Raw genomic sequence first — 72,089 nt, forward strand, 5'->3', positions numbered from 1 at the left:
TTTTATGGAAGCATTCACCGCCTGTCAAAAACGATTCCCCATCGTGTTTGAAATGCCTTTTTGTGTACATATACTATATGAGCACCTTACAAAGTTCATTCGTAGCAATACTTAACCTTCTGTTTTGACATGAATTATTATTGATATGGTCACAATTATGAATTAATTGTTTACAAAACCTGAAATGTTTGTAATACTTAGTAGGCTTTTCTACCTCAGGAAAAGATTACCTTAGAGAAGGTAATAAAAGCTGTATTTGGCCAAACTTTTAGGAATTTTTGGCCCCTTAATGCTCTTCAACTTCGAACTGCATTTGTCCTTTTAAAAAAATTGATTAGAGCGTCCTTGATGAGTCTTTTGTGAACGAACTCGTGTCTGGCGTAAATATAGATTTCAATCCAGGTATCTATGATAATTTAATTTGCTATCCACTACTTACATTTTTTATTCACGTATTTTCAACAAACAACATCAATTACAAAAACTTTTGTTATCGTATTTGTTGGATTTGTTTAGTCAGGTTTTTTTTGTCTGTGGTGTATGTTAACACAGTTTTGGTTGCTGGATCCAAGGTATTGTCATATTAACCTGTTATTACTGTTTGAATATATCACTCAATTCTGGGAATATAACGAAACTACAAACAACTTTCGGAAACGTGGCAGTTTACGCTAGCTATAAAACAAGGTATAATCCCCAATTTTCGTTTATTTTACTAGTTCTGTTGGTTGATAACGTTTGGTCTCGACGATCGATATTTTATGATCTTTTCCTTTTGTTTTAATTTACCATAGAGTTCAGTAAGTTTTATATATTTTTTGGTCACTAGACGCACGAATATAAACAACTAACATGTTGGTTTTGTTTTTCATTTTCTCAATATGTAGTTCATTTATAAGCGATGAGTTGATGTGAGTGATCTTATGAACTGATGCGTAGAAAAGATTTACAGATTATGAAAAATAGTATCAACTTAAGCTATGACATCAAAACACTGCGGCTAATCGAGGAAATGAGATAAAGTAAACCAAGTAATCAATTAAATGAATAATTAGCCTCACAGACAAATATTGTATGTTATAATCAATTTTTGCAAAATTAGTTACCAAGACGAAAGGCACTTGAGCCCTTTTCGATTCGTTGATAGTTGAAAAGGGAAAAAGAAAACGGGTTTTACACATTATTATATATTGCATACTTATGAAATCATTAAAAAGAAGATGTGGTATGAGCGCCAATGAGGTAACTTTACATCCAAGTCACGAAGGTAAAAAGTAAACAACTGTATTTCAAAGTACGACCTTCTTCAACATTGAAATCTGGCTCACACTGACATCGTATGGGTCCATACATGATTGAAACACCGGGTTATCAAACCTCTTACGACAATGGCATCGACATGTTTGTTTTAAAAACTCATTCTAGATACCAGGCTTATAGTTTATTACTTCAGACGTGTTTTTTGTTTCCATAAGACTTATCAATGAAGCTTGAATCAACAGTGACCTGAAACTTTTGAATGTTACCCCTATTCTTTTACATATACTCCTCTAAATCTGTTTGTATTATTTAACTGTGAGGTGTTTTAGATTTTAAATTTGCTCATAATCTTGTTGTGTACGACAAGGTTACCGGGTATATTTCAGCTAAATTGCATGTCGTTTCCGATTACTACAATGAACTATGCTTTTTATCATGCTTATTTTTATATTTTATAATTGACTATGAAAACATTTCCGTTTCTTAACACATTACATATTTTTATGTCGGACATCTGTACAACAGGTCGTTTCAATGAACGAGATTTTCTCATTCGATACAGATTAATTAACACTTTTTGTTACAATACTTTTCAGCGAAATCATCTACATACGGAATAACTTTTCTGAAAAATGAAACGTCCTACTTAGATTTAAAGGAAATGTTAACAACGCTTATAAAATATCTAAGTATAGTTACAAAATACAGAATTTTATTGAACCCTTTTTGCATAACATATTTTGTTGATCGATTTAATGTTCATGTCATCTATTTGAAGGTCATAATCCACCATAAACGAACACAGATACAAATATTTATTCATTACCTGTCTTATGTTATTCGATCTGTATTTTTACTACAGTATCTACGATGTCTTATTATGACATTAAGTGTTTTAATTTAGAATTATTTCAATGAGAAACCCAGCTCGAAAGATTTTTTTTTTTGTATCCTTCAGATCTATTGTATTAGCAAAATAAGACATTTACATGGGCCTCTGTCTCTAACTTGTATAAATCAAATGAATTTTTTTTAAGGCAGACTTCATACAAGAGTTTTACAGATTAATTAACACTTTTTGTTACAATACTTTTCAGCGAAATCATCTACATACGGAAATACTTTTCTGAAAAATGAAACGTCCTACTTAGATTTAAAGGAAATGTTAACAACGCTTATAAAATATCTAAGTATGGTTACAAAATACAGAATTTTATTGAACCCTTTTTGCATAACATATTTTGTTGATCGATTTAATGTTCATGTCATCTATTTGAAGGTCATAATCCACCATAAACGAACACAGATACAAATATGTATTCATTACCTGCCTTATGTTATTCGATCTGTATTTTTACTTCATTTAAGGCACACTTCATACAAGAGTTTTCCATAGACAAAATTAAACTACTTTTTACCGTCAGCTGACTGTGTATTTAACTTCACTAAATTTGTTATTTTTTGGTAGTGATGTCAATCGTATCCATCTAATTAATCGTGGAATAAAGGATATTATAGATACAGTTTAGTGATATTTAAATATTATACATCTAGCCAGTACGATAGGGGGTTGTTAAATAAGCTAATCTTTACAACAAAACATACTGTGAACTTTACATCTGAATATATCAACATTGTAGAAGCACCTCCATATGGACTATACATACCAGTTGAAAGCATATACCAGGGATTTGTTTGCTGCCGAGATTTTTTATTATGATGCAGAATTAATTTTACAAAGAATCTATACACATAAGAGTTCCAAATGAAAGTTATTTTGTCAAGTCGCACGTTTCACAGACGACTTCATGATTTTGTTCACCGTAATAAAAAAAGTTATGTAATATATGGCAACGAGCTCTTTCCTCGTTTGGAACATGAACGAATGCACATTTTCATTTTTTTTCCTGGCAACTGGATTCGCGATAGGTGAGACTACATGAGCAAAACCTTTTTTTCGATTCATCGTGTTTTATGTCCCGATGAAGTCTGTCAATTGAGAGAATAAGCATCTCTTGCAGCTACATTCCTGTTGACTTAATCATCAACCCTTCTACTAAAGTAATTTGAATTTAACTAGTAAAATATATTTCACCGCTAGAGATGTCATACCTCAGCTTTGATACTTAACAAGCATATATATATTTGTAGAAGTGTCTTAAACAGCACAAACAACATTTTACAAAAAAAAAACAAAAAAGTGAAAAAGTATATTTAAACAAAACGCATTTGACTAACAGGTCGAACAACTGATGTTCTTTAACCCTGCTGCTGACTGCCGTTGGCGATTGCCAAATAAAATTGATCACCAGATGTTATAAAATGGATCTTAATATAAATTTAATTCTAAACAGAAAACAAACTTTTACTTGTGGCCACGATGTTATGCCACGGTGTCAATATTTTTTAGTACACCAGATCCGGATTTCGACAATAAATGTCTCTTCAGTGATGTTAGGGATCGAAACGGTATTTGGAAGGCCATATAAAAAGTACCCTCATATTTAGGAAAAGTACCCTCATATTTAGATCCTGACTCTTGAATTTAAAGAGTCAATATAAGATGAACGGATCCTATAAACCGGAGGGAAAATATGATACAAGCCCAAACGAAAAAATATAAATGAGTCTTAATTGAAAACTACGTTCAAACCTGTGATTGCGTTGGATAAAAACCGCCATTTTTATACGTGTTCATGTAAAACAAATTTCGTTGTAGATGTCTAAAAACATCTAAAACAACATTTTCTAAAAGACCAAAAGAGTGAAAAGGTATATTTAAACAAAACGCATATGACTAACAGGTCGAAAAACTGATGTTCCTTAACCCTGCTGACCGCCATTGGCGATTGCCAAATAAAATTGATCACAAGATGTAACAAATTAAAATGGATCTTAATATAAATTTAATACTAAACAGCAACAAATTTTAACTTGTCACCACGATGTTATGCCAAAAACATACGGTGTCAATATTTCTTTAGTACACCAGATCCGTAATAATACACAAGCATGAGAGAAAAGCAAAACAGAAAGACATGAGTATAAACCCTAGACACACTTAAACATTAGGTCTTCTTTTTGAAAATCATGAGTTGGGTCACCATATTTGAAAATTTATAAGCCTATACACATATTGGAAAAAACGTTAAAAAGCAAAACCAAAAGTAAACCAAATCCCGAAAAAAGGAAGTAAAGCTATAGACGAAGGATAAATGGTATTCATAATTTCACAACAGTTCATTTTGATAAAACAACACCCGAATACTCATGTAAGTGCATTCAACAGGACCAGATAAATGGATGTAATAGTCTCATGCATGAAGTTCAGTCCGACGACAGAGATATCGATCCAGGGGAAATAACATTAACGGTACAAACTCAATCTTCTCTTTTTCTCAAATGTGACTTACCGAATTATACTTATCAACGAGTTTATACTTACATGAGCAACATGTGAAGCATGATCAGCTTATCCTTCTAGCGCACGGTTGGGTTCATATTGCACAGTCTAAAGGAGTGTTTTTGTGTTGTTTGTTTTTCGATCGTTTTTCGTTTTTCTAGGCGTTAACAGTTGAATTAATGAGTGAATGTCCATTCAGTATCGTTCGCCTCTCTTTTATGAGTATATATGATGAGTGTATTTCATTTATAATAAGCATTATTACAAAAGTGTTTTTCCAGCATGTACAGTTATATAAGAAATTCAAAAATTGAAAGCTTTGCGTTGATAGCCGTTAAAAAGGGGGTCATTAATGAACCCAAACCCGGTTTCAACTGCCTTCTTTTCCTCTATATAATATCATGTAATGCGAATTGTAATATAGATTAGTTATAGAAGAGTATCACTACCAGGCAATTATTGTTTTGTTTTCTTAAACTTGAATATTAAGTGATTTCTTGACTGTTGTAAACTAAATAAATCTTAGTTTTTCTATTTCTTTTTTTTTTGTTCTCATCTACTTGTTGTTTGTGTTTTGGTGCCTCGTTATTTCGTCCCTTTTATATTTAAAAAATAAAATCATGAAAGTTTATAAATTTACCTGTGACGTCATTCTGTTACGTTGATGCAGTCGTATGACAGAAAGTTCGTGGTTCTATTGTGCTGCTTTTGTGTGCTTTCCTATGTTGTTTTACGTGTTTGTTTTTATTCTGTGGTTAGCATGTCGAAGTCAACTGTTTATTTGCGTATTTCTCTGTCCTGAATGTTCTTGCATATATTTGTACTGTAAACCTTTCATGTAATGTTGTCATTTTATTGTTACATTTAATTATTATGTTTATTATTACGCCTTATATAACACTACAACTACTATACGTGCTTTATATGACAATTAAGACAAACGTACACGCGTTCGAACACACACGAAACTATAGAGTTAATAATAAACTAAAACATGTTTAAAAGCATACAACATCAAATCAACTATAAAAAGTTAAGGCTCTAAAAACGTGGTTATACATGATTTTAAGGAATTGGTTACTAGCCTGGCAACCGTGTTCTTAACCCGTTGAAGTTTGAAAAGACTCGGGGCATTCACATCATACATAAGTCGCGACGTAACAGGGAAACATACAAGAGTTTTGCAAGCGTCCTCCGTTATATATAATCGAATTCGTCCTATGTAAAAAATCTGATGGAAACATGATTTGGTAATTGCATTGGTCTGTTCCTGCATGCTAAGGGTTTGCTCGAGAGAAAACTCCGAGATTTCGAACACAGGTAGATTCATTTAGTATAGTTCCTTCAAAATTCAAACATAAAATAAACACATAATTTCACATGGTGATTATGATTATAAATCCCTTCTTATATTTGTTACATAAAACAATAAAACTTTAATTAATGTGTTTATAGATTTCAATGGCGTACTTGTACTTTTTCCGCTATTTATAACCAGTTTATCCTCATGTGAACTTCAACGCAACCCCTAAGCTAGAGATGGATCACACATGATTAATGCGTTATCGGTTATTTAAGAAAAGAATGCTAACATTGAAAGTGAAAAAAGGGTAAATCATTTAATGATTGACTGATTCGATCCACAAAAAAAACATTCTTATACAAGTAGAATCGAAAACAGACTTATTATTTGGCCTATAAAATGAAATCATATAGACATAGAATTATCCATTTGCACGAGGACCATGTTTATCTATTTATTTGCATCACGGTGCGCAGCTATTAATTTCAGTTCACATACACGCCATCTTGAAACAATTACTTATCACATATAGATTCTGATTGGCTGCCTTATGATGCGGCTGAGACACAACAATAGCTATTGGTTGAAATAAGATAAAGAATTACAGACTTTTCTCGTCTACGGATAAGAATCAAATGCCGGACAATTAACTTTGTGTAATTCAGTTCCGATCAACTGTCATTAAGTCATGTTCGTTTATTGATGAGTCTTATGTAGACGAAACGCGCGTCTGGCGTACTTAATTATAATCCTGGTACCTTTGATAACCATTTACCTCACTTGGTCGATGCCACTGCTGGCGGACGTTTCGTCCCCGAGGGTATCACCAGCCAAGTAGTGTTACGAATATCAATAATGTGGTCATTTTAATCAATTTACTGTTCCAAACTTTGAATTTTTGGAAAAACTAAGGATTTTCTTATCCCAGGCATAGGTTACCTTAGCCGTATTTGGTACAACTTTTTGGAATTTTCCTCAATACTCTTCAACTTTGTACTTGTTTGGCTTTATAAATATTTTGATATGAGCGTCACTGATGACTCTTATGTAGACGAAACGCGCGTCTGGCGTACTAAATTATAATCCTGGTACCTTTGCTAACTATTATTATGTATAAATTCCACACTAAAATTCAAATTTATTGAAATAGTAATTATTAAAACGTGTGTATTTGCTTTGTTATTCTGCAATATGCACGATTTGTTTCATATGCATAAAGCTGCGAAAATCCCGGTTCATCTGGAAGTTTTAAAATAAACCGTGATTATCTGAAGAATAATTATCCCGGTTTATTTGAATTTAATGTAAAATACGATGTTTACAAAAATGCATTACCTGTATTTTATAGCAAATCAAGATACACCTCCAGAGAGTCACATCTCCAGAGTCTTATAAAAAATAAGATGTGGTATTATAATTGCCAATGAGACAACTGTCCACAAGAGACCAAAATGACACAGATATTAACAACTATAGGTCATCGTAGGGCCTTCAACAATGAGCAAAGCTAATACCGCATAGTCAGCCATAAAAGGTGCCGGTGTAAAACAATTCAAACGAGAAAAACTAACGGTCTTATTTATATAAAAAAAATGAATGAAAAACAAATATGTAACACAAAAACAAATCCCTCTGAATTACAGGCTCGTGTTCATTTGTAAGTGTCTAAAATTTCAACTCGTAATGTGAACCAATTTATATTCCAAGTTGATGACATCCATTTTATATCATTCCGTATCTAAAAATAGCACGTACATTACTAAATCAGCAACCACATGCAAACATATTACATGAATATGGCAAGCCGTTGTTGAATTTATTCCCTATTTATTAATAGTACGAAAGGCTTTTGAGTTATTTGTACAAGTAAAACATGTAAAAATAAACATAACTTTATTTTTGATCTTGTTATTTATACAACAATTAGTTGATAGAAGATTAAAAGCAGGTGTTTCGTGTTATTTTTGTTATTAATATTTTCCACTGATCTAGTTCAGCTACATGATCGCAGTAAAGTATGATCATCGTATAATATGGTAACAAGGAAGTAATTATATACATAGCCGACAATGGTAGCATTATTTGGTCCTGCCGTTTCACTATCAAAGATCCATTAAAAAAATCGAATTCTGAATTATCAAGACCTTTTGGTGTAATTGCAATGGTCAAACACATAGTGTGCCGCAGCTTTTTTGATAGAAAAATGGCATTTTTTAAGGGTAGTCAACGGTTCCGGAATTTTCGCAATAGTATGAATGAAGAACACCCCTTGCGAAATTTGGCACACAAAATGTTGCTTGTCTCAGAGAGTTTTTCGCTATTTCTACACCAATGGCCAACACCCATTTCTCACTATTTCAATTATAATTGCTAATTACCAAGGCAGCAGAAAATAAAGGTAAAAGTGTCTTTCAAACTGGTCTTAGTGTTAAAAGTGGTCGAAGTTGTCTGTACTGCATCAGTTCCGAGTTTTCTCTAAGTTGGTCCGAGGTGTTGGGGTCCGACTATTTTTGTCCGAGTTGTCTTCGACTGACTTGTCGTTTGTCCTAGTGTCCTATTTGTTATACGCTAGCTATACGTATTGGGTCCGTTCTCCCTAATTACATGTTCATCCCAGGTCCGTGTATATAACTAATCATTTACTAATATACTGTGTATATATACATTTCAGGTTTCAGTCATCCTTATCATTAAAGAAAAAAACCTCGGAAGATGTTGACTCTCATTTATGACTGATACTCAACTAACAGCTGAAACACAGTGAATTTTCAATGCCAGTTCTACAGTGCCCTATAGACGGCTGTAATTGGAAATCTCAGGACATAGATGCAGTATTTACCGCTGCTCTACAGATTCATGACAGAACCGTCTACGGTCTACCCACCTCTGGCTCAACCGTCAACGCACAAGTTAAAATTGTACCCACCTTCTATAGCTACAGGATGTGATCAAGATCAATGGTTTGCCTTCACTAGACAGTGGAAGATTTATAAAACAGGTATGGCGATTACAGACAATGTCTTGCCTACAGCCCTTTTCTACTGCTGTGACACTAATCTGCGTACAGATTTATATTATGCGTGACCTTTAAGGTGAGATTGAACAGAATGACTCAATCACCTGGTTCAAATATCAGAACTTGTTTGGCCAGTCTCAGAGGCCAAGCAGCACTCTGTCAATATAAAGCAACGTGTAAAGAATTAGGTTGCAACCATATAGTTGACTATAGTGATGAGATAATCCAGGGCAATTTAGTAAGAGGTATTGCAGACCCATAACTTATGTCTTACCTGCTAGGTGACTCCAAGACAGATAGAACACTTTAAGAGACTGGCTCGTTTATTGCTCAGAAAGAGCAGGGTAAAGTAACAAGGAGTGCAGTAGGATATTCAGCTAGTGTCATGAGTGTCACATGTAATACGAAAAAACGACTACAAGCATCTGGAACCAAATTATGGGCTTGTGGTGGTCCTGCTCATGAACAGAGGACGGATCGCAAGGCCAGGCTTAGAAACTATGAAGCTTGGACTATCACATGTGCTAAATTTACAGTCAAAAGTCATTACACCAAATCATGCAGCAAGTGCACTACATGTGGTGTATGAGGCCACCGTGATGCATCTTTGAGAATCTGAGCTTAAGGTAATGGCCACAGATACCCGCCCAATCAAGGGGAATCAACCAAAGATACAGAACAAGAACAAGTTGGTTATATCTATGAGCAGCTGTGCACTACATCTGAACAGACAAACCAATAACCGGTATCACGTCGTGAACATCACATATTTGACGGACATTGGGTGGCCAGACCTTACAAATCACACCCAATGCTCCTGGTGAACCTGACACCCTAACCTAGAGACCATGCATCGTTTATACATCCCATTTAATACACCTCTCAGCTCAAGACAATCACTATGTCCATGGTGGCTAATACAGGATGCCAGAGTTCAATCATACCTTTAGAATCTGCAAACAATTTTGGAATAACAGAAAAGGATCTCCTTCCAGTCAATGAAAAAAGCTTTCATTTGCAGAGAAGCACTCATATCTCTTGGAATTATTCACACAAACTTTCTTATTTGTCACATCTCCAAACATTGCTTATCTATGGAAAACTCTGAAGATGTAACCTGCTCTTTTCCTAGACGTCGACCTTCACCACCACCTGTTCCCACATCGTACCACCCGGTCTGAAGGCCACAGAGGAACATGTAGAGTCACTAAAAGAGTGTCTTCTTGATTACTATGGTGCTACAACATTTAATTTCTGTGAACATCAACCTTTACCGCTTATGAATTGTGAGCCTCTAAAACTCCATGTTGATCCTAGTGCCACACCCGTAGCCGTCCAAAATTGAAAATCAGCACTTGTTCCTATCCTTTGACAGGATACAGTGTATGCTGATCTTGAGAGGGATGCTCGCATTGGTGTACTAGAACGAGTACTGTGAAAGTACTTTTATTCGTGGGGTACCAATTTTCGTGGTTTTCGTGGATGACTTTATTCCCGAATTTGAGTGTCCAACGAAATAAAACAACCATTGTCCAAATCAAGACATGGAAGATTCCCATTTGGTTTGACCACTGATATGATCTAGAGAATATATTAAATAACGTTAAATCTGAGAATACTGTAATAGCCGTCATAGAACTACAACTGCATGCAAGGTTATACCCATTTAATCTTTACTAACATAAACTGAATAACTTTTGATATTTTAATTCCCATAAACAATATTTTTAATCGATGAAAGTCAGATTTCCGGTATATGCTAGCATGATAAAGTGTTCATTTTATATCCTCATAGTTCTCGTACATATTGGAAACAATAATTTCATGCTGGGCTTGATTTTGATTAGAATTATTTGACAATTCAAGATACGTTCATAGCATTTGTTTATGTTAAATGTTTTCTTTAGGTGACATATTGATGGCCTAATTAACACCTTTGGTGGCCTTTAATCTGTTGATCATTTTATCTTGGGTTAATTAGTGTTGTTACTATGATTTACACGTGTCAATGTTTTCTTTGTAATTTCCCTCAATTCACACTATTTGTAATCTTCGTTTCTAAAGGCTTTTATTTTTCTCAATTTTGTTTTTAGAAAACTAAAATCCACGAATTAAAAAACCCACGAACATGTTAATATTGCGCAAACCACGAAAATTGATACCCACGAATTCAAGTACTTTAACAGTAAGTCAAAACACACCTACAACTTGGTGCTCAAAAATGGTGGTAACCAGCAAGGATGATGGCACTCCAATGCGTACAGTAGACCTACAACCACAAAATCCACATTCTGTTCGGCAATCACATCATGTCCCAACTCCTTTCATCTGGCTGATCGTGTCTCTCAATGTATAATAAAACAGTGACAGACGCTTGGACTGGGTACCACTCAGTGCTTATTTGTGAAGAAGATCGCCATTTCACAACATTCATCACACCATGGGGGCGCTTCAGGTACAAGGTTGCTCCACAGGGATTCATGGCCAGCGGTGACTCTTACAATCAACGATTTGATGCTATAATGTCATCTTTCAGCGACAAGGTTAAATGTGTGGATCACACATGTATGTGGACGAACTCTATTGAAGCAGCATTTTTTTCAGACATGTGAATGACTCGACCTGTATGCTCGTAAAAGCATTACATTAAACCCAAAAAAGTTTTAATTTGCTCTAGACACTGTCAATTTTTGAAAAGAATTACAATCACCCTAACAAAATACCACCAAGTACTAAGTTCCTAGATTTTATTTGCAACTTCCCAACACCAACTGACATTACTGATGTAAGAGCTGGGTTTGTGCTTATAAACCAGCGAGCATATGCATTTTACATGGCAAGACAAATGAAACCTTTTCGTGCTCTATTGAAACTGTCCACAACATTCTGCTGGACAAATGAATTAGATGAAGTATTTCACAAATCCAAAGAGATCATTATTCAGGAGATGAAGGAAGGTGTTTGTCTTTTTTGACCATGCTCGTATGACATGCCTAGCTACCGACTGGTCTGTTGACGGAATTGGGTTTTTTTTATGCAGAAGAACTGTCAAAGCTAAAATAAAACCTAACTGCTGCAATTACGGTTGGAGACCATATCTAGTTGGCAGCAGATTCACACATCCAGCAGAAACCAGATATGCTCCTATTGAATGTGATGCCTTGGCCGTTGTGTATGCACTTCACCAAACACGCTACTATGTTCTTGGTTTCAAAGACCTTCTTGTTGCAACTGACCACAGGCCACTACTCCAGATTCTGAACGATCGATCACTCACAGACATCGACAACAGACGACTTCTCAATCTCAAAGAGAACACTTTAGGGTACAGGTTCACAATTCTTCATGTACCAGGCAGAAAGAACCTTGGGCCAGATGCAGCGTCACGATATCCTGTTGGACCACCAGATCGCCTGAAATTACTTGGTGAAGCACCTGAATTTGATTCCCTAGTTCAAATGATACACTTACCAGTCTATGTCTACATACAATAATAAAGATACAGCTAATGACGCCTTCACAGTTACTGCTGCCACATGTGCCTTGAATGCTGTTATCACAGTTGTTACTTGGAGCATAGTTCGTGAGGCCACTGCATCAGACCCTACATTTTTAAATCTCATCAGGCACCTGGAATCATGATTCCCAGAAGACTACAAGGAGCTACCAACAGACTTGTGTCCTTATCATCGCTTTGCATCTAGTTTATGCACCGTGGATGATATAGTTCTTATGGGCCAACGAATTCTTATACCTCCAGCTCTTTGCAAACCAGTACTCAGCGCTTTACACGCAGCCCACCAAAGAGTCAGCGCTATGCGTGCGAGGGCCATGGACTCTGTATATTGGCCTGAGATCACAGTATATATTGGCCGGGTGAGAGACCAGTGTGTTTACTGCCATCAGATGGCCAAGTCAAACCCTCTGCAGCCACCATCTGTCATAACACCTCCAGATTATCCATTCCAGATGATTTGCAGTGACTATTAGTACTTCAAATATAACAGTAATGTTATGTAGTTATTGTTCAAAGGTATTCCAAGTGGCCAACGTCTAAATCAGGTACAGAAGGACTTGACAAGAGACATCGTGAGACGTTCGTGATATTTGTTATCCCAGAAGAGTTGACGTCTGATGGAGGTCCACAGTTCACAGCAGGGAAACTCAAACGTTTTTAAAGGTCTGGGGAGTTCGTAAAAGATTTTCGTCAGTTGCAAACCCACACGCTAACTACAGGGCTGAGATAGCGGTAAAAACAGTAAAACGCATGGTGGTGGACAACATCACTGCTGTTGAATCTCTGAATGTTGACAAATTCCAGAGCTTTACTGATGTACAGAAATTCGATTGACCCAGAGACAAAAGCATCACCGGCATGATTATGTTTGGACGACCCATTCGTGATGCCATTCCCATACTGATGGGTAGATATTCTCCGTACGAAACATGGACTGAGTTAATGTCTTACTGAGAGATGGCTCTTGCCAAACGTCATTCAAGGGAACATGAACGCTGGAATGAACACACTCATCACCTGCCAACACAACAGGTTGGAGATCATGTATACATACAAAACGTGGTATGCAACCATCCCAGGAGATGGGAACGTACAGGAACAAGTGTTGAAGTACGCCAATACCACAGGTATGTTATACGTGTGGATCGCACAGGCCGGGTAAATATCCGCAACCGCCAACACCTTCGAAAGTTCACTCCTTTTCAAACCAACCAAACACAAGGTACGTTGATGGCACCTACTGCAGTTCAACATCAAGAAGTAATCTTGAGCTCTCCAACTACATCCAAGACGACACAGCCACAAGTGCCCAAGATTCCAGTGTTTTTATCACCAAAAAAATATTAAGTCAACCAGCTGCATTGAATGAGACACCAAGTATAGTCCCCGCTCATAAACAGGCGACTTAGACAATTCAACAGCCTACACAAATAGATTTGGACCAGACATTCCACCACACCCCTGAACCAGATGTACCTACTATGTCTAAGATACCACGTGCTCTATCACGTTTTCAGCCACACAATACAGCTGGAGAAAAGGAACTATTGACACTACGAAGACCGAGGCGCCGCAACACAACAGAACATAACATTGATGAATCAGGACCTGAATAACGAATTATGCATAGACATTGATAAGTGAATCTAGAGACTTTGTGTTTAAAATTGTGAAAGGACACCATACGTGTCATCTTGTTCGCGTCCGGAATACTTTAACAGAACATTCCTGAAGATTTGTTTTCTAATAGACTTGACTTTATTTGTTTATTTTTTTATCGTATCCAAAAAATTGTCCCCGGGGGAGGAGATAACTAATTATTTACTAATGTACTGTGTATATGTTACAGTAAATAGGTGAAATTAGGAATTACAAGTAATCACTGAACAGTTCAGTAAATACCTGTAATTCCTAGCCAATTTAGTTATTACATGTATTTACTGATTGTTTCAGGTATTACAGGTAATCACTGATTTTTTTTGTTATTTTTTCAGCTATTTACTGACTGTCAAATTTAAGACATAAATCGAGAAATCAAATACGAAAGTAAAAAAGATAGGCGAGATTATGGCTTACTTTAGGGTAAATGAATCAAATATCATTTAATATTGCATGTGTTAACTTATAGTTTGTGAATTGTAACAAGAGAATGGCTGTGTTATAATTTTGAAAACTAGCTGATAATAATATTTAATTTATTTTGAAACATGCAAATTATTGGTGAAACCCATGACATGGCAATGTTTTATACACAAATTATATGAACCAAAAATACACATTTCATCATTTAACATAGAACATGTAGAACTAATACCTATTTATATAATGAATGAAAGTTACTTGTTATGGCATGACAAACTGTTATGACATCTAGAGTTGCATAAAACGTTAGATTTGACACATTTGCAGGTCTTTCTTACACAACCTGTCTTACATGCACACTTTAGGAATCCCTGTCCATCCCCGATTGACTGTTGCCGTGCTGCTTCCCTTACATTTAACTCTACAAGGGTATTTGCATCTTGCAAAGCTAACGAATGAATTGGTGAAAAAATAAATTGATTCCTCGAGTAAGATCCATTTAAAATTCCGTCCTTTGAGCCGAGTTTGAATTGGTCATTTGTCTGATCATGTTCCAAAACTATGCACAAAAGATTTCTCGGATCTCCACGCCCCCTATCGACACTAGGAATGGGAACAGTAACGTTATCACCAACTTGTACAGGTCTCAAAATTTGATTGCTTCGAGCAACCATCTTTTCGGCTTGCTTTGACAAGTTTGAGCCACTGACATGACGTTCCCGTTGAATGCATTCCGAACGGACACATATGTCGCAACAGATCTGTAATATTGAATCAGTCTGAAAAAATGCAGAGCATTTGTTGCATTCACGTTCATATTGTAAACATTGCACCTCATTCAGAGTTTCATCATCTACAGAGTTACTTTGAGGTACTATGATGTCCAGTAGTGCAGCTTCGAAATAGGAGCTCTGTTGGCTATCCTGAGTTTCGAAGATTGGTTGCCTATCAGACGTGTCAGATATTTCAGAGGTTGGTTGACTATCAGGTAATGAACTATTCACCACGCGTATAGCACTGATTTGATTAACTGATGTTACAAGCTGATAATCTTGAGCAACCAAATCCTCATTATTGCTTTGAGAAACTAGACCATGATGTCTGGTTGTCATCTCAAAATTCAAATCCTCTTCTTGCTGCAGAGTCTGTAGCAATTCAGTTGGTATTGGAGAAGACGCTAGGCCAACCTTTGGTGGACAACCAAACATTGCCTCGTAGGGTGAACGTTTGATTCCAGAGTGATTACGGCGATTTTTCTGAAACTGCACAAATTTAATTCCAGTTGCCCATTTTGTAGTTTTGTTGTCTCTCATCCAACTCACTAGCATGTCATGTACATCTCCATTGGACCTTTCTACACTGCCTTGGGATTGAGGATGACGTGGTTTTCCATGTACTATTACCAATTCAGGCCATAACTGCTTCAGTTCGAGAATGCTGTTAGCTGTAAATTCCCTGCCATTGTCACTCTGCAAAATGTGAGGAGCTCCAAATACAAGAAATACATTTGTAAGAAGTTTATATGCAACTTCAGCAGCTCTTTTTGACGACAGACTTTCAATTACACCAAATTTTGTTAAATGATCTTGATAGTTCATAATAAATTTAAGTCTCCATCAGGCATACTCTGCATATCAATGAGATCAACTTGCCCTCGAGAGTTAAACTCTTTTGACAAAATAGGTTTCACTACGACCCCTTTTGCTGGATTTTTCCGTCGAAGCTGACATTCTTCACACATAGATTTGTATAGATTTATGGCGCTAAGTGTCACGTTTGCATATTTTTTGTTCAGTTCCTTCTGCATCTTATCTCTACCAGCATGGTTGAGTGCACTGTGGGATTTCTTAATAACATCAAATGTCTCTTCAAGTGAGACGAAGTACAGAATAGGATCTTCTTCTGTTTTTCTCTTTCTTATCAGTTTTTCCAGACCTGCAATCTGCAGCACTTCATACCTGCAAGAAATTGTAATACAAGTATAAAAGTAAGGAGATGTGGGATGAGTGCTAATGTAACACCTATGCATCAAAGTTAAAATTAAGTAGATGTAATTATTATGTTAATCAACCGTTGTTGCCTTCGACAATGAAGACAAAAAAACACAGCAGCAGTCATTTTAAATGGGAAGTACCCATGCAGTAGATTATAAATTTGATTTGAACCACCGACCTTCAATAGGAAAAAATGCCAATATAAAACAATGATATAAGTTATATTAAAACCTGGCAAGAAAACGTACACCCCCCTTTAAATTAAATGGTCTTTCTCTAAAGGATTAAAATACATTGATATGTGTATTTAGTGTTTTAGGGGCTACACAGAAATGTCATGAAAAAAAATCACTTACCTTGAGAGCAGATTGTAATCATCTCTTGTCCTTTTTATTGTTTCACTTTCACATAAAATGTTGAATCTGCTAATTATGATGTTAAGTTTCTCCTTTGGCATTAAAACCCTATCACATTTTTCATTGTACATTTTTAATAACTCCTCTGTAAATATTTTTTCTTTCTCATTAGCCATTTTCAACAAATATGTTTAACCTTGTCACTATATATCTGCATATATGTTTTTAGTTTAACATCAAAATATATTATAGAATGATCACTTTTAAATAGTACTCACTGACCTTCTATTCAGAATAACCTAAACTTTTGACCAGCTGACCATATTACTACATTGTTTTAACAGTTAGTAAATAGCTGTAAAAATGCATTTAAAAATTAGTAATTACTGGTAATAACTGGGCAGTTTCAGGAATTACTTGTATTTACTAAGTACATTAGGAATTACCTGTAATTCCTGAATTTTAGTAAATACATGTAATTCCTAATTTCACCTATTTACTGTAACATATATATACGATTCAGGTATTAGTCATCCTTATTTTAAAGACATAAACCTAGGAAGATGTTGACTCTCATTTGCATTCGACCTGGGTCCAAAACGTCCAACTTCAATTTGAAGCTTATGAGCAGAAATACGTAATTTGCATATAGATCTTCTAAAATCAAAGTCCTTAATTAAAGAAAGATCATTTTCATAACCAAAATTCTGTTTTAATTTCACATAATTAAACAGTTTCCATCAGAAGATTTATTTTGGCTAGCATACCAATTGCTAATATATTTAGTGTGAATTAATTTGCTAGATATGTTCAAAATTTTATATTGTCCGAAATGTTTTACTTCTTTGTCCGAAATGTTTTACTTCTTGTTTAATTTCAAAAACTTCTAATACTTTTTTAGCAAATGAGAACCAAGAAGTTATGTTAGATTTGTGAAGCTCTTGGCTGCATTTTAAGCATCTTTCAATAGACTGAATTCAGTTGTAAGATTTTCAAATCTATACCAGTATTTTACAATTGACTTTACAATATCACAATGTAAGGGGAAACGCCCCAGTTCTGATAATACAGCAAAATTGACACTCCTTTTGTGTACCCCAAGTATAAATTTAGAAAATTTAAGATGGAGATTCTCACACTTAAGACTTTTAAAAATATTTTCAATATTGAATAAGGAAGACTGTAATTCATAACAAGAAACATTATAACCTCCCCATACCTCTGAATTATATAACAGAATGGGTTTAAGGGTATGATAAAAAAAAATATGAACACAACATTTTATTCAGGAGACAAATTGATAAAATCCTTTCTAAGTTTATAGTAGACCTTAAGAGCCTTATTATAAAGTTATTTAGCTAGATGAAAACTTCCAGATGCAGTAAAGTGAACACCTAAATATTTTTAATGAGTGACACAGTCAATCAAGTTATTCTGCAGTCGAAGATTCGCCTGAATTTTCCTTCCAGCCTTATTAAAAATTATGACTTTAGTCTTTTTAATATTTACTTTCAGGCACCAGTCAGCACAATATTTTTCTAGCTAATCAAGTCTACTTTGAAGCCCTGTGGCTGATGTTGACATAATCACAATATCATCCGCATACTTTAAACAAATTAATTTCTCTGAGTGCAGGGAAACTGCATCCAGACAGGAGTCAAGATAAGATGGGAAGTCATTAATTTTTACAAATTTTAAATAATGAAGGACTCAAGTTGTCTCCTTGTCTTACACCTAATTGAATGCTAAAAGGGTCAGTGAGAGAAGCTCCAACTCTTACACATGCTTGACTATTGTTATACATATCTGATATAATATAATAAAATAAAGTACCAACTTTCATATTAATTAGCTTCAGTTTAAGACCTATATGAATTACACTGTCGAATGCTTTGCAAAAGTCTACAAAACAAGTATATAATCTACCCTCTTTACTGTGACAGTATTTGTCTATCAGTGTTTTTAAAATAAATATATGATCTGAAGTTCTGGCATTTTTTGTAAAGCCAATATGAGAATTATGAATTAAGTTGTTTTGGTACAAAAGTTTGTCAAGTCTTGTATTCAAAATATTTTTAAAAATAAAACCATCAGCCCAAATCTTTGGGTACACACTATTCTTGAGGCACAAATTAAATAATTTATATAAGCAACCTATCAAATATGACTGACTATATTTTAACATTTCATTTGAAATCAAATCAGGTCCACAGGCCTTGCATGATTTTAAGCTCGCAATAGAATCGGAAATTTCTTTTTTACTAATACCATTATCTAAATCATTTAAAACTAAAAAAAAATCTTTGTCATTCATTGTCAGGATCATTTACAACTGGTTAAGTCGTGAATAAAATGTGTTATCCATTGCAGAGTGAAGATTACGAAAGTGATTGGCCCATGTATCAGAATCAATTTGTGAAGAGCAGTTTTCTTTTTTGCTATCCCGGGCTGAATGTCATTTATTAATTTCCAATACTGCTTATGGTTTTCAACTCTAAGAGTATCAAGTTTTTGTAGCATGGAATAGATAAATTAATTTTGCTTATATTTAACTTTTCTACATTTATTATAGATTCTAAAATATTTATAGTATCTGCCTTTAATAACAGCTAGGATCCTTAGGATTTTTGTATTCACTCAACCTTTAGTTTTAAAGGGAATTCATTTTCCTAGTCATTACATTATAATTCTTTAGAGTAATCAGATCGAAAAACTTACCCACCCTCCCTCCCTTTTTTATTTTGTTTAAAAATTCCATTTTATTTATTTATTTATTTTGCATGTTTTGCATCAGTAACTTATGTGGCGGATATTTAATTTTTGGGCCGCCATTATGTGTTGTTTTCTAGTTCAACTGAATAAATATTAGTATTTGTATATGTCTTGGTAATTGTTCTTTATATCATTGTAAAAACATGTATGTAAAGATTTATGTTTTCGGCCAAATAAATTTATATTATTATTACAATCTTTTATGAAGCCAGGAAGTAATTGTTACTAAGATGCACCTGAGATCACCCCAGTTTTTTATGGTGCTCCTGTTGCTTAGCCTTTAGTTTTCTATGTTGTGTCTAGTGTACTGACTTGTATGTGTCTCTTCTTTTTTTTCCTTTTTAGCCATGGCATTGTCATTTTATTTTCGATCTTTGAGTTTGAGTGACTGACTGTCCTTTCTTGAATCTTTCGCTCCTCTTTGATCATTATTAAATATAAATAACAAGAACAAAACTCAAGAAATTTATTATGGCTTTATAAACTTTATTGAAAAGCACTTTACGCCCATATGGACCAATGGCTTAAAACATTATACATAATATACAGTTTACATAAAACAATGAAAATAAACAATGGACACACTTTGAACTATAATTTGTCTTTTTTTTAAATCAATATATATATATATTTATATAAGAGATTCAAATTATATCAAGATATAATTTTACACGAGATACGAAACGTCTCAGTTACAAACCAAGCTACTAGTATTTATACGAATCGACCAGGTACGAAAGAATCCATGACAAATCACCCCACCGGAATATCGCCCACACCTGATCGCCCCACTTTTTCACCAACTCGCCCCACTTTGAAAAATAACCGCCTCAACCTGGATTACCAAATCCCACCACTATTTAAAAAATCGCCTCACTTGTGAAATGTGTTAAATCCCGTTAATATAACTCCTGCCAACTCGTCCCACTTAATGGAAAACGATCAAATCTAGATAAATATATTATTAACCAGGATGAATTTAGTAATGCCAACACTCGCCCCACTTATGGAACAAGATGTTATCCCGTTGTATATAAGTTAAATCCCGTGAATATTACTCCTGCTATTAACTCGCCCCACTTAAAGGAAAACGATAATATCTAGATAAATATATTATTAACCAGGATGAATTTATTAATGCTAACTCGCCCCACTTATGGAACAAGATGTTATCCCGTTGTATATAAGTTAAATCCCGTGAATATTACTCCTGCTATTAACTCGCCCCACTTAAAGGAAAACGATAATATCTAGATAAATATATTATTAACCAGGATGAATTTATTAATGCTAACTCGCCCCACTTATGGAACAAGATGTTATCCCGTTGTATATAAGTTAAATCCCGTGAATATTACTCCTGCTATTAACTCGCCCCACTTAAAGGAAAACGATAATATCTAGATAAATATATTATTAACCAGGATGAATTTATTAATGCTAACTCGCCCCACTTATGGAAAAAGATGTTATCCCGTTAAATATAAGTTAAATTCCTTATATTGCATTATGATACAATTAACAGGTTTCTTTTCAATTGTTATGCAAATAACCAAGATTAAAAAAAAACAGTTATTCTTCAACATTACAAAAAATATTTTTAGATTTATAATTTCAAAATATCAATTAAGTAATTAAATGAATTTTCGGTGTGTTTGTATCTGTGTAAATTGGTTTTCATTAAAGTGGGGCGAGTTTTTATTATTTATGATATAAAAATCTAAATATTACCGTTTTCCATTAAGTGGGGTGAGTTGACAGGCGTAATATTAAACATGATTTAACCAATTTCACATGTTGGACGATTTTTTAAAAAGTGAGGCGATTTGGTAAATCAGTTTGGGGCGGGCTTTTTAAAAGTGGTGCGAGTTGGTGAAAAAGTGGGGCGATTTTCTAGTGGGTCGACTTCGTCCCTCTTCCGTACGAAATGACAAGCTTACGAAACGACAATGGCATTCTTCTCATGTTTGGAGAAACTTTTGAAATAAATAGGTATAGATCTACGTTCTTTGAACTTTGATTTGAAACAGCCACGGTGTTATCTATGTATGTCTGAAAAGAAATTGTTTGTACACTTGTTGCCGATGAAATACACAGACATACAAGTGTCAAGAAAATAAATCTGGGTCGAACGATAAAGGGACGAATTTGTAACCGGCTACTTATTTTACGACTTCTGGTTTATTTACACAGTCAATACCCTACTTAGCTTGCTCTTATTCGAGGTAATTAATTAGGAGATGGTTACCAGATAATTGGATTTAAAATTTACGGTAAAAAGTGACAAGTCACCAACAAACAGGTGGTTGTTATCAAAATAGAAGATTTGATTTGTAGTTACTAAAGACTAAAGACATAGACGATTTCGTGACAAACACAAGAAAATGCAGTCCGGGGAAGTTAAAGTAGCTGAAGATAGTGACTTCAAACGATTCATTGAACTATGTGTTGAAACTGAGGGTTGGAAGCAAGAATTCAATAAGCGGAACACATCTGTACATACAAAAATAAATGACGTTTCAGATTTTAAAATGTTCAAGGTAACAGAAATTCTAGAAAATAAATGTAACTTTAATATTAGGCAGTCTTTACCTGTGAAAGGGGACGAAGTCTGTATAATTTTCAGTTTTTAATTCAAACATATCTGAATTTCAAAACGAAAATACCAGTAACGTTCCCGATTTTTTTTCTGTTGTTGTGGATTTTAGTTGTGACCTTAATTAAGTTATGAGTTCATATGCAATGTAAACAAAGAAACGCTATCATTAGGTAACGTTTTTTAAATAACAAACATTTTTTTTTAACAATGTTTAAATGAAGGCAGTGTCTGTGCGTACGCTCATGCGGGTACGAATAGTTAAATTGCTGTTCCATGCTGCGTGTACCCACATTCGGTTTTCTAATAAAATGCCATCAGATATAACGTGAAATATCTACGAAAATTATCGATATTATATGGGGATGTCGTGTAGAACGAGTGAAGAGTATGAAAAATAATATTTTCAAATTGTATTTATTAAACTAATGATACATAATGAACATTACAAAATAAATGCACAATGATCATGATGATGGGAAATGAAACTGTACAGTCACTGTAAAAGAAAAACATGATAGAAATTAATACTATTATAAACATGATAAAATTTTAATGCAAATTTAAAGAATAAAATTTTTATAAATAAAAATATATCCATGTGATGTTTTAATATAATCTTAATAAAATGTAAAACAGAAACTAAAATTTTAAAATATATAAAACTAATAAAATTAAAGCTTGAGTTTATAAAAATTAAAATTTAAAGAAGCAAGTAATAATGAATAATGAAACGTGAACGTAGGCTGGCAACATTTGAAATGTGCAGACGGGTTGAACATGTTGAAATCTGTGCCAAAACAATCATATTTGATATATCATGTATATGTAAAATTTGTTCCAAATCTTAATTAGTTACATGAATCTTTTATAATTGTTTTAAATTGATATTATTACTTGCTTCTTTAATATTTATAAACTCAAGCTTTAATTTTTGTAGTTTTATTTTACTTTTTTCCTTTCAAAATGTTTCAGGGACTGTACAGTTTCATTTTCCATCATTGTGCATTTATTTTTGCAATGTTTATTATGTATCATTATTTAATAAACACAATTTTAAAATATCATTTTTTCATATTCTTTACTCGTTTTACATGCATACATGAAATTCCCCTATCATCATGATTATCCATAATTTTTCGTAGATATTTCACGTTTCGTTCCAAATTCGATTGCATTTTATTCGAAATCCGGATGTGGGTATGTGCAGCCTAGAGGACGGCAATTTGACTATTCATACCCGCATGTGCAGCCACTGCCTTCAATGAATACGTATTAATTCCTTCTTTAGACTGATAAATAATATACATTTTATTCAAAGTCTCATGTAAACAAGACCAGAAATGGAAGTAGATTTCTGCGCCGATTTAGAAATTCAAAAACGCAACAAAAAAATTGAACGATTTTCAGTTCATTTGCACAATAAAAAATTTAGGAAATTTTCCCCGATTTTTTTTTTTTTTTTTTTTATTGAATTTTTCTACAGTAATAGGGGACTTTGTCCCCATATGAATATGTATTAGACAGCAAATTGCTTATTTGATATAAGAACTGAATGAGATGTTTAATGTTCAAGGATGTTTAGGATAGTAAACTCGTAATTTGTATCTTCTCTACATAATGTACATGTAGATGACTCATATAATTTTCTGTCTTCTCTTGACTGAATTGCAATGTTGTGTGTGCAGCGTATTTTCATTCTGGTTTCCAGATGGTCAACATGTGCATGCTTAAGCCATTTCTAAATGTACATGTACAAGAGTTCATTTATAACTGCAATCCCATGATTAACCATATTTATGCAATTTCCATTTAAAAAATATACATCAGAAAATAAAATTTGTTTCATTTTTGTAAAATTTTAAACAGATTGAAATATTTTTTTCTCTACATCCTTTGCAGTATGTTTGGTTCTAATGAAACTATATTTCGTACTATTAAATCACTGGACTTTTAAAGATTTCTCAAAACAGGGGTTTACCAAATTTTTGACAAACATTTACAATGTAACATCTTAGGGTGAAATCATATATACACATGATGTACAATGTAGAGAAGATTTTATGAAATATATTATATAATGATTTTTTTCACACAAATAGACAATATTGTCCAATTATTGGTTTTATTTTTTTCATAAAATAGAGTCATAAATCTAAGTTGTGTGGATATACAGGACTGCACCGTAATACAAGTTTTTATTTCTTTATTGTTTTGAACACGCCTATGCTTAACAAACATTGCATTGGTCCATTTCAAACTGTTTGTCAGAATTATGAATCACAGTTCAACAATATTATAACTGCATGTAAAAGTATTATATCTGTTTATTTAAATACATTTTGGTAGATAAAGACAACATATACAGATGTTTCAGCAGAAGTATTGTATGATGTACTCCATGATCCAGAGTATAGAAAAGTATGGGACCATTCTATGGTGGAGGGATATGAGATTTGTTGTATAAACCCAAACAACGACATTGGCTATTATTCAAGTAAGTGAATACCTCAGGACAAATCATAAACATGATAAATCAGGTCACTAGTCATGCTAGTCATCAGCTATTTCTTTTCAGGCCAGTGCTCTTTATAACCTACTGAGGGAACTTGTAATAGTTTTGCTCTAACCCATACACATATGATACACTAAACCCCATGTCTTTAAAAAATCACTGATGGATATATAAAAGTGATAATTTGAAATTACAGGTTAGATTGAAAGTATGAATTCAGATCTACTAAAACCTGATTTTCTAGGCACTTTTATAAACATATATATTCATTTCATTGGCAATCTTAACACTTCCCCCACCTTATATCAAGATGCATGTAGACAATAGAAACATATATGTTATTAGATAGTATTTTTAAAATTGTATACATGTTTTATGAATCAAATTAAGATTCACTCTACAGTCTAGCATGATTCTGTGATTACGATTTCCTATGAATAGATGAAGGCCAAAAATTAATGTCAGAAACTTTTATTGACTTTGACAACTTTTTTTCATGGTTATTTTTTACAAGAGGCAGGACATGCAGGAAGCAGACATTATAAATTTTGGTGTGACTGTGACATTAAATTTTTATGAGAACCTTTGTGATGTCCTGTAATGGTGGAAACATTTAAAGGTGTATAATTTTCTCGACACCTTGCTAAATATTTTTATTTAATAATTTTTTGACACCTGGTTTTCAACTGATTTTAATTTTTTTAGAGTCTTTCAAAATGTCTTTCACATCCACTTGGTTTTTGTTTTATTTCAGTGAAATGCCGGCCATTCAAGAGTCGTGATTTTGTTACACAAAGGTCATGGTTAGATATGGGAGCACAGTACTGTATTATTAATCACTCAGTTAACCATCAGGTAAAAGATATATCTGAAATCCCTTACAGTAAAAATGTTCAAATTATCTTTCCTGATACATTTCAGTGCATGTCTTTTTCTTTGTAGTGATTTGAAATTTCAGTAATCACTTGTTTAAGGGATTTTGAAATTCTAAATGATTTTTAATAAAGTATTCATGAATTTACTAACAAACACTTTTCCACAAAGTTTTTGAATTTGCATTTATTGATTTAACATATTTTATTATAAATATACAGTCAAACCTGATTAAACCGGACCCTGAATAAACCAGATTCCTGTCCATTCCGGCCGAAAATAAAAGTCCCAAATTTTTCCATTCAAAGTCTTTGTTAAAATACCCTTTGTAAACCAACCCTGTGTATTCTGAATTCCGGTCTAATTATGAAGTCCCAATACTCTTAATTACATTAATAATTACCTATCAAAACCGGTTTGTCTAATTAATTTCAATGATCGATATGCAATCAAAACATAATTGATAATCAATTAGTCAGGTGTCAAACTGTGAACCTACATTCGTACAGTAGTGAGCTGTATTATTTATTAAAACATCATAAATGTATCAAGTAAACGAGAAAACACACCTAATATTCAAGGATTGAACTTACGTTTTAACTTGGATAAACAAATTAAAATCGCGGAGTAAGAAATTCACATCGTGATTTCGAAATCCTGGGTTCCCTGTTGTGAACCCCTAAACAAATGACCTTGATAATGAAAAATACCCGGATGACAATAATCAATGGATATTGGACACTGTACAACAACGCTTCGAAAGTGATGAAATTACGTTTGATAATAATCTGGCTTTTTAATCGGCCATTCCAACATTTCAAATTATTGATCATGGGAATAAAACGAAACTCTCGTCTCACAATCCAAACAACGCGAGCATTATGATGCAAATGCAATCAATGAAAAAGAAGTGAAAGTATTTTAATTTATCAGATATAATTTACAATCAGAGAAAACTTTTACATGCAAAATGTCGGACGTCTCAAGTCATTAACTTCCGGTCAAAATGGAAACCTGAATAAACCGGCTCACTGTCCAAACCGGCCCTTTTTCATAGCCCCATAGCCAGCAGGTGTATATTAATTTCAGTGTGATGTTATATTGTACAATGTAGTTATCTTGGATAAAAATGGCCTTTGAGAATTTACCAGACCTCAAAGTCATAAAACTTTATTTCAAGTTAGTTCATTAAACTCATACAATGAAATTAACCAATCCAAATGCTGAATTTCATAGTTCGAGCTCAATTTTTGGGCTCTGAGCACTGAGCAAAGTTTGATGACTTTAACCCTGGATAAGATTGAGGCTAATAATTTCTTTATTTTAAGAATCAGAAAACTCAAGAATTTGTTTTGATTTACAAACTGTCCCATCAAATTCTTATTATTTCAAGTAATATAGAAATATACTTTATGTTCTAATTCACTTGTTTAAATGAACATAAAGTATATATGTGCACATCCCTACTTTAAAATTTCCAAAACCTACTTCAAACCCAAACTGTATACAACCATATGGTACTGTACAGCCTTCAACAATGATCAAAGTTCTTACCGTACATTAAGCTATAAAAGTATCAGGCATTTCAAAATGAGAAATCCAGTTGCTTGATTTATGCTTAAAATAAAAATAAAAATAAAAAATTCAAAGCTATGAAAACCACAACAACAAAGATAATCATATATTAATATTTTATGCAGTTGTTAATGATAGTTGACATTTTACTAATTTTTCCACCAACCAAATTGCTTTAAGTTGTAAAGACGGTGCCATTTAACTATATAATATAAAAAAGAAGATATGGTATGATTGCCAATGAGACAACTATCCACAAAAGACCAAAATGACGCAGACGTTAACATTTATAAGTCACTGTGTATGGCCTTCAACAATGAGCAAAGCCCATACCGCATAGTCTGCTATAAAAGGCTCCGATAAGACAATGTTAAACAATTCATACGAGAAAACTAATTAAACTGTTTTTATATTTTCAATCATAAGGGTTTAATGTCATGGCTGTTATTTTTAAAACAGTAATGATGAAATACAAAGTGAAATACATCTTACAAACATTGTAGCTGTTTATCAATATATATGAATAGATACTAATTAATTGTAAATGAAATAAAGAACTATAAAGTTGTACTTTAAATATTGATATAAACAAAAATTATATGAAAAGGAAAGTATCATAACTAATATTTTGTTATTGCAGAAAGCCCTGCCAAAGAAAGGCTATATACGAGGTGTGTCATATTTAACAGGATATTTAGTTAGAAAGATGGAAGGAAACAAATGTCAGTTCACATATGTATCTCAGTCAGACCCTAAAGGTAAGGTCACATGTCATTACACATGCAATAGATATGGCCAAATTGTAATTTACATACATAATTTACACAGGTGTCTCATATATATTTATGTCCGTTTACTTTTTCTCTCTCAGAAGCTAAAGGTAGAGACATTTTTTAGTCAGATGCTAAATGAGAAGACACCTGTCAGTTTATATATTTGTTTTAATCATAATCAAACACTATGAAGGAACACATATAAAAAATGATGTGGTATGATTGCCAATGATACAACTGTCCACAAGTGACCAAAGGACACAGAAATTAAAAACAATAAGTCACCTTACTGCCTTTAGCAATGAGCAACGTCCATACCACATAGTCTGCTATGAAATTCTTTGAAATGACAAATGTAACATATATCAGTTTACATGTGTGTCTTCAGCAAATACTTAAAACTTTACGGAATTCCATTAAACATGCTAAAAAAATATCTAAGTAATTAGAAAAGCCAGATATATTCTTCCCTATTTAGCTCACTTGGCCCACAGGGCGTCCTTCCTCGTTGTCGTTTTACTTTTGACATTTTGAACTTCTTCTAGAGAACCACTGGGGGACTTAGTTTAAAATAGGACCCTATTGGAAATACATACAAATGTCTTCTTTTAGAGAAGCTGAATGGAATGAAACCAAACATAGAAATGTATGTTCCTTATGAGGTGCTGACCAAGTGTTGTTACTTTGTCGCCCATCCAACATCCAAGATGGACCCCAGTGTGGGGACTTTAACATGTTTAACATAGGACCCTATGGGAAATGCATACAAATATCTTCTTTTAGAAAACCACAGAATGGAATGCAATACTGTAAATTCAGAAATTATTGCGTGTATTTATATTAGTGCCATTATAGACTCTAATGCGATTTTAATTTTTAAGATTTTGAGAAAAATCCTATTTAATTCATATAAAATATTTCAAATTTGCGAGTTTAAATCATTGTGTTTTATACAACTCTGTTGCATTTTTCGCAATATTAAAAACCTCGCAATAATTTCTGAATTTACAGTATTAAACCAAATTTTATCTGTGAGCGGTACAAAGGATCTTGACAGCCTCTAGTTTGAGGTATCCATAGGGTTGCTCATAAATAAAATTCTTTGATATTGTAAATTTGTCTCAATTCCATGTACAACATTTCTCAATATGTTGCAGACTTCCATTATCTCACATATATATACATACATCTAAAGAATGTCTTCTCTTAATAGGAAAGCTTCCAGCCTGGGCTGTCAACAAAGTTACACAGATAATGGCACCTAAGGTAAGTCTTAGTTATTCAGTTTGTCTGTATTATGATAACATCACATGAATTAACTGATGTAGTGTGAACAAATATTAAAAATCCAACAAAATATCCATTAGCCTCAATCATAGGAAAATCCGGTCTGAAAATATGTGTTTTCTCTCGCCAATATTTTATTAAGTTATAAATAAAATTTTCAGTAAACAATAAGGAAAAGCAGTAAATATATAAGTGGCAGAATTATTTACTCCGGGTCCTATCTTTATAACAGTGAAACAGATGTGATATGAATGCCTATAAGACAACTATCCACAATAGTCCTAATGAAGTTGAATCAAGCAACTGTAAGTTCTAGATTGAATTATTTGCTTGCTATATATATTATGGTCAACAAATACTTGAAAGTGAATAGTTATATGTATTTGTTTATATTGTAGGTCATTACAAGGATACACAAAGCATGTCTCAGTTACCAGAAATGGAAATCTACACATAACCCAAACTTTAAACCATGGCTAAATCCTGAACAAATGACACTGCCAAGACTAAACATGGCCGACATTAAACCTCTGTCAGAATTTAACTCTCGAGAATCATTAGATGATGAAAGCTGTATGAAAGAAAGTGATATAGGTGAAAATGACATCAGTGATGAGGATTCTTCTGATTGATGATAGTTACATTAGTATACAGGATTTTAGAATGTTGTAGGGTATAAAGGTGTTAAAACATAGATTACATCATTATGATAGTTGTCTCCCCTAGTTGAAGGGATGAAATAGTTGTCTCCCTTAGATTGATGTCAATAAATTCTTGTATTGTACCAGTTTAGGTAAAATATAAACAGTTTTACATGGATATCTCGATATGGAATACCTCATATTGTATAGGAAGATTTGTATTAAAGCTTTCTATAGATATTATGGTAATGACATCACGTTTTTATGCAAATGTTTTTGCAATTTTTGGAAGTTGTAAAATGTAATGACTTATAAAGTTGTGCAATAGGGTACTCTTATAAGGAAATATCGCTAATGGTTATTTAATGATTGTGTAATGGACCTTTGGGCTTTCATTCATTATTTTGGTCCCTAAATTGTTGTTTTTTATAACAATGTTTAAGTAAACGATTATAATGTTTTTCTTTATACCTGATATTTTAATTTACATTTATTCTTTTATTCATAGAAATTGTGATGTCTTTTTCTTCAAAAACAAAATATAACTATATTTATTATTAGACTTTTTTTTCTACAAAATTACACAATAAAATAACATGTTCAACCCCTCCTTTCCAAAACAAAAAGAAAAAGAAATTATTTATCCCTTTCTGTTTACACCTCCCCCTTCAAATGCTTAATTTCATCAGATAAAGTAATTTCAAACAGAGAATTTATAACCTCAATAAAATTCATATAAGTAGATGAATTGAATGAAAGATAAAATAACAAACCTAGAGTTTTTTATTTAACTGATTTCTAATTGTTTGAAGGTTGATTCTGACTCTTGATAGGCCAAATTAAGTTATGTTGTTCAACGTTTTTGAAATATGCCAGATTTGTTGATTACAGAAATAGTAGTACATGTTTACATTAACAATGATGAAGTAGTTCAGTAGTTTCAAATTATTTTAAGATTTGTGACACTTTGCTTTTTATCAATGAATTATTGCTATCAAAAAGGTCACACAATTGTATTAAACTAGACATATATTATGGGTTTATTCCTTGAATGCCAACATCCTTTGATATACCAACAATTTACCAGTAAAATTATGTAGGCATTAGAGGAATAGGTGCAAGTAGTTATCACAACAAAAGTGCATGCTTATCAAAACAATCATACTAATTAAACAGAATGGTAAATACTAGTACATTCATGTTTGTAAAGTTGTTGAAAATCAGTTTTTGCTGTAACTGCTTGAACCAATATGCTATTCTCTAAAAATAAAACTTTGAAAATTGTAGCATCACAAAGTCTTTGGACTTGAAACTTTTTTCCAATATTTCTATAGTTTTGTGTGCTGTAATATCCTCATGTACAACTTGGTTGATTTCTCGAAACTTTGTATGTAGTGTTGGATTACTATGTTTTATTTTGTTCAGTTGTTCAGGATATTTTCTTGGGTATAACATGTATAATATAACACCCTTGTAAGTGATTTATGATATATTAATTGTTCTGGTGTTTGTTATGTTGGCAGTTCATAAAAATTCTTGTTATCCAATTTTATGGACTTGAAATTTTGGAGGACATTCTCAAACTTTTTTTAAAACATAAAAAGAAGAATATTTTGAATAAAATATCATTTGTTTGTAGACAGAGAACACAAAAAACAATACATTATATAACATAAGGGAACATATAAGCAGATTATTAAAAAGCATAAAATTCATATGTGATCTGATAATAATTATTGTTGAATATTTTATACAAGCAATTTTCACATTTAACACTGGATTTAAATAAGTCTGTTATATCTTAAAATTCATGATAATTTTTAACCCCCAAATCTACTTTTTTTTCTTTTCAAAAAAGTGATAAAATGATGCCCTCTAATTATATTTTACATTTAAATACTTATAAAATCCATTTAAATAGTTTTTAAAACACCTATTGTTCTTATATAAACATCTATTGAAATATTTTTGTTGGCGTTCCAGGAATAGGTAACATATAAAATGTTGGCATTCGAGGAAGACACCATATTATGATTACCTGTAATTATATAAGTAGTATAAAAATAAGGAGTTCAAAATATATAACTTTATGCTAATAATCACTGGATTGCAACATTCATATCATAAATTTTACCTCTTCCAAGCATTAAGTTTAAAACTAAATAGAAGATATAATGATAAATACATGTATGATCATTTTTCAGTTATATTTGTAAATTAGATATCCCGTTATAGAGAGTACTTTAACATTTTCAAAAAATGTAAAACCTTGTATTCCCCAGATAGTGAATTATTTATTTTTATTACAAAGAAATCCAATATATATTCAATTGCTTTAATCTTTTAAACTTATTTTTGTATATATAACAATCAAATTTTCACCAAATGTTACATTGTACCTAAGACTTGTCAGAAATTATTGTAAATAAGTGGATTTAGGTGAATATTTGAGGAAATACTTGATTTAAAATGTTGTTGACATGGTTGATAGGTATTGCATCTCATAAACCTTTTGTCATTTTTATCCCTTTTAATAATGTTTATTTATTAACTGAAGGCTTTGTTATTTTTTTTATAAAGTATAAGTATTTGTGACATCTTCTCACTTTCTTAGCTGAAAGGGACATACTTTGAAACATGAATTTCAGGAAGGTCTATTCTGAGTTATTTTTAAATGTTATCACTCATTATTATTATATGATATTTGAAGCACTGAAATTTTGCAGAGAAAATAACCCAAAATTCAGATATTTTAGCTGTTTTGTCAATGTCAAAATTTAGATAATAATAGAAGGTTTTTTTTAAGTACTGGATATATATGTATACATGATATACGCTGCTCAAGTTGAATGTTTTCTTATAAAAATAAAAACCTATCTCTATGACATATATTATTGGGTGAAGATTATAGTAATGGATGTCTGTAACATAAGTCTGCTTTATTATGAAATCTGTCAGTGTTGAATAATATACATAAACAACATATATAGGGCACAAGATTCTAATTCTATATATCAATAAGCAGTTAAAATCAGTTTATAAATGTTATTGATTTTAAATGCTAGCATTAAAGTAATGATAAAAAGGGCTTCACAATGCATCATGGGTAGCTGGATTTTTATTGAAAACATTGAGAAAACCATTTATACATGACTATATAGTGTTATGCTAATTTTACTTGAATACCTTTGTTTTACTGTTTACCATGTTATATCCATACATGTTGTGGTATATAGTCACACTTATAAGAAGTGCTTAGCTATGCAAATATATACATATATATACTTTGACTTTGTGTTTTAGTACTACATCTACTTTATTGTGTTTTAGTACTACATCTACTTTATTGTGTTTTTAATCACTCCTGGTATTTAGTTTTATTTATGTATACAACTTTAGTTTGTATCCTTTTATTGTTATATCAGATCCATTTAAAAGTTTTGTTCTATAATGTATTATTCTCATGTAACAAGTTTTTAAATATTATCATTAATAAACAAGTATTAGGCAAATAGTAAACTATGGTGGATGTCATTAAATTAGAAGTAAATTATGATTTGTCTCAATGACAGTAAAGCTTTGTTATGAGTTAAACAAGTTGTTTGAAACTTGACAAAAAATCAGAATACTCTAGAGTTGTCTCCCATATGCCATGACAATATTTTTAAATATTTACTGTAAATTCAGATATTTCATTAATTTATTGTGGTTTAAAAGCTTTATTCCAGATCTGACTTATTTATACAGAGTTTCCAAAAAAAAACCTTCATTCAGAGGCTGTCTTTGTAAACATGGTAAGTTAGATGTTTTTTGCAATTAATTTCCACACTGTTTTAATGAGTCTCAGCTATATAGGCATACCTAACTTTGTGATTGTTTACATGTTTATTTAATTTCTGGAGTCTTGATCTTGAATTCCCTTATGTATAAGAATTGTGTATGCTGTCAAGTTTTAATTAAAGCAAAGTTCTAATTTTGCTACATATGAATTATGATAAAACTCCTTTATTTTCTTGAATGATTATGTGCTACAAAATTATTTGGTTGTATCATGAACCAAGTCAGTTGATTATAAAAAAGATAATGTAAATCAAAATGAGATTTTTTTTGTTGACAGCCAAAATTTTTGTTTTTCATAGGCATAAACAACAGATTCAGTGTCATATTTAATTTATAAACATTACGTCTTAAAAACTTTTTTATAATGCTGATATTTAATACAGAAAAAGGTTTCTCAAATACTCCTCAAGCATCATAATTACTTGTCATTTACAGAAAATATTGTTTTACATTAGGGTTTTTCAGAATCAATATTTGTCACTCATACATTTATATTACGTGCTAATTATATATCATGTGCAATATTTGGTCATTTAGGCCTCAGTTTTAACATGGTTTTCTAGTAGCAATTTTAGCACCTAGATGTATGGTATATATATATATTTATTTTCAAAAAGTGTTCGTAGTTTCAAAAAATACAATTAACTATTGATTATATTCAGAGTCTAAATATATATGTGTGTTATTGTTACTATGGAAGTTAAAAGGTGCTTTTTGTCATTAACTTTTGAAAATTAACCAGCTTTTTAAGTTTTAAGGTAGATGGGTGTATTTTTCTGAGCTTCCTTTCTGGAAATGGTGCAAACTACTTTTTTGGTTTAACTATATTTCACCAAGCATCATTTAATATACAACAGAAACATTTAAAACTTGTAATTGTAAAAATCTCAGTTTCATGTTTCCCTAGTTAGGATATATTCAATTCAAGTTTCCAAAATAGAATCCATTAAAGATTACTTTGATTTTCTTAATTTAACTGTATTATACTTGAAATAGAAGTCTTTTACCAAAGTTTAAGAAAAATCTTTTGTTAAACATACAGAGAACACAGATACCTTAACACAAACTGTCTAAAATATTGCAAAAATTGCGCAATTTGATGAACTTCTGTTAATCTCAAAAAACTTTTGATTTCTTAACTCAAGATGCATAATTGAGGGAAAATGAGAAGAAGTCTCAGAGTTTAGATATTTACAGAAAGTCTCTGAATCTGAATATTTTTATGGCAAATATATACTGTTTAATGGAGAAATAATATAATCATTATGGATATGTTAATTATTTTGCAAGTCTGTCTCAAACGTTGATATAGAGAATTGCTTAAGAGGCTCATATTATTCTTCAAAAGGTTGTTATAGTTGAACCAGTTACAACTTGTGCACTATAAGAAATTAAAAGGATATTATATTAAAGCTTTATAGTATTGAATTATTTTATGCATTTATATATTTATAAAAAGATATGGCAAATAATTTGATTGACTTTAATGTCAAATGTATTGATGTATTACAATATATAGTTTGTGATGCTTTGCTTTCTGTTAAACATAATCTGGACTTCCATAATAAAGAGAAAGGTATTCAGTTATAATAACATAGTTATTGTAATAACTGGGATTTTTTTTATTTTTAATATTGAAAGTTAACAATATAAACTTTCAACTGACAATTTAAAAATTTCAAGTTATAACAGCCATGCATTATGTTCCATTAAGTACATTGTTATAATTTTACTTGTTGCTTAAACATGTTCATATAAACATCAATTATAGACACCTTGCTTATTGCCAAAATATGGGCATTTTGTTTTTGACATGCTAATATCTAAATACCTTGTTTATACAGTTTTTACTTCATGACATTTGAGTGAGTATTAAAATTATTTTTTTGGAGGGGGTAGGGGGAATTATTTTAGTTAGTTTTTATTTGCAAATAACAATTTGATGCCAAATTATCAAAATTATCATATTCCTAAATTTAGAAAAAAGTAGACAGTAGAATTTCTATTCATCCTAATCTTCAATTTTCTATTTTGCAAATGTCACTGTTCATGTAATTTTTTTTTTCAAATATTTATTGATTTTAAAATGCTTTGCTAGAGAAATGACATGTGTTATCAGCAAAGGTGAAGGTAATTTTTTCATATTGATTTTATATCATTTTTTGGTATGGTAAATTTGTCTGAATATACTTTTCATTGATGTAAAAAAAAAATAATGGTAGTTTTAAGTTTGTATGATTTGGTATTTGGGATCAAAAAGTAACTTATACATTCCATTATACTGTTTGAAATAAATAAAATAATTATATATGTTTATTAATATTTGTAATGTTTTCATGCTTTATAAAAATTCCTATGTTTTGGGTTTTTATCTAGTCCTCATTTGTCCTTAGTTTCATGGAGATATTATTCTTTATTTCACAATTTTGAAATTAATCAAATGGGCATTACCAAAAGTATGGACAAACAGTAATTGATATTTTAAATATTTTTAACAATTAAATTAAAAGAGGTACTTCATTTATATATATACATGTATTTTAATTGTAGTATATGTTGATTGTATCTTATATTACTACTATCATGCAACAAGGAAAACCTCGTAGCATAAACAAGCAGAATCTTTTAAATTTTATTATGACAGGGGGGAAAAAGGAGGGGTATGGTATTTGGCAGACTTGTGATAAAATTTGAATTTTATAATCATGTTGCACTTCAATATCATACCTTTTCCTTTAGAATATTTTATATTTGTTTTTCTTTTGAAAAGAGTGTGTATAAATGTCTTGGGCTTTTTGATTTTTCTACACCCTAAAGTTTATGTAAATTTAACTTTTAGAGATTAGTTTTATGTAATTTAACAGTTAGAGATTAGTTTATGTTAATTTAACAGTTAGAGATTAGTTTATGCTTTAGTAAATCTAACATAGACATACTATATTTATAGAAGTATTATAGGACACACTAAATTATACATACATTTTATGTTCCAATCTCATTTTCTTTGACCATGTTTATTTATTTGCTCAAGTATTTTGCTGGCTTTTAACAATCTTTTATTTTCTTTGAATTGACACATAGTCAATAAAATTGTTGATATTAAATAGTTATTTATTTTATATGCATGTACCACCAACTGGTATATATGAGTAAAGGGTGTAAAGCAGTATTCCATCTATTTTTCCCAAAATGAAGTGTTATAGATCAAAAGAGGATTTGGGGTATACTTAAATGAAACAGAAGCCCTACCACACACATGACAAAAACAAGTTTTCAACAATACACAGATGTCTTTGACTTTATATCATGTGGACTGGATCGACTCTTCAAATACTTATGCTTCATCAAACACTGGCTTTCTGTATCCTGCAGAACGTGGCATTAACACCAGCAAACAGTCGATTAAAAGAAAACCTCCTAACTGCCCAAGTATACAAAATGGTTTATAATGACCATAAAAGACCTTGAAATCTTACTATATTCTTGTAAGAATGTATAAATACACTGATGAGTATCGTCCATTCAGAAATGAAATTGTGCATAACTATTGCCAATCATTGACCCCCTTGCAAAAAAATATTAATCTTTATATTGCAATTGCAAATATTTTATAAATAGAAATAACTTCTGTTATTTATCTATGTCAGGTATCATGATTGAACACCTGATATTGTCACATGTTTCCCATTAATCAAACATCACAATAATTTCTGAATTAACATTATACTGTTGAGTTCAAGTAATTTGTGAACTCCATAATACCGTATAGGGGTTTATTTTCGCGGGGTGTAAATTTTCGCTTATTTTCGCGGATATAACAAAATCGCCAAAATAAATTCCGCCAATTTAAAAGTGTACATGCAAAGGTAATGTAAAAAATGTTGAATCCGCCAAAATAATAACCGCCAAAATTTTTCTTATACCTTATTCAATGAAAATTGCGAAATTTTACACCCGCTAAAATAATCCGCTATACGGTATGTTATCTTGATCAATGAACTCAAAACTCACAACACATACAGAATACATTTATTTCATGGATGAGTTAAATGGCAAGGTCCCTTCTCAGATACTATAAGCGTGAGATTACCTATATCTGGTTTATGGAATGATTGTAAGTGGTACATGTCAGTCTAGCAAGTTTTAGTTGGCTTTTCATTGTCAATTGGTCAATGTTATGTAGGTTTTTGTGTTTTGATTGGTTTCCCAAATACAAGTCGGTTTATGAAAAAAGGGAAGGTGTACATATCTGTATTCTACCTCAGGAATAGATTACCTTAGCTATATATAGTTATCAAAGGTACCAGGATTATAATTTAGTATGCCAGACGTGCGTTTCGTCTACATAAGACTCATCAGTGACGCTCATATCAAAAATATATTTAAAGCCAAACAAATACAAAGTTGAAGAGCATTGAGGATCCAAAATTTCAAAAAGTTGTGCCAAATACGGCTAAGGTAATCTTTGCCTGGGATAAGAAAATCCTTATTTTTTCGATAATTTCAAGGTTTTGTATACAGGATTTTATAAAAATTACCACATTATTGATATGCATTTCAACACCGAAATGTTGACTACTGGGCTGTTGACACCACCGGGGGGGGGGGGGGGGGGGGGCAACTTCCTATTATTGGGTATACAGAAATGTGCCAAAAATATGGGTCATAATTTTGCGAGATTTTATATTAAATTGACCCTCCTTTTTAATGACATCCTATATTAAAATGCATTTACGTTTGATAACTGTATATTGATTTGGGGTATGATGTACACACCAATATAACAATCCATACGTATATATAAAAATAAAATATATGTGCACCAAACGATGTCAATTCATATATAAAAAATTAAGGGCAGCTGGTGTACTTTTATGAATTATGAGTGATGATGAGTTAGTGCTTATATAAGCATGGGTCATATTTTAAATATTGTATATAAGTATAGGTCATTCTTTCTTAAATATTTATGTAACTATAGGTACGGAATTTCAATGAATGTTATATTAAAATCGGTACGTTTTTTGAGTAAAAAATGGCACACCCCTACCAAAAATATGTCGAAGTTACCCCCCGTGGTTGACACCCTATATTTGGCAAAACTTTTATGACTTTTTTGTCATCAACGCTCTTCAACATTGTACTTTTGGCTTTTTTTTTTAAATTATTCGAGCATCACCGATGAGTCGCTTGTAGGCGAAACCAAGTCTGGCATTAATATAAAGTATTAATCTTGGTATCTATGATTAGTTTATTTACACGTTATTACTGACTGAGCTCATATTCATCAAATTAAACTTTCACTTTGAACGATTGTCAGCAGAACAGGAAACACAAAGTAATACAAAACCAACATCAAAATGAAAGGATATAGTTAGAGAGTTGTTACATATCATCTATAGCTAAAAAAAAAAAGAAGGTCTACAAATATTATATATTTAATTGTTGACACGTTGATCAATATACTTCAGAGAAGGCATTTCTTTAAAAGGTGTTTACTTACGTTAACCGAGTTACATACATACTGATTGTTTCTGAAACTTTTACTTTTAACCCTTCCGGAGCACCTGAGATCACCCATAGTTTTTGATGGGGTTCGTGTTGTTTATTCTTTAGTTTTATATGTTGTGTCGTGTGTACAATTGTTTGTCTGTTTGTCGTTTACATTTCTAGCCATGGCGATGTCTGTTTTTTTTCGATTTATGAGTTTTACTGTCCCTCTGGTGTCTTTCGTCCCTTTTTCTTCAGTAAATGCACTTCGGCTTATGGTTATTCAATTATTATTCATTGGTTTAGACAAAAACTGTTTATAATTGTAGATACATTGTAAGATAAGAAAATTTTATTGAATCTTACGATAGTTTGCATATAGATGATTGCGTGTAAACAAACAAAACATGTTGTGATAAATATTTCAATTGACAGTTAAATGCACCCATAATTATTACCTGTAATGCATACACATATGTACAAGGAAGCTTAAACTTTGTAAAATGGCTGCCAAAAGTTCCTCGACGAAAGCACAAGTACACAAACAATGTAATATGTGCGAAGAAACTACAGAAGTAAAATTTAGATGCTTGGATTGTGAATATCTTTTATGTTTAAAGTGTCGTAAGATGCACGAGAAAGTGAAAGCACTACAGAAGCATAAAGTTGTTGATTTAAAAGACGAGACGGTCGTTGTTACAAGGTCGATCGCAGAAAAGGCAAATAATTGTCATTTGCATAGAGATGAGACGTGCATTATGTACTGCAAAGATTGCGAACAATTGGTTTGTCCTTCGTGCATCATTGAAAATCACCAAAAACATACACTGGGAGATATAAAAGTTGTTCTTCAGAAAATAAACTTCATAGAAAAATATGGCACTGAAATTGACCAAAATATACTGCCAAACATTTTAAGGAAACTAGCTGTTTGTGAAGATCTGATAACGTTTCATACCAAAAAAGCTGAAACTACAAAATCTAAAATAAAAGAATGGTTAGGTTACTTTGCGAGAGCGGTTGAAAAAGCAGTGAAAAATCAAACTCAAGATTTTTACGAAGAAATAGACAAAAATGTCGACGAAATTAAGACAAGACTGTTACCACAAGTAAGCACTTTGAATGAGATGAAAAAAGAAGTTCAAGAAATTCGAACGAAAATCGATACCCTTTCAAGCTGCAAAAACCTTTCCAAAACAGCTGATTTAGAAACAAGTATTAATAAACTATCCGAAAACCTTAACAAGGTAGGAACACAAGAAAGGACAAAATTCCTGGAATTTGTAGGAAAGGAATTTAAAACTTCCTTTATGCCTTTACTCGGGGAACTAAGATTAAGGGCTGTCTTTGAATTAAATCTTGTTAGCTCGATTGCAACAGCAGTGAACTCAATAGATAAAATCATATCATGCAATAATAATCAGATCTTAGTCCGAAATTGGGAATCTAGAAAAATGTGGAAATTCAAACTAGAGAATGAAAAAGCAATTGAGCTTGGAAATTGGGCTATGGATGTCAAAGATATAGCCGCATTGAGATCAGGTGATATTTTATTAATTCTGGCTGACAAAACTGAAGTGAGACACATACCCTATCTTCGACAATATGATAGCGATCATAATCAAAGTATCGCCGACATTTCAGCGTTCTTCTTTGATACTACCCCACAAATACCGACTACAGTACATGTGACCCGTAAAAATAACGTTATCTTAAGTACTGTCGAACCTGGGCGAGACTGGCTACCAATGGATAGTCCATGTAAAGTACAAATAATAGTTCTAACAGAACAAGGACATATCATCTCACAATTCGATTACGACAAGGATTTGTTCTGTTTTCCGAACAGAATCGCCTCTTTCGGTTCGGACATTTGTGTAGCAGATTCTATTTCCGATTACTCCGGTAGATTGGTAACACTCGACAGCACAGGAAAAGTCAGATGGACCTACGGAGACGAAGAACAAAATTCCGTCGTGATAGCCGACATGGTTTCTACGCCGCTTTCAAACATAATACTGTTTGACGCTTGTCAACGTGTCTTACGCGCCCTTGATTCTGAGGGAAGATTTTTAAACACATGGAGATTACAAGACTTTAGTATTAACGATGCGTATGCAATGACGATGTCAAGTGATGAAAAATTATTGATTGGCTCTGGTCATACGGGAAAAAATTTACACGTTCTTGAATTGCGAGAATAAAACAGATGATCGAAAAGTTCATTCATGTTTACAACACTTTGCAAGTACAATGTACAAACCATTCTTTAAATCTTGCTCATCATTTTATATGGAGTGTTAACATTGCTATAAATTTTATTTATAATGTGTTCATCCTTATATTAATTTTTGACGCTGAAAGCAGTCGTAATTATATGTCCTAGTTCAAAATCTTTTGAGTTGGTAATGAATGAAATTTACAGATTATAATATAAGATTGTTTAAGATGTAACATTTTTATAAAACTGGAACCCGAAGTTTTCGATCTTAGAAACGTATGAAATACGCGTTTCATTTTATTTCTCCCAATTCATGATTCATGCAAACAAAAATGCGTTTGCTGATTTAATGAACTTATTGTCCCTTTATAAAATATGTTCATGACTTAGCACTGGAGTAACTCCCTGCGTTCGAAGATGATGGCATTTTTTATTTATGAATATACAAAAAAAACAATCATTATTGAATTGTTTTATCCTTTATATTGGTTCAAGTTTATAATAAACTTTATTTATAAATGTATATTCATATATTAACATGCTTTATTATGCTCTGTATTGTTACAAAATTAAATAACTAAAAAGGTAACATTGTATAGCTATCTTATGAGGAAGTAATATTGAAAAGGTGAAGGTAGTATCCTTATAAAAAAATATCCATTTGTTTGAAAACAAAATATGTAGAGTGATTGTCAATGATAAAACTAACCACAATAGAACAAAGATCCCGGATGGCTATTTCTAATTTAGGTAACAACAACAAATGTTGAGCAGTAGAACTATTTTCTGTGTTATATTCACAACATGAAATTGAGAAAGAAAGTGATGAATGTGCCAAAGAGATAACAACCCGACTAAAGAACAGAAAACAACAAAAGGCCACCAATGGGTCATCAACACAGCATAAAACATCACTCATCCAGAGGTCGTCTTCAAAATATGAACTAGTTCAGTGAAAATGGACGTAACACTATACTCTAACATAAACTAAAATAAAAAAATATACAAGATTAACGAAGACCAGATACTCTTGAATTGGGACAGACGCAAAAAAAAGCAGCGGGGTTAAACATGTTTTTTGAGATCTCAACCCTCAAAATATACCTCTACCCAATGTAGAAAAACAAACACACGACAATACGCACAGTTAAATTCAGAGTCCGAGTCAGAATAAGTAACAAAAAAAAAGAGGCAAATTGACAATTAAACATGAATTAATAAAGGACTACTAGTAGTTACTGAAAGGAAATCATTTAAGATTTCGAAAAAGAGTAGGCTAATGCCGCTACAAGGCAGCACTCGCACCCTCAAAGTGGAAAGGGATTAATATAAGTTGCAAAACTTGTTTCCCAATCCACTATAAATAAATATGTTTAAACTAAACTAAACTAATTTAATATAACTGAAATATTTTATCTGCAATCATGTGAGCTTTAATATTAAGACCTGTTGAACTATAAACTACTTAAAGTATATGGGTATAGGCATATTGTACTTTTGGATAATAAAATAGTTACGTCATTTCCGTAGTTAATATGAGTCTAGTGTTATGGTTTAGTAATCTCGTGGTTCCACGTTTATGGTTAAAAGTTTTCCGTGTTTGGACTAAAAAAGGCTCGATCTTTGTTCGGTTATACCAGCAGGGCTGTATTCTAAGGTTAAGATCTTTCCATGGTTCTATTATAATGTTTAATTAGAGCTCTCCGTAATTGTACTACTATAATTTAGAGATTTCATTGTTGTATCATTATGTATTAAACTTTTCCCGTGGCTATACTACTATGGATTAGAGCTTTTTGTGGTTAAACTACCGGTACTATGGATAATAGCCTTTCAAGATTGTACTATTATAGTTTAAGGTTTTCCTTGGATGCACTGCTATGGGATAAACCTTTCTGTAGTTGTACTAGCAGTATTATGGGTTAGACCTTTCAATGATTGTACTATTATACTAATATGGTTTACAGCTTTTTCTTGTTATACGTTCATCGTTAAAATCATTGTGTGGTTGTTCTATGATTAAAGCTTCCCGTGGTGGTACTATAGTGGTTTTGAGATTGCCGTGGTTGAATCATCATGTTTAAAAGATCTCCGTGGTTATTTTATTACAATAAATAATTTTCATTGTTTGAACTATAGTGGTAAGGAGTTTTCTGATGTTGTATCATAATTGTTAATGGCTTCCTGATGTTGTATTTGTTTTTTTCTTACAGACCTTTATTAAGCTGTTATGTAATGGTTTTGAGATTTCTGTGGTTGTACTATAAAAGAGGGACGATAGATGACAGAGGGACAGTCAAACCCATAAATCGAAAATAAACTGACAACGCCATGACTAAAAATGAAAAAGATAAACAGACAAACAATAGTTCATATGACATAACATAGAAAACTAAAGAAAAAACAACACGAACCCCTAAAAAAACTAGGGGCGATCTCAGGTGCTCCGGAAGGGTAAGCAGATTCTGCTCCACATGTGGCACCCGTCGTGTTGCTTATGTGATAACAAATCCGGTAAATTGTCTTATTCGGTATGTCACATTCATGAAAGGGAAGGGGTTTGTAGTAACGACGTAAGGAACATATTCGATATCATTTGTGAAATGGTTATTCCATAACGGTCAACCAACTCGTGATGGTGTCCGTAAAATTTACAAAAGGACGATTTCAACTTCACCATTTGGAAGTCTTGGTTTAATAACTTCCTTGTGAGCAGCAACCATCTATCAAGAAAATCATGATAGTAAATGCAATCACGGGAATATCGTATCAATTGGGAGATGTATATTCAGGTGCTGCTGGATCGGAATGTTGCTACTTGTTGAAACCATCTCTTTTGTCGTCAAGTTTTGTTTTCGATAGATATTTACGGTATTTTGTTCAGACATTTCATAACGTTCTGTAAGGATTGTTATGTTATCGTAAGGTCCTGTTTATGTTATATCTATATGTCTTAGAATTTTTCATAGTTGAACTATTATGGTTTCGAGCTTGCCATGGTTGTTGTGTTATGTTTTAACGTTTTCAAATTTCGCATATCATTTTTTAGAACTATTTTTGTTTAGACATTTACTTGGTTGTACTTCAATGATTTTTACCTTTTCTTTATTATAATAGTATCGTTTAGAGCTCTAGGTTGCATGATTATGGTTCATGCATTTCATGAATTTGATGCGACTGTCATACAAGTGAGAGGTTTAGCTAGCTATAAAACCAGGTTCAATCCACCATTTTCTACATTAAAAAATGCCTGTACCAAGTCAGGAATATGACAGTTGTTATCCATTCGTTTGATGTGTTTGGACTTTTGATTTTGCCTTTTGATTTTGGATTTTCCCTTTTGAATTTTCCTCGGAGTTCAGTATTTTTGTGTTTTTACTTTTTCCTTGATTGTACTAAAATGGTTGTTATATAATTTTTAAGTTTCCTTTTCGTTCTATTTCTATGGTTTAACACATTCATTGATTGTACTATAGTAGTTGTTATATTATTAAAGCGTTCTTGCCATGGTTCTCTCATGATGGTTTAGACCTGACCTTGATTGGTCTATTGTGGTTGGAAAATTACTGTTAAGTTCTTTCCATGGTTCTATCATAAAGGTTTAGACCTTTTCGCTGTTTTACCGTAGTTGTACTTGTTTTGTTTAGACCCTTACGTACTGTACTTGAGATTTACATAGTTGTACTAATTATCGTTTAAGGATCCGTTGCTATAGAGTTTAGTGAGGTTGTTCAGTGGTTTTACATTTGTGGTTTAGAGCTTTCAAATAATGTTATATTTAGTGAGACCTGGCCATGGTTTAGTACTTTATGTAGTTGTACTTCAATGATATTAACTTTTTGTCGTTGTTCTGTTATGTTTGATAGCTTTCACTTAATAAACTTCAATTGGTTTATAATTTAGTACGCAAGACGCGCGTTTCGTCTACATAAGACTCTCCGGTGACGCTCATATAAAAAAAATGGTAAGAACTGTCCGTTACTTTTGACACTAATGATATTTCTGTAGAAAACTAGTGTAAAAAGGGGTATTGTTTCGCTTCGGGTTTTTTTCCGCGATTTAATGACAAAATGTGCAAGTATAATTTTCGTTGTGTATCATATGTGTCTACCGGAAAATACACGCGAAATTTTAATACGAAGTAATAAAAAATACAGGTAGTAAAAATTCTGAAAAAATGTTTGAAATGATCCTCAATGCTCTTCAACTTTGTACTTGTCTGGCTTTAGAAATATTTTTATATGAGCGTCACCGGAGAGTCTTATGTAGACGAAACGCGCGTCTTGCGTACTAAATTATAAACCTATAATAACGTTTCGTCCCAGAGCATGCAGAGGGTATTAACAGTCCAGTAGTCAACACTTCGGTGTTGACATGAATATCATTAATGTGGTAATTTTCATAAATTTCCAGTTTACAAACTTTGAATTTTCAAAAACTAATGATGTTCTTATCCCAGGCATTACCTTAGCCGCATTTGGCATAACTTTTTTTGGAATTTTGGATCCTCATTGCTCTTCAACTTTGTACTTGTTTGCTTTTATAAATATTTTGATATGAGCGTCACTGATGAGTCATATATAAACAAAACGCGCGTCTGGTGTACTAAGTTGGTACCTTTGATAACTAATTACTGACAGAATCAATGAATAATCAATTTGTTAACAAATGGAAAAGCAGTAAGTTCAGTGCTGTCATAAGACAATTTACTATGTCATGTACTAATTACGTTTTGATATTCCCTTTTTAAAACAATGAACTCTGCTTTCGTTATGCGACAAAAACGAGTTTTTTTTTTGTAGCACTGGGGCTATGTTAGTCAGCATATTTTCTCATTTCGAGTCTTTGAAATTGGCTGTTCGTAACATATGCTACAATATTCAATAACTTAGAGCTATCAAACAGTTTAAGACTTTATTTAATTCGTTCACATGATTGTATTTTCATTACATACGAATAGTACATAGATAGAACTTATGGAAAGTTTAAAGACATCTTTATAGCCTAATGGTAGCGATCCTGTACCTTCCGCACCACCCTTAATCATAGAAGGGTTTTGTACGATTTGTTTTAAAAGTTCAATTATACGGTTAGTATATATCAACTCCACCAGAAAAGTAGTATTTTAGGTGAATCAAATCAGTCATTACGTTTTACTTGAAATTTTATTCAAACAAATCAAGAAAACCGCGCATTATTGCGTTAAAGTCAAAATAATCTGTAAAATCATATGATACCAAGAATCTTGTAATATCAAATGTTATGACGAGTGATGGTATAAAAACATAAAATCGTAAGTTCTTATTTGTCAATGGAAAACAGTATGTTTTTTTTTTATTTTCAAAATTAAACATATTTTTTTTAATAATCACTTGTTACATCAACCCTCATTTTCGTAGGGAAGCAAATAAGGGGGCTCCGATTTTTACAGTCTCATTTGTCGGGGGAAAGCAAACGAGAAAAAACCCTCCCATTATAAATCATAAACATCTACCTTTATAAATATTAGTTATCATTGTACATGCAATCATGATCGATCTATAAATCTATACCTCACACCATATTTAATTATTTGAATAAAGTATTTGTTTAATCTTTATTTATTTCTCACAAAGGCTGTCTGTTCTTATTGAGCAGATTCAATTTTATAGTACATCAAGTCGTTCTTTTTGTTCTTTTGAAAACAGTATTCTTTAATCTGTATCTACGCGTGGTCAGGGCCCGGTTGTTCAAAAGTGTCGTTACGCACGCAAACGACACTTTAACGACTGCGTTAGCTTAACGACACTTTTGAACAACTGGGCCCTGGTGACTAGTCATTATATGTACAAAATTTCATCAAACCTTAATGCAACTGCAATATAAATTACTTGGAATTTCAATCAAAAGTTTTTTTTTTTTTTTTAATATGAACAAAGGACCATACGTATATTAATATAACTAAAATATCACAAGCAATATAGTAAAAGTAAACTGACACAATTATATTCCCACGAAATGGTAGCTTATCTTAAATTCAGGGGAAATAAGAAACCGGACAATTGTAACTCTATTTTTAAAAATGACAAACAAGATTTTATACGGAAATCGATAAAGTGTCATCAGAGATTTAATCACAAAATCTACGAAAATAGGAAACTGGAAATTTTTTCACATGTAATGCAAATTTAAAATATCTCTGACAATGTTAACTAGAAAAAAACTAGTTATACATCTTATGTCAACCAAATTGTACAGCGAGAAGAAAGTTTACTTGGACGTCATGTTGATCTTTTCATGTTAAAAGATATCCAAAATATAGACAGGGTAGGTCAACTTTTAATCAACTTAGTGTAAATATTTAGAATGTAAAAACATTATTATTTCTTTTTTGATTTAAAATCGATGAAATTGAAGTAAACAATCTTTTTTTCTGTCAGATGATCATGAAAGTTTAATATGATTGCAGAGGACATGCTAAGATTTCAAAACCAGTGTAAAGGAGGGACGAAAGATACCAAAGGGACAGTCAAACTCGTAAATCTAAAACAAACTGACAACGCCATGACTAAAAATGAAAAAGACAAACAGAAAAACAATAGTACACATGACACAACATAGAAAACTAATGAATAAACAACACGAACCCCACAAAAAACTAGGGGTGATCTCAGGTGCTCCGGAAGGGTAAGCAGATCCTGCTCCACATGCGGCACCCGTCGTGTTGCTTATGTGATTTCAAATCAGGTAAATAGTCTAAATCGGTAGGTCAAATTCATGAAAGGGAAGGGGATTGTAGTTACGACGTAAGGAACATATCCGATATCATTTGTGAAACGGTTATTCCATAACGGTCAACCAACTCGTGATGGCGTCCGTAAAATTTACGAAGGGATGATTTCAACTTCACCATTTGGAACTCTTGGTTTAATAGCTTCCTTGTGAGCAGTAACCCTCTATCAAGAAAATCATGATAGGAAATGCAAGCACGGGAATATCGTATCAATTGGGAGATATATACCCCGTATGCAGGTGCTGCTGGAATGTTGCTACTTAGAAATGGAAAGTTCACAATTGGAAAGCTGAAATCATCTCTTTTGTCGTAAAGTTTTGTCTTCAACCGACCCTCATTGTCAATTTCTAGATGTAAGTCAAGATATGAAGCCGACTTAACTGTATCTGTAGTATCCTTTATCCCCAATTCGATGGGATAGATGCAATGTAAGTAGTGATTCAAACTGTATTCTAAGATAGTTTATTTGTGTTTATTTGGTATTCTTTAACAAACAAAAAAAGGTAATTAAATGGATTCATCAGTTTAAATTCATTATCGTTATTTTTTTAAATAGCTTGCAATATTATCGTAATTGTAAAAAATCACAAAACTACTGAACTGAAAAGAAAATTGAAATAGGAAAGACCCTAATCAATACATAGAGTTTCCCACAATGCTCCAATGTATAAAGAATAATTTCGCCTGAATAGGGGATCATTGACAGTGCTGACTTTATGTATTTTTTAAACGATTAGCATTTATAGACCACCGTTGTTTCATACTGTTGATATATAGAATATACACATTATGTGTATTCCATCCAAATACACACTGTTTTTATCAAAGATTTTGCGTTTCGTCCGCGAGGGTATCAAAAACGCAGTAGTCAGTACTTCGGTGCTGAAATAAATATCAATCATATGAGCATTTGATTAAATTTCTGTTGACAAAACTTATTTTTTTTTTGTGAAAAACTAAGGATTTTCTTATCCTAGGAATAAATTACCTTAGCCGTATTTGGCAGAACATTTTTGGATTTTGGGTCCTCAATTAACTTCAACTTTGTACTTGTTTTGCTTACTTTTTTTGATTTGAGCTTAACTGATGAGTCTTATGTAGACGAAACGCGCGTATGGCGTATTAAATTATAATTCTGGTACCTTTGACAACGTAACACCACTGGATCAATGCCACTGCTGGTGGACGTTTCGTCCCCAATGGTATCACCAGCCCAGTAGCCAGCACTTCGGTGCTAATATGAATATCAATTTTATGGTCGTTTAAGTAAATTTTCTGTTGACAAAACCTTAGATTTTTAAAAAAACTAAGGATTTTCTTACCTCAGTTATACGACAAAATTATTTTATATTTCTTCCTGTTAGACGTTTACATTCTGAAGTCAAACACGCGAAGTAAGCAATGCATGTGGTTGTTACATTTTATAAATGCTGTGTGTGCTTCTTTGTTGGATAATTGGTGTTTTGTGTTTGTTCTAAGATTTCTGAGATTGTGACACAGAGATGACTGCTGGACCCGTATTTTGACAATATTAACTGTTATGTATGTTTTGTTAACGCATTGTTGTAAATAAAATGGAATTTGATGCGACTGTCATACAAGGGCGAGTGTAAGCACTATAAAACCAGATTCAATCCACCATTTACTACATTTGAAAATGCCTGTATAGAGTCAGGTTCAAATAGTCAGAGTTTGATTTGAAACCAAATGTGGACATTTTCTTTATCAATGTGAGCAAACAAACTAAAATTGTGAACACTTCGAATTAATTACCTCCAAAAATTCAATGATATGCAACCTGTGTTGTTCGAGAACTGAACTGTGTTTGGCTAACAGTTACATAACCTGTAACACATTATTTCATCAGTTTTATAATGTCTAATGTGTTTTATCATCAAACTGATGATAGACATCAATTTCAACAGCCAGTGAAAAAACGTATGTGTTATGTGGCCGTCCTCTTCGTTCATACACTTAAAAACATCAAACAAGTTTTAAAATTCTAGCTGCATAAGCGGATGACAACATTGTTCTAGTTAAAAAAATATTTTGCATTGTCATAAACTACCAGCTAACTTAATAAAGTATTTGGGAATTTATATGAAATAAGATTTTCCATGTGAAAAAATATAACTCAATAGACAAACTTTTTATAATTTCATTTCCAAATTTTTAGTATTAAGTGTTTTAAGTCAAGACGAACAGACTAGATCATTCAATTATATATATATGCTATTTAACGACATATTCACAGGTCTTCGTATTGTCGACAGCATTTGAATGGAGGGAGCACAAATGCCACAATTATGCCATATGTGTGAGGAAAATGCGGATATCAAGTTTAAATGCGTAGACTGTGCAATCCTGTTGTGTCCTAGGTGCCGGAAACTCCACGCCAAAGTCAAGACACAGTATGTTCATCGAATTGTCGATCTTAAAGACAAAAGGGCAATATCAAGTGGTACCAAAACCAATCGTGTTATTTCAAATCGTTGTGAGTTTCACGAGGACGAACATTACATTATGTATTGCAAAAGCTGTCAGCGACTCGTGTGTATTACTTGCATTATAACCATGCATCAAAAACACGAGATGAGAGATATGAAACTTATAGATTCTGCTGAAAAAACAAAACTCAAACAGTATCAGGAGAAAATTGACAAAATCATTCTTCCAAAAATATCTAGAAAATTTAATAGATTCGATGATTTGATGGAATTTCATGCAAAGAAGTTCGACACAGCAAAGTCTGAAATTCATGATTGGAATATATACTTAAAGAATACTATAATAACATATTTGGATGACCAAGAGGAGAGATTTTGTGAGAAGATAGACAAAAATATGGACGAAATTAAGCAAAACATTCTACCACAACTTTCCAAACTAGACGACATAAAGACAAACTTAGCAGGTGTACGTTCTGAAATTGATCATGTAACAAATTCCAAAGATTTTACTAAAATGATTTATATTGAAAATAGCATTGAGTCGTTTCTTAAGGATGTAAATGCACAAAAAATTACAAAACGGACACACTTTTTCAATTTTTCTCAGAGCGAACTTACATTTCCAAAACTCGGGGACCTGACATTTACGGCGGTGTTTAATTTACAATGTACTCAATCAATTCAAACCGGACTGTCGTGTATAGATAAAATGACGGCGTATACAAATGGTGAATTACTGGTTAGAAATTTGAAGTTGAAAAATCTTTGTTTATTGAAAACCGAAAATGAGAAATTTATTAAATTGCAAAAGTGGAACTTCGAAGTGAAAGACATATCCGTTTTACAAACAGGTGAAATTATAGTGATTCTCTTTGGTAAAACAGATTTGAGACTGGTGTCGAACAGAGAACATATGCCTAGTAAAGCCATAGATGATTGTACAACGATATTTTTTGAAACAGCCCCACAGATACCAACCGCATTACATACTACAAGAGATAACAAAGTTATTATAAGTACAGTTGAAGCAGGACGAGACTGGCTTCCAATGGACGTCCCGTGTAAAGTTGAAATATTAGTTATTACAGCAAAAAGTGAAGTTATTTTTCGTTTTCTGTTCAATAAAGATGTGTTCTGTTTTCCTAATAAAATAACGTCAATCGGTACAGACATATGTATTGCAGATTCCATTTCCGATTATTCTGGGAGATTAGTTACTCTGAACAATAGAGGAAAGGTAAAATGGACTTATGGAGATAATGAGAAGAATTCTGTTATTATTGGAGATATGGTAGCCACCCCTCTGAACAATATTGTATTATTGGATCCATGCCAAAGTGTGCTACGCGTTCTTGATTCAAATGGATCTTTTCTAAATATATGGGAATTGCGAGACTTTAAAATAACTGACGCGTATGCTATGACTATATCAAATGATGATAAAATATTTATAGGATGCGGACATGATGGAAGTAATTTACATATAGTCGAGTTTAGAGAGTAAAATAACTCACTTCAAATTCAAATAAATGTTTATAAATATTTTATCAGTTTCCATCAAACAACAATATAAAAAAGAAGATGTGGTATGATTGGAGATGCGACAACTCTTTAATAGCTGAGAGACCAAATAAAAGTGACACAGCAATAGACAACTATAGGTCATCGTACGGGCTTCAACAATGAGCAAAGCCAATACTGCATAGTCAATTATAAAAGGCCCCGATGTGACAATTTATAACAATTCAAACTAGAAAACGAACGGCCTTATTTATGTACAAAAAAAATACCGAAAAAAAAACCAAATATGTAACACATAAACAAACGACAACATCCGGTTTAAAACGAATTTTACTTATAATGCAAACTATGTGTACAAATTAAAAAACGACCAAAGCAGATCAAGCTTGAACTTAGCCAGGAGCATGCAGTATACTATCTGTATCTTGCTGTTTGAGACATTAGGAAAAAAAACTTATATATAGCTATAAAACAGAAGATGTGGTATGATTGCCAATGCGACAACTATCCACAAAAGACCAAAATGATGCAGACATAGGTAACCGTACAACCTTCAACAATGAGCAAAGCCTATACCGCATAGTCAGCTATAAAAGGCCCCGATATGAAAATGTAAAACAATTCTAAGAGAAAACTAACGGCATTATATTTATTTATGTAAAAAAATGAACGACAAACAAATATGTAACTCATAAACAAACGACAACCACTGAATTACAGGCTCCTGACTCTTGACAGGCACATACATAAATAATGTGGCGGGGTTAAACATATTAGCGGGATTCCAACCCTCCCCTAACCTGGGACAGTGGTATAATAGTACAACATAAGAACGAACTATAAAAATCAGTTGAAAAAGGCTAAACTCATCAGATAGACAAAAATACAAGTTGACGTGGCCGGGCACTTATACATCCCGTTGTACATCTAGTTATCATCTTATACATCAAGGAATAATCAACCTGTTCATTTTCGCTAATGAATTATTTCACATCATAAGTTGTCATCCCTTGGCCCTTTATATTTGTCTGTACTGTAAATGTATTGCTCATTGTTCATAGCCATGAAGTGACATGTAGTAGTTCTTTGTTTATAATTATGGTGGATCATTATCTTATACCCATTCTCTTATACTTACTATCATTCGAATGAGTTAAATTTCAGACGTAAAATAACAAAAATACAGATTAAAAGTCAAAACGAAAAGTCCATAATCAAACGGCAACTAAAAAGTTCAAACACATGAAACGAATGGATAACAACTGTCATATTCTGGACTAGGTACCGGTATTTTCTTAAGTAAAAAATGGTTGACTAAAGATATGCTTCTAAACTCGTGATTTGTTAAGACTGCCGAATCATTAATATGGTGAGTCTCCATATATATTCACGATTTTCATCCAGTTTCGTCATGTATTTAAAAAGATTTCAATAGTTGAAAAGTTGATATATGGATCTATAATTAGTGTAGATGCATATATTCATTTTTGTGAGAGTTATTTTTCATATTTGATAAAAAAAATTAAAAAAAAGGAAGGGACAAGTTGTACATCCACATCAATTTATACTTACAAACGCATTCCATTCTTTTAAAGCTGTATTAGTCTCATTTAGATAAAGACGAAGAGATAGTTGTGCAAGTGAGAGAGGTTATTTTTAATGATTTTCTTATGTCGTTAAATTTGTGTTATCTTCTTTCGAAAGGTTGTTTCATAAACCTCAGTTACACATTATTAGTATGCTCTTTTAACGATTTCAAGGGGTACTAGGGATTTAGAAAAGATTATTTGTTTAAGAGTTTAGAGATGATGGCAGTTGTTGTTTAGGTAGAACCATTTTTGTTGTGTTTTAAAGGGGAAATCAAAACATACATGTAGTACTAATTTTCTCTAATTTTATCAAATTTCCTCTATCAAATAAGAGCGCACATGCTGAAAAATCTCGTCTGCTTTAATGTATAAAAAAGAAGATGTGGTATGATCGCTAATGAGACAACTATCCACAAAAGACCAAAATGACACAAACATTAACAACTATAGGTCACCATACGGCCTTCAACAATGAGCAAAGCCCATACCGCATAGTCAGCTATAAAAGGCCCCGATAAGACAATGTAAAACAATTAAAACGAGAAAACTAACGGCCTTATTTATGTAAAAAAAAATGAACGAAAAGCAAATATTTTTAACACATAAACAAACGACAACCACTGAATTACAGGCTCCTGACTTGGGACAGGCACATACATCAATAATGTGGCGGGGTTAAACATGTTAGCGGGATCCTTACCCTCCCCCTAACCTAGGACAGTGGTATAACAGTACAACATACGAACGAACTATAAAATCAGTTGAAAAAGGCTTAACTCATCAGATAGACAAAAAATAAAAATGGACCAATTTTATGCTGATAGTTCCTAGATGAAACGCCTTACTACAAGTATCACATAAACTTAACATGATCCAGGAAAATAAAACCCAGGCCAGATAAAGCAAACAGGAAATATATGTACATCACACAATCACTCCATAAACTGTATATAGTCCACTTTTTGCTTGTAGATTCTAAGACACAATCACAATCTTAACCTTTAAGACTTTGACCAATGTACCATCAAAATAAGGTCAATGTCAGGTAGACATTTACAACTTACAACCAATTTATGCATCAGATACAGTTGACATTTTACTAATAGTATCTACAAAACATACTTAACCATGTAAACTTAACATTAAAACTGAACCATGAAAAAAGGAACAAGATAAGATGATATCTGCAAGACAGACATATACAACTACAGTTGAAATAAATGTACATTTGCGCAAGATTGAAAAGACAGATGCTCAATAATTACAATTTGTTTAAACAAAAAAGTCGGATAAATTCTTAACACACTGTTTTATAGGTCATAGCTGTTCGTCTATATCTTTGTCTTTCCAGGAAATGATTTATAACTGTATAAGACATGTAAAAAATATTTCAAATTATACCGGAACATTGTACACATAGGGAACTCAAACTTTCCTGTTAATTGATTATTTTTGTCTGCGTGTTAAAACAATTAACATTATCCGTTTGTTAATTTCGACGACATGATACGTGTTTTCCTGTTACTGAAAGTGACTTTGTTGTCACGTATTACACAGGAAATTAACCCTACAGTTGCATATATGCTTAATTAATATCTAATCACTCTACTTGTATTGTTTTTATTTCAGTAAATATACCAATGAGAGGATTTGTTTAAATTTGATATACACATAAAGACATATCATGATAATATGAAAATACTTTTTTTGTTTTGTATACACATCGGGAAGAAGCAATTCTTAATATTTAATCATTTCTAGTCATGTTTTGTTTTAAAAACTGGATACATGTATAAACCGCATAGCAAAAAAATAACAAACTCTAAGAAAAATTCAAATCGGAAAGTTTTTTTTTATCAAATGTAAAAATCAAAAGCTCTTACATATCAAACGATTGGAAATGCGGTGTCATTTTCCTGACTTTGAACCTTCATTTCCTTATGTAGAAAACGGTGGATTAATCTTGGTTTTATAGCTAGCTTAAACTTTCAATTGTATGACAGTCGTTTAAAATTCCGTTATTTTTAACATATGTCGACTAAAAAAAGCTACTTTTAAATTATAACATAAAAATGTAAAGATCCAGCAACACGATCAAGATTGAAAAGACAGATGCTCAATAGTTACAATGTGTTTATTTGTAACAGATCTTTATAGACCTCAGTAGCCAATAGTGAAAAGTAAAATATGTGTCATGCTCCAAAATTAATTTGGATCTTAAATTTGTTTTGGTCTGAGTCTTTGTAGACGAAACGAATACAACATTTTAAGCCTGGTGTATAAGGCGAGTTTGTTATTTTGTTTAATATAAAAAAAATAAAAAATAAAAATGGTATGATTGCCAATGAGGCAACTCTCCACAAGAGACCAAATGACACAGAAATTAACAACTTTAAATCACCATACGGCCTTCAACAATGAGCAAAGCCCAAATATTGTGTTTTAACCAGGTTTTAAAAATAACAAATTTGTATGCTTAACAGTTTACCGAATTGCTTTAGCTAAATCCAAATGTTTGCCGTATTAAAATTTGCCAACAAGCATAAACAAGCAAATTCATTTAAGATCTGCTATCTGTATTGTTCTTTAATTCGACTCATAAAGTTAATGCACTAAAAATAATCTCATATCCTCAAAATAAAATAAAAAGGTAAAATATTGGGTTTGAGTAAACAATGAAATGTTTAAATAACTTTAGATATACTTTGGTACGTCATTTATACGATCATATACATGTATAAATATGGCCGACGACATTTCAAATGCGGAAGCACAAATGCCACAATTATGCCATATGTGTGAAGAAAATACGGATATCAAGTTCAAATGCTTAGACTGTGCATTCCTTCTGTGTTCGAGGTGTCGAAAACTGCACGAAAAGGTCAGAACAAAGTATGTTCACCAAGTTATTGATCTGAGAGACAAGACGGCAATATCAATAGATTCCAAATCAATTCGTATTCGTCAAGTTCGTTGTGAATTCCATGAGGACGAAAATTACATTATGTGCTGCCAAGAATGTCAGCAGCTAGTTTGTGCGACTTGCATTTTAACAATGCACCAAAAACACGAAATGGGAGATATGAAAATTATAATTTCTACTAAAGTAAAGAAACTAAAACAGTATCAGGAAACAATTGACACAACAATTCTTCCAAATATTTCTAGAAACTATGCTAGATGCGATGACTTGATGGAATTTCATACAAAGAGGACCGACATAGCTAAGACAGGAATTCATGATTGGAAGACCTACTTAATAAATGCTGTTACAAAATTACTGGATCAACAAGCCGAATTATTCTATGAACAAATAGACAAAAATATGGACGAAGTAAAGCAAAACATTCTACCTGAACGTTCAGAACTAGACGATATGAATAGAAATATTAAGGAAGTACGGTCTGAAATTGAACATGCAACCAATTCTCATGATCTTTCGCGAATGATTAAACTTGAAAACAGCATAGAGTCGTCGCTTAAAAACGTATATGCACAGAAAAAGAAAGAACGCACAAATTATTTCGAATTTTCTCAAAGAGAATTAAAAATTCTTAAACTCGGTGACTTGACATTAAAAGCTGTGTTTGAATTACAATGTACTCAGTCATTTGATACCAGAATGTCGTGTTTAGATAAAATGGCATCGTATAAACATGAAGAATTACTGGTGAGAAATTTGGAGTTGAAGAATCTTTGTTTATTGAAAATTGTCCATGATCAAATCATTGAGTTACAGAAGTGGAATATCGATGTGAAAGACATAACCGCTTTGCAAACTGGTGAGATAATAGTCATTCTAGTTGATAAAACAGATGTGAGACTTATGACGAACAAACAACATCTGACTAGTACTATCATAAGCGATTGTACAGAGGTGTTCTTTGATACAGCCCCACAGATACCGACAGCACTACATACCACTCGTGAAAACAATGTCATAATAAGTACAGTTGAAACCGGAAGAGACTGGCTTCCAATGGACGAACCGTGCAAAGTCGAAATTATAGTTATTACAGCAAAACGAGAAGTTATTTCGCGTTTTATTTTCGATAAAGATTTGTTCTGTTTTCCAAATAAAATAACGTCGATCGGTACGGACATATGTATTGCAGATTCCATTTCCGATTATTCTGGAAGACTAGTAACGCTGGACAATAAAGGAAAGGTTAAATGGACATACGGAGATAATGAGACAAATTCCGTAATTATTGCAGATATGGTTTCCACCCCTTTGTACAATGTCGTTTTATTAGATCCATGCCAGAGTGTCTTGCGGGCTCTTGATTCTAATGGAGCTTTTCTAAATACATGGAGATTACTAGACTTTAATATAACTAATCCGTATGCAATGACTATATCAACTGATGATAAAATACTTATTGGATGTGGACACACTGGAACCAATTTACATGTACTAGAATTTAGGGAATGAAAGAACCAGTGTTTGAAAACTAAAATCACGTTTCAAATAGAGCTGTAGAAACGCTAGCAAAACACGGAAATATTGTTATCCATACAATATATTTTAAAAACAAACTCCTTGAGAAGTGCGTGTAATTCATGATTATTGTAATCCAAACTGTAGCCTTTTTCCAGAAATAAAAATAAAGCAAAAACAAATAAAATGCTCGAATACACTAGATAATATCAGCTTAATGTACATCGAGAGTTAAAACTGTAAATCGTACTTACATGACATGTTGACATGAATATCAATAATGTGGTCATTTTTATAAATTTCCTGTTTACAAAACTTCGAATTTTTCGAAAAACTAAGAAATTTCTTATCCAAGGCATATATTACCTTAGCCGTATTTGGCACAACTTGTTTGGCTTTATAAATAATTTGATATGAGTGTCACTGATGAGTCTAATGTAGATGAAACGCGCGTCCGTCGTACTAAATTATAATCTTGGTACTTTTGATAACTATTTACAAGTACCTTAATGTAATATATTTTGCAAAATTACCTAAATAATGTTGCTGCCTTTATGTTTATATATTTAAATACATAACAATTTTCTTACTTATCTCACTTATCTAAAAAAAAAAGTATCTTTGCGTCGAAACCTCACTCAATATTGGAGCAGAAATATTGATAACACAAATCCAATTGGAAATTTTAATGAACTTTTTGATAAATTAATCGACTTATTCATCAATAACAAAGATAATAAAATAACTAACAGTCTGGTAATAATATAACACAAGCATACAAAGACAAGAATGTGTCCATACGACACGGATGCCCCATGCGCACTGTCATTTTCTATGCTCAGTGGACTGTAAAATTGGGGTTAAAACTCTACTTTGTTATTAAAATTAGAATGATCATAACATGTTTACGAATTATCAACTTCAAGTTGATTGGACTTCAACTTCATCAAAAATTAGCTTGACCAAAAACTTTAACCTGGAGCGGACATAAGGATAAACGAAAGCAGAGCAAAAAAACATAATGCCCATAAATGAGACATAAAATGATTAAAATGTCATCCTATGGTCAGCGATTTTTCGCAACTGTTCGTTTGGAATATACACGTCTTGACTTATATCTAGAAATTGACAATGAGGGTCGGTAGAAAACAAATAGAGTGGGGTGCTCATTTTCGCCACATCTTTTCATGTTTTCTACAGTTTATGTCCGGGTCTAAATGTTTTTCAAGTATACTGATACTTTTATATGAAGATAACTTCAAATGCAAAATATTCTTAAGCTTGAAAACGTGTTTGTTTGAATATAAACATCTGAAAAAAAAGATTAAAGGGTGTTTGAAATGTCCTCATTTTTTGTTAATGGGGGACACATATTCGCCGTTTTTAACCCATCTATTTAAAACCAGATAATCGCAGCTTTAAACAACATTGGTCAAACCAATTTCATCATAGATGAATAGCAAACATTTCAAATGTATTAAGAACTGAAGTTTAGAAGGGTATTCAGTCAACGAATTACTTAGAAATACTTCTTTGAATTCGTGTTTTTACTTCAGGATATTTGCCGAAAATCGTTGTCCGTTTTTCGGTCCTTTTCAGTAGGTGCCGCAATTTTGTCTCAGTTTAAAAAAATAATCATATTTGTAATATAATATCATTTACCTATATATGTCTTCCATTTCAGCCGTCCTTTGAAGTTTTTACATCTCAAAATCATAAAACGGCGAAATTGTGTCCCTGGAGAATATGGGCGCCCCATTGTACTTTACGACAAAAGAGATAATTTCAGCTTCCAAAATTGTGAACTTTCCATTTCTATGTAGCAACATTCTAGCAGCTCCTGCATAGGGAGTATATGACTCCCAATGATACGATATACCCGGGCTTGTATTTCAAAATCATGATTCCCTCGATAAAGTGTTGCTGTTTTCAAGGAAGCTATTAAACCAAGAATTCCAAATGGAGAAGTTGAAATTATCCCTTTGTAAATTTTACAGAAGCCATCATGAGTTGGTTGACCTGTTTTAGTTTGTTACCCCAATTTTGTTTTTTTGTCCATGATTTTACAAGTTTTGAACAGCGGTATACTACTGTTGCTTTTATAAAATAACCGCTTCACAGATGATATTGGATATGTTCCTCATGTTGCAACTACAATCCCCTTCCCTTTTCACAAATGTGACCTACCAGAGTAGACTTCAACCGGATTTGTAATAACATGAGCAACAAGACGGGTGCCACAAGTGGATCTGCTTACCCATCCAGAGCACCTGAGATCACCCCAGTTTTTTGTGGGGTTCGTGTCGCTTAGTCTTTAATTTTCTATGTTGTGTTTAGTGTACTATTATGTGTCTGGTTTTTTTCTGTTTTAGCCATGGCGTTGTCAGTTTCTTTTTGATCTATGAGTTTGACTGTCCCTTTGGTATCTTTTATCCCTCTTTTGGAAACGTTAACAAACGCTTCAGTTAAATTTGCATCCGACATGTCTTTTAAAAAAGGTGTGAATCGAACTTTTTGTGAAAAAAATAGATGTTGAATTTTGTTCTTTTATCACGATTGTCCTATTCAAAGGGAAGATTAAGTACTCAGAAACATGTTACAACTGGCCTGCCGTGTATGTCGTGGTCTTGTCCTAGGCCATATTCAAGTAGTTGCTTCTTTCTTACAATAATAGTAACTATTGTATTTAATGATTTAATCACCTTTTTTGCCTCTTTTTGAATTGTGTAAAAGTCAGATGTTTAGTCATACAAAATGATGCTTACGAACTATGTTTCTGGCATTTTATCTCCGAGTGTATCTGTAATCTCACTCACATTCACTAGAACATTAATTCCATTTCATCAATATTTTATAGTTGAGCCATCTGTAAGTTCCAACTCAAAGATGCCTTTTCATTTCTGTTTAAAATTTTGACATTTTGAAATCATCCAAGTCTTCCTGAAGTTTTTTTACTTTCTATCAAACAGAGGTAAAACCCTAGAATTCAATATATTTCATTTTCTATGTTCAGTGGACCATGAAATTGAAGTCAAAAGTCTAATTTGGCTTTAAAATTAGAAAGATCATATCATAAGCAACAAGTGTACTAAGTTTCAAGTTGATTGGACTTCAGCTTCATCAAAAACTACCTTGACCAAATACTTAATCTGAACGAACAGATGCACAGAAGAACTGACGCACAGATGAACGAACGGAGCCACAGACCAGAAAACATAATGCCCCTCTACTATCGTAGGTGGGGCATAAAAAAGATGTGGTATAATTGCAAATGAGGCAATATGATACATAAATTTACAACTGTAGGTCAATGTATGGCCTTCAACAACGAGCAAAGCCCACTATTTAAAATGATTTTAACTGATTTAAAATTCTGGTTTAAAAGATCTATCCAAGCAAAACAACAAATGACATTAACAATATTTACTGAAGAGGAAAGAATTATTTTAAGACAAAATCTAAAAGTCTAAAATGACAAAATGGCAATAATTTCTCAATTTACAGTAATCATTCCAGCCAAGTTTGGTAAAATTGATGAACTGGTGTCAGATTAGAAATAATTTCATAATTTTTTTAAAGACAACTATAATGCCAAGTGTAAGTTTTGGATAACACCAACCATTTAGACATTTTTTAATGAAATTTTTAAAGAAAAAATATAATTTCTGCTAAAATAGTTTTTTATTCATGCACAAAATTTCAGCATATGACTTCTTGAATCACAATTAAATGTACACCCATTATACCTATTGCTAACATATTGAAGGTGTAAACCTAAGTTTGGCTGAATTAAACAATACACAAATAATTCCATTATAAGCAATCAATATAAAATATAAAACCCAGCTTTTAGGTTCTCAATACTATTTTTCAGTTTTAATGCTTAACATAAATTTTAGTTTAATGTACTCAATAAATAATGCTACTTTTGCCCTTTTTATATATATGTATAAATATAAAATAATAATACAAATATATAACTTTTGTATAGAATTAAATCTCATTAAATGTGTTTCCTGTCTTTGTCACGGTTACTCATTTTTAATGTATATGACCTTGGAGAGGTCAGAAAAAAAATATCAAACATATGATTAAAGGTCAGAAAAAATACTAATTTATTTAATATAGAATTTTAAAGTCAAATCAATATTAAACTAAAATTATCAACTTTGACAAAATAGTTTTCAAGGATTTTCCCTAATATAATAGTGAATCAAAAACGGCTACTGCTTATTGAAATTATTCATAGAAAAAGATCAAATGAAGTTTCTAAGATTTATTTTGGTAAATGCATTAAAATATATAAAAAAAAATAAACATCTATGATTTTAAAGGTCAAAAACATGGTTTACAAATACATGAGGTTTTAAAAACAAATCAATTTATTAGTAAAACTAAATTTGACTTTATAGTTAAATGAGGTCATGGTTGGTTTTTTATTGCACTATAAAGATTTTGTGACTATATAAATATATAAATATCTGTGTGGTTTGGATTTTTAAGTTCTATCTTTAAAATCAGTTGCATTACAATAAACAAATACAGTAAAAAAATAATCTCATTCCAGACTGGCCTTTAAATTTGACTCATCTTTATAAAAGGTATAATAAATATCCTGCTGTCATAAATATTTGAGTGTTAAGAATTCAAACTATAAAATCAATTATCACTTGATAGAGACAGATTTCTATCAACTAGTCTATAATTGTGCATATATAACAAAAAATATCTTAATCCACAAATGTTAGCAATAAAAATGCCATTTTTATTTTAGTGATCTGTTGAATAGAAAAATCCTAAAACTTCTATATTATTTGTAAATATATATGTAAAATATAAGTATATGTGACTTTTATCATATTAGTAAAGTTCAAGAACCATAATTCATGCTTGTTATAGTGTGTAAGATATCTTAACCTTTCCCAGTTTGCAACTAGTAGCCATCAATTTTCTATAATCCAAATAGTTGTATGAAATAATTGGTAATTATAACTGATCTAAACAAGAATGTGTCCTTAGTACATGAATGCCCCACTCACACTATCATTTTCTATGTTCATTGGACCGTGAAATTGGGGTCAAAACTTTAATTTGGAATTAAAATTAGAAAGATCATATCATAGGGAACATGTGTACTAAGTTTCAAGTTGATGTAACTTTAACTTCATCAAAAACTACCTTGACCAAAAACTTTAACCTGAACTTCACACTATCATTTTCTATGTTCAGTGGACCATTAAATCGGGGTCAAAACTATAATTTGACATTAAAATTAGAAAGATCATGTCATGGGGAACATGTGTACTAAGTTTCAAGTTGATTGGACTTCAACTTCTTCAAAAACTACCTTAACCAAAAATTTTAACCTGAAGCGAACGGACGCACAGACGGACTAACGAACGGAGGCACAGACCAGAAAACATAATGCCCCTCTACTATCGTAGGTGGGGCATTAAAATATTCAAAACAAATTTAAATATGAAACAAACTGTTAAAGAGGCTATTCATTTTCTGTCAACAACAAGGATCTGTTGACAATACCAATTATTAGCACCATCCTTATTTAGTAATATCTAATCAAATGTTTACTAAAATACATAGGGACTTAATAGTAATCACTTACTGAAATATTTATAATCACATTAACACAAAAATGCAACTTACAAATCATATGATCTGAATGCAATAACATTTTTCAAATTACTACATCAATAATTTCAATTTCTGAAATTACAGAGCATAGTTTTTCAACCTTTAAAATACAACTTAAAATGAGGTATGACATATTAATTTAGCACCAAATTTGTATATCAATATCAATGTATCAAAACAACATGTATCTACACACTTATCTACATATCAAATCAATGACATCAATAAATATTGCAAAATGCCCAGATGTAGGTATAATCTGCTCATATTTCAAAAACATAAATATGTAGGGTTTTTTGAATTGTTAAACAGAAAAGCTGTTACTGTGGATTCATTTATTTTTGTGGGTATCAATTTTCGTGGATTAAGGAAAACTTGCCGATTTCTGTTTACAATGGGTATAGAAAATTTGTAATTCGTTAAATATATGAATTCATGGTTCACTTGTACCCACAAAAGCCACGAAAATTGGTATCTAACGAATAATAATGAATCCACAGTATTGTATAAATAAAACTACTGTCCTGTAATTGCATTCAAAATAATTACATCTGTGTATAAACCATTCATTTTTGTATACAAGATGTTCAAGTATAGTGGATGAAACATTTTTTTTTCTAATGTTGACAGGTTTTAGAGGTATATTTTTCCCAGCTTATAAGCATTCTCACACTCACAACAAAAAGTGATCAATGTCTTATCAAAGTTTTAAGTTTATATGATAAAATACTGATATTCTTTCAGGAAATATAAATACTAAAATAAAAATTTGTAATACTCAGTTATTGCTGTCTATAACCATGATAACTCTATGGCAAGATTAAAAGTTTCTATAAAAATAAATGTCCTATTTAAACTCACAACAGTATAAATAATGCCATTAATTAGTAAATACACTTAAATATAGAAAAAACAAAACACAAAATCTAATCTGGACGGAGAAATGGTAAGAATTCAAATTTATGTTATATCTTAATTACAGGGATAATCATTTGGGCTCAGCATTCTGACATCCAATACTGGCCCTGTGACTGGTACAGCAAACAACCGGCCCTGTAGTATGCATACACATACTTAATATCCTATTTACAGGGATCATCATTTGGGTCAGCATTCTGACAACCAATACCTGGCCCTGTGACTGGTACAGCAAACAACCGGCCATTTGGTAGGCATACACATAATTTATATGTTCTAGGTCCTGGTGTGTTAGACGCAGTTGGTTTTGGAATATGTTCCACATCAAGTCTTATACCATTTGCAGCATCCAGTGTTAAACTACCATGCTATCAAAACAGAAAAATATTCAATGCTAAAATATAACAGAAAAATATGTACAGTGTTCAAATAAAATAGAAAAAAATACACTGTTACAATTTATTACTGAAAATAGATTCTCTGATAAAGTCATAAAAACTATTATACAATTATTGACATTTCAAAATGAGGTTGATACAATGATTAAAGAAAATAGCATTGAAAAAAGAAGATAATCAAAATGTGTAAAGGTATTTATTAGCCTATCATGATTTTCCCCCAGGTGAATATAATGTGTAATCAAAGATGATTCTTTATTTTGATAAACAATTAGAAAAAAGAAATTCTATATTCATATAATAAATGTGTTTGATTCTTGAAGTAAATACAATGAGTATAGATGGTTTTTGTTTTTTTGTTTTTGTGAGAATCTTGAAACTATTGTGATTCCAAGTCCAAGTTCATTGTTCTACCCTAGAACTTAGCCATTCCTAACTTGTCAAATAAAATATCAATGATTTGTTGGTGGAATGTTTATTGTGGAATCTAGCCGTTTGATAGAAGCCAGTCAGAAATAATGAAGTTAAACCAATGATTTGTTGGTGGAATGTTTATTGTGGAATCTAGCCATTTGATAGAAGCCAGTCAGCAATGATGAAGTTAAACCAATGATTTGTTGGTGGAATGTTTATTGTGGAATCTAGCCATTTGATAGAAGCCAGTCAGCAATGATGAAGTTAAACCAATGATTTGTTGGTGTAATGTTTATTGTGGAATCTAGCCATTTGATAGAAGCCAGTCAGCAATGATGAAGTTAAACCAATGATTTGTTGGTGGAATGTTTATTGTGGAATCTAGCCATTTGATAGAAGCCAGTCAGCAATGATGAAGTTAAACCAATGATTTGTTGGTGGAATGTTTATTGTGGAATGTATAATTTTTTATAAAGACTGACACTTACTGTAGAGTACATGGAGATGTCATAATTGTCTGTAAAAAATGTGATATTCTCATTTGTAGATGACATTTCAACACCCTCCCATCCTGTTAAGTTCAGATGACTACCAATGGATTCAAGTATTAGATCAGGAAAGCCATTCAAACTGGTTATCTGCAAAATATGATACAATTGAAACTTAGTAACTTATCCCTAAAATACAGAAGTTCATCTTGTGTTTTAGATATAGAAGTGCAATCAGCAAGTTAATCTTACATTTTAAATAAGAATTGACTGATTGTGAAAAGACAATGAAAAATTCTTTTTTTTTTATCAACAAACAACAAATTTCTTCATTAAAGAACTGTAATTTTATATAAGACACTGTTTAATATTCTTCAAAATAAGGTTTTATATAAACACAAGAGTGCACACACTGAAATGTCTCGCCTTCTTTACTAATCATTGATTTTATGTTAATAGTCCTTAATGTAAAGCTTTATTACAACTGTCACAAAAACTTAACATTAACCAAGAAAACTAAACATTGATCAATTCAATGAACCATGAAAATGATGTCAAGGTCAGATAAACATGATTAACCATGCCAGACATGTACAGCTAACAATTCTTCCATACAACAAATATAGTTGACCTATAGCTTATATTTTAAGAAAAACAGACCAAACCACAAAAATTTAACACTGAGCAATGAACTGTGAGAATGAGGTCAAGGTCAAATAAAATCTGCGCAACTGACATGTAGATCATAAAATATTTACATACACCAAATATAGTAGGCCTATTGCTTATTGTATTAGAAAAATAGACCAAAACTCAAAAACTTAACTTTGACCACTGAACCATGAAAGTGAGTTCAAGGTCAGATGACACCTACCAGCTAGACATGTACACCTTACAATCATTCCATACACCAAATATAGTAGACCAATTGCAAACAATATAAGCAAAACAGACCAAAACACAAAAACCTAACTATAACCACTGAACCATGAAAATGAGGTCAAGGTCAGATGACACCTGCCAGTTGGACATGTACACCTTCCAGTCCTTGCATACACCAAATATACTAGACCTATTGCTTATAGTATCTGAGATATGGACTTGACCACCAAAACTTTACCTTGTTCACTGATCCATGAAATGAGGTCGAGGTCAAGAGAAAAAAATCTGACGGGCATGAGGACCTTGCAAGGTACGCACATACCAAATATAGTTATCCTATTACTACTAATAAGAGAGAATTAAACATTACAAAAAATATTAACTTTTTTTTCAAGTAGTCACTGAACCATGAAAATGAGGCCAAGGACATTGGCCATGTGACTGACGGAAACTTGGTAACATGAGGCATCTATATACAAAGTATGAAGCACCCAGGTCTTCCACCTACTAAAATATAAAGCTTTTAAGAAATGAGATAACACAGCCGCCGCCCAATCACTATCCCTATGTCGAGCTTTTTGCAACTTAAGTCGCAGGCTCGACAAAAAAAGCATATTAGACAAAAATTTAATACAACAATATTTTAAACTAGAGGCTCTAAAGAGCCTGTGTCGCTCAGCTTGGTCTATGTGAATATTAAACAAAGGAAGCAGATGGATTCATGACAAAATTGTGTTTTGGTGATGGTGATGTGTTTGTACATCTTACTTTACAAAACAGTCTTGCTGCTTACAATTATCTCTATCTATAATGAACTTGGCCTAGTAGTTTCAGTGGAAAATGTTAATAAAAAATTTACAAATTTTATGAAAATTGTTAAACATTTACTATAAAGGACAATAACTCCTTAGGGGGTCAATTGACTGTTTTGGTCATTTGACTTATTTGTAAATCTTACTTTGCTGAACATTATTGCTGTTTACAGTTTATCTCTATCTATAAAAATATTCAAGATAATAACCAAAATAAGAAAAAATTCCTTAAAATTACCGATTCAGGGACAGCAACCCAACAACAGGTTGTGTGATTCATCTGAAAATTTCCGGGCAGATAGATGTTGACCTGATAAACTTTTTAACCCCATGTCAGATTTGCTCTAAATGCTTTGGTTTTTGAGTTATAAGCCAAAAACTGCATTTTACCCCTATGTTCTATTTTTAGCTGTGGCGGCCATCTTGATTAGATGGCCTGGTCATCAGACACATTTTTTGAACTAGATACCCCAAAGATGATTGTGGCCAAGTTTGGATTAATTTGGCCCAGTAGTTTCAGTGGAGAAGATTTTTGTAAATGATAACCAAGATTTACGAAAAATGGTTAAAAATTGACAATAAAGGGCAATAACTCCTAAAAGGGTCAACTGACCATTTTGGTCACATTGACTTATTTGTAAATCTTACTTTGCTGAACATTACTTCTGTTCACAGTTTATCTCTATCTATAATAATATTCAAGATAATAACCAAAAACAGCAAAATTTCCTTAAAATTACCAATTCAGGGGCAGCAACCCAACAACGGAATATCTGATTCATCTGAAAATTCCAGGGCAGATAGATCCTGGCCTAATAAACAGTTTTACCCACTGTCAGATTTGCTCTAAATGCTTTGGTTTTTTAGTTATAAGCCAAAAACTGCATTTTGCCCCTATGTTCTATTTTTAGCTATGGCGGCCATCTTGGTTGGTTGGCCAGGTCACCGGACATATTTTATAAACTAGATACCCCAATGATGATTGTGGCCAAGTTTGGTTTAATTTGGCCCAGTAGTTTCAGAGGAGGAGATTTTTGTAAAAGTTAACAACGACGACGGACGACGACGGACGCAAAGTTATGGGAAAAGCTCACTTGGTCCTTTGGGCCAGGTGAGCTAAAAAGGAATATGAGCTTGCTTTCAGTTAAGGAAACATAATGGTTTGGTTTTTTTTTCTCTGTACTTTGTGTATTTTTTTATCATCTATTATATAGTAAAGAATTAAATATTTTTCCTGTACTGATTTTCATTGTATGTTCTTTTGTGTTCCTTCTTTTTTTCACTGATATCAATTTGAACATTGGTATTTGATATCTGATGAAGAAGTTTGTCTAACCTAACGATGGCATGCTGATTTGTTTCAATAGGCTGTAGTCTCATTGGTATTTATCAAACCTTTCCTCTTAACCAGTTAATTTTAAACCGCTCTATGCTAAATGACATTACAATTATCTGTGTGTTTGCAAAAAGCCAGAAATTAAAGGTTTAAATTGATTTCATTTTGTTGTATTAGTGTTCTACTTTTACTTTCAATGTTTATACAATTTTGTTGATTTACTATTTGTAATGGCTATCAATTAACCTTACATTGTTGGGATAAATTTCTGGAGAAATTAGATTTTTAATTTCTCCATCTAATTTGAGACTTGAACTGTCTTTGGTGGTAAACATCTCTTTCCCCGTCACAGAATCAATAATGGACATGGCTTCAACATTCTCTATAGATGTTGTCTTTGGACTAACAGTTACTAAAATTTAAAATACAATCATATAACAACAATCATTACATTAATTTGGTAAAAATTAACACACATGGTGTACAAATTATATATTTATATGGTCTACTTTATAGTTACCTGCTCAGCTCTCTCTAAAATTCACTTTTTTTTTTTAAATAGAAACAAACGGAAAAAGCAGTAAAATAGGCACTTTGAAATAAATCTTGTTGGGATGCAGTTTTTTTAAAAATAATACTAGTAAAAATAATTTGCATGCCTAAGCAAAGTGCTTTAAAAATGTTTATTTCATGAAAACAAAAGGTGGAGGCACATAATTTTGAATAAACTGATGCCCGAAAAAAACTTTATGATGATGTTAAAACAACATTACTGTGATCTGCTTTACAACTAAGTTTAAATAAAATTCAGTTAATTGAGACATTGAGAAATACATGTAGAGACAGGGTACTTATGTTAGTTTGCAAGGGTACAATAACTATCCACAAAACATAGTCAGGCTTACATTTTGGATGCCGCAACCCAGATCCTTTGTCTGTTATAATAACCTGAAAATAGATACAATGCTTTTTCAATTATCAACTGATAGATGCAAGCATAGGACTCCTGTCTGTAATATATTTAAACTTATTCTTACTGTTTATGATGTTCCCTTCTCCGAAATGGGTTTAAAATCATTCTATATATATACATATATATAGAACTCATCTAAACATCAAACGAACAATGTTAGATCTGTAAATTTGCTTTTGCAAATATTTTGTTCTTCCATCGCCGGGATTCGAACCCATGCTACTGAGATATCCTGACACCAAATCACCTGTACTGCAGCCGTCCCACTAGACCACATGACCACCTGGGCTTGTATATAAGTCTACAAATTACTATTATATCAGTAACTGTTTTTGCTAATGTAAAGGGTAACCCTGTAATACATGTAATACCAAATCTTTATCTCAAAACAAGCAATTTTATACGTAGGTTTGTAATGTCATAGTGTACAACTTTTAGGCAAAATCCTTTTTTGAACTCCCCATAAGTTTTATTGGTATGCTAGCCTTACCATACCTGTGATACATATGATGTATTATACTTTACTGACTATAAATACATAATCAAAGCGCTGTAAGCAATGTAGGCAGTTAACCAAAAACCAAGGCAAACATAATTATGAAAACTTTGGCAATGTTGCTTCAACTTTTTTTTTAAATTTAAAAGAACAAACATTAAACATTCATATATAATTGTATATTTATGTTCATTTAATGAATTAATCATTAAGGCAAACAATTTATATTTTATCAAGGTTTTCAATAGCAACGCACAATGGTCATGAGTCTTTCATGAGTCAGCAGTGGTACAAATTTGCAATGATTGCAGTTCTTCTAGTTGATCGTAATTGTTCGTATTAGTTGACTGTTAGTAGTCCAGTTGACTTTAGTACGAGCTTGTAAAAGTATGAATGGACTTGCTTCCCTGGAAAGAAAACTGAGTTTGTGTTGTACAGTACAAAAGTTATGAGACACAAATCAGACAAATGTTTACTACTACAGGGATCAATGGTGAGGTCTGACTGACCTGTCCATAGTAAATGTAAATGACTCCCACCTTCACCCCAAGTCCATGATGTCTAAGTTTGGAATAAAATGACAGGTGTTAGGGTCTAGCAAAGTGATATGCATATGTGTCGCCTATGAGATTGACCTTGTATGTCATTCAATCTTTTTTGAAATGACAAACAGGAATGAATATGGTTTAGGCGTTGGTATCTCAATCTTTTACAAGTTCTCAAAACACACACAAGAGGGTGTGGGATGACCCTAGGGACTTCCCCTATATTTCATTTGATTTGTTATAATGTCCAATACATGAATATATATGGTTGAGGGTGGGAATCTCATCTGTTTCTAAGTTATCAAACAGGAGAGGGTAGGGTGACCCTAAGGACTCTCCCTATATTTCATTTGATTAGTTCTCATACATGAATTAGAATATATATGGTTTAATTTAAAGGTTAGAATATATATTGTTATACATGAGGGTGGGGATCTCGACTGTTTCCAATTTCTCAATTAGGTGACTGCAGGGAATCCCCCTATATTTCATTTAATTTAGAGTTAGGGATCCCAACTGTTTCAAAGTTCTTCAACATGAGGGGTAGGGTGAGAACAGGAACTTCCCCTATATTTCATTTGATTTGTTATATAGTCTTATACATGAGTATATATGGTTAAGGGGTGATGATTTCGAATGTTTCCAAGTTCTCAAACAGGAGGGTGTACAGTGACCATAGGGACCCCCTTATAATTCATTTGATTTTTAATATTGTCCCATACATAAATATATATATATTGTTTAAGATTGTGGATCTCAACCATTATAAGTTCTCAAACAGAAAGGGGTACAGTGACCCCACGAACTCCACCTATATTTCATATGATTTGTTATATTGTCCCATACATGAATGTATATGGTTTAGGGGTTGGGATCTTGACCGTTACC

At 32.3% G+C, this 72,089-nt stretch overlaps 4 protein-coding genes and 1 pseudogene across 4 annotated transcripts in view; 3 read left to right on the top strand and 2 right to left on the bottom strand.

Annotated features, from left to right (window-relative positions):
• Nucleotides 1-14,768: 14,768 nt before the first annotated feature.
• Nucleotides 14,769-16,205, bottom strand: LOC134696770 (SCAN domain-containing protein 3-like; annotated as a pseudogene).
• Nucleotides 16,206-21,962: 5,757 nt separating this feature from the next.
• On the top strand, nt 21,963-36,448 carry LOC134696885 (START domain-containing protein 10-like). Its single transcript, XM_063558843.1, has 6 exons — nt 21,963-22,243; nt 24,649-24,796; nt 25,569-25,669; nt 27,903-28,020; nt 29,249-29,301; nt 29,721-36,448. The coding sequence occupies exons 1-6, from the start codon at nt 22,088-22,090 to the stop codon at nt 29,952-29,954; spliced, it is 810 nt and encodes a 269-aa protein (XP_063414913.1). The 5' UTR covers nt 21,963-22,087; the 3' UTR covers nt 29,955-36,448.
• A 3,348-nt stretch (nt 36,449-39,796) lies between these two features.
• LOC134697457 (uncharacterized) lies at nt 39,797-41,497 on the top strand. The gene has a single exon (XM_063559735.1). It carries the CDS (start codon nt 39,797-39,799, stop codon nt 41,495-41,497), a length of 1,701 nt encoding a protein of 566 aa, XP_063415805.1.
• Nucleotides 41,498-47,690: 6,193 nt separating this feature from the next.
• LOC134696064 (uncharacterized) lies at nt 47,691-52,246 on the top strand. Its single transcript, XM_063557642.1, has 2 exons — nt 47,691-47,820; nt 50,541-52,246. The coding sequence occupies exon 2, from the start codon at nt 50,567-50,569 to the stop codon at nt 52,238-52,240; it is 1,674 nt and encodes a 557-aa protein (XP_063413712.1). The 5' UTR covers nt 47,691-47,820; nt 50,541-50,566; the 3' UTR covers nt 52,241-52,246.
• A 9,703-nt stretch (nt 52,247-61,949) lies between these two features.
• LOC134697411 (beta-sarcoglycan-like) overlaps nt 61,950-72,089 on the bottom strand; it is a 22,394-nt gene continuing 12,254 nt past the window's right edge. Inside the window, exons 4-7 of the mRNA XM_063559674.1 lie at nt 70,093-70,135; nt 69,439-69,599; nt 66,158-66,307; nt 61,950-65,225 (exon numbers count right to left, since the gene is read on the bottom strand). Of these exons, the coding sequence (XP_063415744.1) occupies nt 65,022-65,225; nt 66,158-66,307; nt 69,439-69,599; nt 70,093-70,135 (558 nt within the window). The 3' untranslated portion in view covers nt 61,950-65,021. The remainder of the gene's footprint in view (nt 65,226-66,157; nt 66,308-69,438; nt 69,600-70,092; nt 70,136-72,089) is intronic.

The sequence above is a fragment of the Mytilus trossulus genome, chromosome 14, assembly GCF_036588685.1.
Source record: "Mytilus trossulus isolate FHL-02 chromosome 14, PNRI_Mtr1.1.1.hap1, whole genome shotgun sequence".
NCBI classification, from domain to species: Eukaryota; Metazoa; Mollusca; class Bivalvia; order Mytilida; family Mytilidae; genus Mytilus; species Mytilus trossulus.

Bases quoted from the DNA above. Each gene is read 5' to 3' on its own strand.
- LOC134696064 (XM_063557642.1), top strand. From the start codon at position 50,567: ATGGAGGGAGCACAAATGCCACAATTATGCCATATGTGTGAGGAAAAT.
- LOC134696885 (XM_063558843.1), top strand. From the start codon at position 22,088: ATGCAGTCCGGGGAAGTTAAAGTAGCTGAAGATAGTGACTTCAAACGA. The intron at 22,244-24,648 runs GTAACAGAAATT...ACATTTTGGTAG, and splicing joins CAGATTTTAAAATGTTCAAG to ATAAAGACAACATATACAGA. The intron at 25,670-27,902 runs GTAAAAGATATA...TTGTTATTGCAG, and splicing joins ATCACTCAGTTAACCATCAG to AAAGCCCTGCCAAAGAAAGG.
- LOC134697457 (XM_063559735.1), top strand. From the start codon at position 39,797: ATGGCTGCCAAAAGTTCCTCGACGAAAGCACAAGTACACAAACAATGT.